General features: G+C 41.1%; 1 long non-coding RNA gene across 1 annotated transcript; it reads left to right on the top strand.

The window, feature by feature from the left end:
• The first annotated feature begins 32,667 nt into the window (after positions 1-32,667).
• Gm42182 lies at positions 32,668-48,865 on the top strand. Its single transcript, XR_880631.2, has 3 exons — positions 32,668-32,847; positions 47,099-47,209; positions 47,505-48,865. It is a non-coding gene; the product is annotated as a predicted gene, 42182 (long non-coding RNA).
• The last annotated feature ends 23,224 nt before the right edge of the window (positions 48,866-72,089 follow it).

Raw genomic sequence — 72,089 nt, 5'->3', positions numbered from 1 at the left:
CCTTGGGTACTTTCTCTAGCTCCTCCATTGGGAGCCCTGTGATCCATCCATTAGCTGACTGTGAGCATCCACTTCTGTGTTTGCTAGGCCCCGGCATAGTCTCACAAGAGACAGCTATATCTGGGTCCTTTCGATAAAATCTTGCTAGTGTATGCAATGGTGTCAGTGTTTGGATGCTGATTATGGGGTGGATCTCTGGATATGGCAGTCTCTACATGGTCCATCCTTTCATCTCAGCTCCAAACTTTGTCTCTGTAACTCCTTCCAAGGGTGTTTTGTTCCCACTTCTAAGGAGGGGCATAGTATCCACTCTTCAGTCTTCATTTTTCTTGAGTTTCATGTGTTTAGGAAATTGTATCTGATATCTTGGGTATCCTAGGTTTTGGGCTAATATCCACTTATCAGTGAGTACATATTGTGTGAGTTCCTTTGTGAATGTGTTACCTCACTCAGGATGATGCCCTCCAGGTCCATCCATTTGCCTAGGAATTTCATAAATTCATTCTTTTTAATAGCTGAGTAGTACTCTATTGTGAAAATGTACCGCAATGTTTGTATACATCCCTCTCTTGAGGGGCATCTGGGTTCTTTCCAGCTTCGGACTATTATAAATAAGCCTGCTATGAACATAGTGGAGCATGTTTCTTTCTTACTAGTTGCAACATCTTCTGGATATATTCCCAGGAGAGGTATTGAGGGATGCTCCGATAGTACCATGTCCAGTTTTCTGAGAATCCTCCAGACAGATTTCCAGAATGGTTGTACAAGCTTGCAATCCCACCAACAGTGGAGGACTGTTCCTCTTTCTCCACATCCTCGCTAGCATCTGCTGTCACCTGAATTTTTTATCTTAGTCATTCTGACTGATATGAGATGCAATCTCAGGGTTGTTTTGATTTGCATTTCCCCGATGATTAAGAATACTGAACATTTTTTTCAGGTGTTCTCAGCCATTCGGTATTCCTCAGGTGAGAATTCTTGGTTTAGCTCTGAGGCCCATTTTTTAATGGGGTTATTTGGTTTTCTGGATTCCACCTTCTTGAGTTCTTTATATATATTGGATATTAGTCCTCTATCTGATTTAGGATAGGTAAAGATCCTTTCCCAATCTGTTGGTGGCCTTTTTGTCTTATTGACAGCGTCTTTTGCCTTACAGAAGCTTTGCAAGTTCATGTGGTCCCATTTGTCAATTCATGATCTTACAGCACAAGCCATTGCTGTTCTATTCAGGAATTTTTCCCCTGTGCCAATATCTTCAAGGCTTTTCCCCACTTTCTCCTCTTTATGTTTCAGTGTCTGGTTTTATGTGGAGCTCCTTGATCCACTTAGATTTGACCTTAGTACAAGGAGATAGGAGTGGATCAATTTCCATTCTTCTACATGATAACCACCAGTTGTGCCAGCACCATTTAATGAAAATGCTGTCTTTTCTCCACTGGATGGTTTTAGCTCCCTTGTGGAAGATCAAGTGACCATAGGTGTGTGGGTTCATTTCTGGGTCGTCAATTCTATTCCATTGTTCTACTTTTTTATCATTATATCAGTACCATGAAGATTTTTATCACAATTACTCTGTAGTAAAACTTTAGGTCAGGCATGGTGAGTCCACCAGAGGTTCTTTTATCCTTGAGAAAAGTTTTTGCTATCCTAGGTTTTTTGGTTATTCTAGATGAATTTGCAGATTTTTCTTTCTAATTCATTGAAGAAAGGAGTTGGAATTTTGATGGGGATTGCATTGAATCTGTAGATTGCTTTTGGCAAAATAGCCATTTTTACAATGTTGATCCTGCCAATCCATGAGCATGGAGAATTTTTCCATTTTCTGAGATCTTCTTTTATTTCTTTCTTCAGAGACTTGAAGTTCTTATCATACAGATCTTTCACTTCCTTAGTTAGAGTCACGCCAAGGTATTTTATATTATTTGTGACTATTGAGAAGGGTGTTGTTTCCCTAATTTCTTTCTCAGCCTGTTTATTCTTTGTGTAGAGAAAGGCTATTGACTTGTTTGAGTTAATTTTATATCCATGTACTTCAATGAAGCTGTTTATCAGGTTTGGGTAATTCTTTGAATAGTTCTTCTTGTTCCACTTGGTTGATTTTGCCCCTGAGTTTGATTATTTCCTGCTGTCTACTCCTCTTGGTGAATTTGCTTTCTTTTTTTCTAGAGCTTTTAGGTGTGTGGTCAAGCTGCTAGTGTGTTCTCTCTCTAGTTTCTTTTTGGAGGCACTCAGAGCTATGAGTTTCCCTCCTAGAAATGCTTTCATAGTGTCCCATAAGTTTGGGTATGTTGTGGCTTCATTTTCATTAAACTCTTAAAAAGTCTTTAATTTCTTTCTTTATTCCTTCCTTGACCAAGGTATCATTGAGAAGAGTGTTGTTCAGTTTCCATGTGAATGTTGGCTTTCCATCAATTATGTTGTTATTGAAGATCAGCCTTAGTCCATGGTGGTCTGATAGGATGCATGGGAGATTTCAATATTTTTTTTTTCTCTTGAGACCTGTTTTTGACCAATTTTGTGGTCAAATTTTGGAGAAGGTACCATGAGGTGTTGAGAAGAAGGTATATCCTTTTGTTTTAGAATGAAATGTTCTGTAGATATCTGTTCAGTCCATTTGTTTCATCTCTTCTGTTAGTTTCACTATGTCCCTGTTTAGTTTTTGTTTCCACGATCTGTCCATTGATGAAAGTTTCATTCGATATTTGAATGGCTAGTCCAGCTTGTTTCTTCAGACCATTTGCTTGCAAAATTGTTTTCCACCCTTTCACTCTGAGGTAGTTTCTGTCTTTTCCCCGAGATAGCTTTCCTGTAAGCAGCAGAATGTTGGGTCCTGTTTGTGTAGCCAGTCTGTTAGTCTATGTCTTTTTATTGGGGGAATTGAGTCCATTGATATTAAGAGATATTAAGGAAAAGTAATTGTTGCTTCCTATTATTTTTGTTTTTAGAGTTGGCATTCTGATTTTGTGGCTGTCTTCTTTTTGATTTCTTGAAGGATTACTTTCTTGCTTTTACTAGGGCATGGTTTTAGTCCTTGTATTGTTTTTTGTTGTTGTTGTTGTTTTGTTGTTGTTTTGTTTTTTCTGTTGTTATCCTTTGGAGGGCTGGATTCGTGGAAAGATAATGTGTGAATTTGGTTTTGTCGTGGAAAACTTTCGTTTCTCCATCTATGGTAATTGAGAGTTTGGCTGGGTATAGTAGCCTGGGCTGGCATTTGTGTTCTCTTAGGGTCTCTATAACATCTGTCCAGGATCTTCAGGCTTTCATAGTCTCTGGTGAAAATTCTGGTGTAATTCTGATAGGCCTGCCTTTATATGTTACTTGAACTTTCTCCCTTACTGCTTCTAATATTCTCTTTTATTTAGTGCATTTGTTGTTTTGATTTTTATGTGTTGGGAGGAATTTCTTTTCTGGTCAAGTCTATTTGGAGTTCTGTAGGCTTCTTGTATGTTCATGGGCATCTCTTTCTTTAGGTTTGGGAAGTTTTCTTCTATTATTTTGTTGAAGATATTTGCTGGCCCTTTAAGTTGAAAATCTTTGTTCTCATCAACTCCTATTGTCCATAGGTTTGGTCTTCTCATTGTGTCCTGTATTTCCTGGATGTTTTGAGTTAGGATCTTTTTGCATTTTGTATTTTCTTTGATTGTTGTGCCAATGTTCTCTATGGAATCTTCTGTACCTGAGATTCTCTCTTCAATCTCTTGTATTCTGTTGCTGATGCTTGTATCTACGGTTCCAGATTTATTTCCTAGGGTTTCTATCTCCAGTGCTGCCTCACTTTGGGTTTTCTTTATTGTGTCTACTTCCCCTTTTAGGTCTTGGATGGTTTTATTCAATTCCATCACCTGTTTGGTCATGTTTTCTTGCAATACTTTAAGGGATTTTTGTGCTTCCTCTTTAAGATCTTTTATCTGTTTTGCAGTGCTCTCCTGTATTTCTTTAAGTGAGTTATTAAAGTCCTTCCTGATGTCTTCTCCCATCATCATGAGATATGCTTTTAAATCCATGTCTAGTTTTTTGGGTGTGTTGGGATGCACAGGACTGGGTGGGGTGGGTATGCTGCGTTCTGATGACAGTGAGTAGTCTTGGTTTCTGTTAGTAAGATTCTTATGGTTGCCTTTCACCATCTAGTAATCTCTGGAGTTAGTTGTTGTAGTTGTCTCTGGTTAGATCCTGTTCCTCAGGTGTTTATGTTAGCCCCTATGCGCAGACCTGGGAGACTAGATCTCTCCTGAGTTTCAGTGTTCAGAATACTTTCTGCAGGTAGGCTCTCCTCTTGCAGGGAAGTTGCCCAGATATCTGGTGTTCAAACCTGCCTCCTGGCAGAAGTTGTGATCTACTCACAGAGTTCTAAAGATCACGTGGAGGGTCCTGTGTATACCTTACGGGCGTCAGCCTACTCTGGGCCTTAGCTACCCTGGTGCTGGCGGGGAACAGAAGTGACTTGTGCCCCTGATCAGGCCGGATTTTCTGCTTCCCTAATTAATGCAGTCTCAGGTCCCTCATGAGTGGATTGGAGCAGACGCTGTGTTCCACTCACCAGAGGTCTTAAGGTCCCATGGCGGGTCTTGTGGGTAACTTGCAGGTGTCAGCCGACTCCGTGCCCAAGCTACCCTGGTGCTGGCGGGACTGGAAGTGCTCTATAAAAATCTTAATAGAACCACAGAACTAAATTTTATACAAAAAACAATCAGCTCTTTCTACTTTGAATCCTTAGAGTGCACATGTATTCATTAACCATGTTTTTATTAAATCATATCAGGAAACTGAGGGGAAAAAGTGGGTAAGGAATTAATCATCACCTGATCACCATCTCAGATTTTGCAAAATAAATAAATGAATAAAAAGCATGTTTTTTCATAGTAATTCTTTCCAAGTGTAATGATTTAATTATTAATCTGCTCCAGCAGCAATGCTTGAAAATGTTCAATCTAACTGACACTCTTTGTGACAATGACATTGGCCAGTAAGGGGCTGGAACCCCCTCCCCCTTAGAGTTTTTATACAACTCATAGATTATAAGGGATGTGATGGTGAGCATAGCAAGCAGAACAAAACTCCACAACAGCATGAAGTCCTCAGGACACAGTACTTGGGGTTCTGCCTCTCTCAGGCACACCTTGCTTGGGCTAACTCCTGGGCAACATTCCATAAGTTCTAATGGTTTTGCTGTTCCTTTTGCATACCACCCAACATCTATCTAGTATGATGCTTCAGGTTGTATAACATACATATGGAATTCAGAAGTACATGTAATAATGTCTTGTCTTTCCTTATACCATACACATTTTGAGGATAAAACACAGATTAGTTAGCATAGCTGCAATTACCACTTATCTATCTAAACAGTCCCAATAGAATTGAATAGAATACTGTGTTGTAAAACAGACTTAAAGGATTATGTAAACTCTTATTACCAAATGTACATGATATCTTTGATTGCCCCTGTCACCCATGGAATGTGTACACTTCAATTTTTATATGGTTCACCTCACCAAGAATCCATCAAAGCCCAATAGTTCAGAGGTAAAATGTACAGTCCTGAGAGCCCCTCTGCCATGTTTAATTTATTTTTCTTTGTAGTAAAATTTAAAGTAAAGTAATTTCTCATATAATATTACCCTGCTTACTGTCCCCACAAATTTTACTCCCCACAGTTCTTTTTCCACTTCCCCTCGCTTCTAAATCTACTTCTTTTCTCTCATCATTCGTCAAATGCCCCTCTCTTTCAACTATCTCTCCCTGCATTCCCTTCCTCAACCCCATCTCCCTTCACCATGTCACCTGATCTCTTTCTTGTCCACCTTGGTCCACTAATAAAACCATTCTATTTCGCCATACCATGGGCATCCATGGGTTTGCGCCAGTCCCTTCCTCTATATCTAACTTCCGTGGATCTACCAATTATAGACTGGTCATCACTTATGTAATGTTGAATGTCTTAGTGTTTCTATTGCTGTCACAAAACACGATGACAAAAGAGCAAGTTGGGGAGGGTAGGACTTATTTGGCTTAGACTTCTTCATTGTTGTTCATCATTGAAGACAGACAGAACAGGAACTGAAATTGGCCAGGAACCTGGAGGCTGGAACTGATACAAAGATCATGGATGGGTACTGTTTAGTGGCTGGTTCCACATGATTTGCTCTGTCTGCTTTCTCATAGATAACTCATAACCACAAGCACATTGATGGTAGTAAAAACAATGGACAGGATCCCTCCCCATCAATCACTAATTAAGAAAATGCCCTGCAGTCTTGCCTGAACAGCCTAATCTTATGGACATTTTATCAAATGAGTTTTCCTTCTCTCAGATGACTTTACATTGTGGCAAGTTGACAAAAACAATACAGCCCAGTCAATATCAACATATAAATCAATACATAGCATATCTATCTTAATTGGACTAGGTTATTTTACTCAGGAAGAGTTTTTTCTATTTCCATGCATTTGCCTGCAGATTCCTTATGTCAATTTTTTTATAACAGGTGAGTAATATTCCATTGTTTAGATATACCACATTTTTATTAACTCTTCAGCTTATGGACATGCAGATTGTTTCCAGTTACTGACTATTATGAATACAGCAGCAATTAACATGGTTGAGCAAGTATCCTTATGGTAAGATGAAAGCATTTTGTGGATCTTTCCAAACTATCAGGTGTCTGTTATGTCCTTCTCTTGATTTCTGGTTTTAATAATTTGGATATTATTTCTTTGTCTTTTAGTTAATTTGGATAAGAGTTTTTGATCTTAGTGATCTTGTCAAAGAACCAATACTTATTTCATGGATTTTAAAAATATTTTTCTCTTTCTATTCTATTGATTTCCACCCCAAGTTTTACTATTTCCTGCCACCACTTCTTTTGGGTGTCATTTTTTTCTTTTTGTTCTAGAGCTTTTGGGTGTTCTTTTAAAGTACTAATATCAAATTTCTCTAATATTTTATTGGATATTTTCTTTATATGCATTTCAAATGTTATCCCCTTTCCTGGTTCCTTCTCTGAAAAACACCCACCCCTTATCCTCCCTCCCATTGCTTATCAACCCAGCCACTCCAGCTTCCTGGCCCTGGCATTCCCCCCACATTGAGTCATAGAACATTCATAGGACAAAGGGCCTCTCCGCACATTGATGTCTAACTAGGCCATCCTGTTCTGTATATGCAGCTGGAACCACGAGTCCCACCATATGTGCTCTTTGGTTGGTGGTTTAGTGCCTGGGAGCTCTGGGGGTACTGGCTAGTTCATTTTGTTGTTCCTCTTATGGGTCATCAAACTCTTCAGCTCCTTAGGTCCTTTCTCTAGCTTCTTTAATGGCGACCCTATGTGCATGGGTGTGAGGATCCACTTATGTATTTGTTAGTTTTCTGGCAGAGCTTGTCAGGAGAGAGCTATATCAGGCTCCTGTCAGTAAGCAGTTGTTGGCATCCACAACAGTGTCTGGGTTTGGTGATTGTATATGAGATGGTATATTAGTTAGGGTTTTATGGCTGTGAACATAAACCATGACCAAGGCAAGTCTTATAAAAAACCAACATTTAATTGGGGCTAGCTTATAGATTCAGAGGTTCAATTCATTACCATAAAGGTGGGAGCATGGCAGCATTCAGGCATGCATGGTGCAGGAGGAGCTGAGAGTTCTACATCTTCATCCAAAGGCTACTAGTGGAAGACTGAGTTCCAGGAAACTAAGGTGAGGATCTTATGCCCAAAACCATAGTGACACACCTACTCCAACCAGGTCACACCTATTCTAACAAGGCCATACCTCCAAATGGTGCCACTCCCTGGTCCAAGAATATACAAACCATCACAGATGGATCCCCAGGTAAACCAGTCTCTGGATGGTCATTTCTTCAGTCTACATTCCACATTTTGTCTCTGTAACTACTTCCATCGCTCTTTTGTTCCCAGCTTCTAAGATGCATTGAAGTATCCATCAAATAACCCCATTAAAAATGGGGCTCACAGCTAAACAAAGAATTCTCACCCGAGGAATACTGAATGGCTGAGAAGCACCTGAAAAAAATGTCCAACATCAGGGAAATGCAAATCAAAACAACCCTGAGATTCTACCTCACACCAGTCAGAATGGCTAAGTTCAAAAATTCAGGATAAAGCAGATGCTGGTGAGGATGTGGAGAAAGAGGAACAGTCCTCCATTGTTGGTGAGATTGCAAGCTTGTACAACCACTCTGGAAATCAGTCTGGTGGTTCCTCAGAAAATCGGACATAGTACTACCTGAGGATCCCGCAATACCTCTCCTGGGCATATATCCAGAAGATGTCCCAACCAGTAAGAAGGACACATGCTCCACTATGTTCATAGCAGCCTTATTTATAATAGCCAGAAGCTAAAAAGAACCCAGATGCCCCTCAACAGAAATGGATACAGAAAATGTGGCACATTTACAAAATGGAGTACTACCAAGCTATTCAAAGGAATGAATTTATGAAATTCCTAGGCAAATGGATGGACCTGGTGGGCATCATCCTGAGTGAGCTAACTCAATCACAAAAGAACTCACATGATATGTACTCACTGATAAGTGGATATTAGCAAAGAAACTTAGGATACACAGGATATAAGATACAATTTGCGAAACACAAGAAACGCAAGAAGAACTAAGACCAAAGTGTGGATACTTTGCCCCTTCTTAGAATTGGGAACAAAACACCCATGGAAAGGAGTTACAGAGACAAATTTGGAGCTGAGATGAAAGATGGACCATCTAGAGTCTGCCATACCAGGGGATCCATCCCATAATCAGCTTCCAAACGCTGACACAATTGCATACACTAGCAAGATTTTGCTGATAGGATCCTGATGTAGCTGTCTCTTGTGAGACTATGCCGGGGCCTAACAAACACATAAGTGGATGCTCACAGTCAGGTATTGGATGGATCACAGGGCCCCCAATGGAGGAGAGGGAGAATGTACCCAAGGAGCTGGGGGATCTACAACCCTATAGGTGGAACAACAATATGAACTAACCAGTACCCCCCCCACCAGAGCTCATGTCACTAGCTTCATATGTATCAGAAGATGGCCTAGTCGACCATCAGTGGAAAGAGAGGCCCATTGGTCTTGCAAACTTTATATGCCTCAGTACAGGGGAACGCCAGGGCCATGAAGTGGGAGTGGGTGGGTGGGGGAGTGGGTGGGGGAGGTTGTAGGGGACTTTTGGTATAGCATTGGAAATATAAATGAAATAAATACCTAATAATAAAAAATTAATAAATCTGCTATTCTCAGACCCGCCAAAAGACATGTAACAAACCTGTCCTTGGCTAGAATAACACCTGGGGAATTATAATTCCACTGATGATCTGGGACAGGTACTGTCTCTGCTCTCATTGGATATGCTCTATCTTTCGATGAATCTCATCTGCATGTGCTGTCGCTAGTTTCCAAACTCGCCCACGTTCCTGGGGAAGCAAATTGTTAGTAAGTATCATGTGTATACCATGAAAAGTTAAACTGTACGACTGAGTGATAAACTGAAATTCTTTGATAAACACAGAAGAATTAGAAGTATAGGAGCCCAATCTCTTCTCTATCCAAGAAAGTTTGCTCAGTGAGAAGGGATCGTGTACTCTGACCGTCTGGACATTGCATCTACCCCTGAAACCTCCCTTAAGGGAAGGACAGTTGCTGGGTCAGATTCCTCTAGGGGTGGAGAGTTTGGGTTTTGGTCGTGGACTTAGAGTGAGTGATAGGTGGTGTGAAAGTAGGTGCTAAGGTAGAACATTTGGTGGGACCTGTAGATGGTGTAGAAGGAGGAGAGATGGGGGTGGCAGGCCCCAGGGAGTCTCGGAAGGGGGGAAACCGAGGCAGCAGTTTGGGTTATAAATCTCACAGAAGCTCGCCTACTGCGAAAAGGAGGTGGGTCGTATGTTGGGTCCAGTATCATAATATCATTTAGTGGGAGTTGTGCAGGATTTATGGTAACAGAAGTTGAGTGGGAGAGCAAGAAGAAAACATAGCAGGGTGGGAATGGAGATGAATGAAAGATTTTACATAGATAACCTCTTCCCATTTATCAGTTTGCTGGCAGTATGTATAAAGATCCTTTTAATTTTGATGCCTTTAAAGGAGGCATCAGCTTCAAAGACTTAAGATTTTCTAGGAGACATCCCAGTGGTGTATCTGAGGATACATTTGAAGACACGTTGTTGCCCATATTCTGGAGGTTCCTGGTGTTCGTACCAGCATTCAGAGAAGAGCTCAGAAACCAAAAAGGAAATCAACCAGGCTAGAGTGCACAAGTCCTCAAGAGGACCTCTAGTGGCTACCCAGTAAGCCCTGGACTTACTGTGGAAAGTGCTCCACCCTGGCAAGGGATTTCAGCCAGCAGCTAGAACCCTGAGGAGAGAGAGCAACTTTCAGGAGAACAGGATCCAGATGGGCAATGTCTGCTTCTATGTCAGCTGGAACGCTAGCCCCTTAGTTCTCAGGCAGAACTGGCCAAGTTCTGTTCGGGGAACTGGAGGGCCTTCCCCACTGATGAGCCCTACTGATGGTATGCTGGTGTCTGCGTGGGAATTTTTAGCGAACCAGTAAAATGGGAGCGTGGAAGCCTGGCCTATAAGGCGTGTGGAAGTGGCACAGTTCACTTAGTTTAAATTTTGTGGGTTCCGTGGCAGCCAGGGGTCAGGTGGTGGAAAAGGCAGGCAGAGGCTCCCCTCCCCCGCTGGTCTTTGTGTGAGTGCCAAGCCATTTCTCAGGCAAAGGAGGTCAATTCCCCTTATGACTGGGATTTAAAGACACAGCGGAAGGTGGGGGTCACTAAGAATTCTGGCTTAGAGCAAGGAGGGATAGGGAAGTGCAGACCACTGTGCAAAGTGGGCAGGGCTCAAGACAGTGGGATTCTTACCGTGGATGCTGTGCTCTGTGCCCACCGCTGCGTCCACTGGGGTGCCCCCTCAGGCACACCAGACACTGGTGTCTGTTTGCTCTTTATCTGAGTCTTGGCACCATTTATATGTTAATTAACACCAGATAATATTAATCTATATATTTTGAGCGGATAAACCGAACAGCAGACCAGGCCAAGGTGGTTCCACGTGGGAGAGGTTTATTGTGCAGGGATAGGGGCCAGCAAAGCCATTAGAAGGGCAGAGAGGAGGAAAAAGAGAAAAAGAGGCTGGAGAGAAGAAAGAGAAGAAAGAGTGAGGAGGGGGTGATCCCCTAATTTATATGAAAAATGTCACACTGGTGAGGGTGGCAACTGAGCCAAGTGGATTGTGGGATTGAGGGTTGTTGTTCTGGCAATGTAGGTCAAGGGTCACATAGTTAGACAGGAGCTTGGAGAGTCCTGGTGCTAACATTTACAGCCTTCAGAATGCTCCAAACTGATTTCTAGAATGACCCCACCCGTTTGAAATCCCAATAAGATGTTGGGATTCCCTTTACTCAGCATCCCCCACCCCAGCCCTCCATTGTTGGTTGTTTTGGTGATCTTTGCTATTTTTACTGTACTCAGACAGATGGACTCTTTACCCTGTCCAACTAACTATATTAGTGCAGAGGAGGTCTGTGATTGGACAGGGACAAGGGGTCAGAGCTAGGAGTTATGGAGAGGAGGAGAGTCCTAGAGGGTAGGGAGGAGAACCAAGATGGCTTTGTATGTGTACCTGCGTGGCATTTACTAGCCACAAATGGCTATGATTTCACAAGTTTAGAAATATTGGGATAAAGGTTTTATCATTATCAATTGTCTCTGAAATTATTGTATTGTACCTTGTAAATTGTGATATTATTGATACATAAATCTGATTGGTTAATTAAGCTTTAAGAGTCGTGATTCTACAAGGCTACTGGGTGTTGTGAGATGCAACCATGATGTTGGTGGTGCCATTTAGTTACTGGAATGTGAGATTTTGACTAGAGGGATTATAGCAGAGAGGGAACTAGTGGCTCAAGGGAAACATGAGCCAGATACTGCAGGGGCAAGCTGCAGAGAGTTGGCAGGCCTGCAGGAGCACAGAAGTCTGGTCCGGCACCAGGGAGAGTTGGCGGGTTTATTTTTAAAACATATTTCCCACAACAGTTTTGATATATAATATCCTAATTACTGGGTACAATCAACAATTTTTGAGTCATTCATAGACATATTTTCATCACTTGATATCTCTGTTCCAGACTCGTTTTTTTTTTTATATTATTGAGTTTATAATTACTATATTTGTCTCTTACACTTTATGTGTTTGAATAGCAAGCAGGTCTCATTTCAACAACAAACTAGGCCAAGACAATTACACATGAAAGAGAATTTTTGTTTCTTTGTTTGTTTTATTTTGTTTTGTTTTTCAAGACAGGGTCTCTCTATAGAACTTGGCAACTTGGCTGTCCAAGAACTCACTCTGTAGACCAGGCTTGCCTTGAACTCAGAAATCGGCCTGCATCTACCTCCCAAGTGGTGGGATTAAAGTCATGTGCCAGAACCGCTGGCAGTCTGGAAGAGGTTTTATTGAGAGGGAGAGACAAGTTGGTGGCAGACAGAGAAGAGGGGGAAAAGAAAGAGAGGGAGGGGTGTTCCCCTTATTTATATGGAAAATGATGTAATGCAGGTAAAGGTGGGAGGTGAGACAAGTGTATTCTGGAAACATGGTAGCTTACATCTTGGCAACAGTTCTGTAGGTCTCTCTGTCACCTATGTGATCTCATCGGTTTGGGAGGTCCTGATGCCAACATAAGTCCCTTCTTGTTATAAAGATAACGAAAGAAAAAGAGAAAGGCAATGATGAAAAGGGAATGAGGTCATCATGTCTTTTAAGCTGCTTCCTGCTGTGTATGAGCATTGCTCATTTTGTGGTGTAGCTTACCTTCACCATCTAGATCCTCTTGGTAAACATTCACATCAGGTTCCTCTGTGGACAGCAGCTCTTCTGTGGGCAGTGGCTGGTAATCCTCTAACACGAACTGATTAGTAGTTTGGCTAGAAACTTTCTGTATTTGTTGTTGAAGAAATATGGAAACAAGATGAATGAGGCAGGGAGAAAATTATAATAGCAAGAAAATGACTAGGAAAGGTGTTATGAAAGGGAGTATCCACTTAAATATAGGATTTTCGAAAATCGTAGAACTGGAGGTCTCATGGTCTCTGAAGTTCTCAATGTCAACTGTAGCTCCTGGATTTTATCACTATCCAGGACGGGTTGACATAGAAACAGCATTCTTCTTGGATTGTAGCCATATGCGTCCACACTAACTGGGTTCCTGAGTGGGAGGCCAGAACTTTATGGGAGAGAATGGTGAGAGAAGTAATGGAGACCAACACATATTTTCTGATCACGGCCCAAAGTTTAATAAGTGTCTGTGCTTATAAAGGGGGGAGGCGAGGCCATCCTCCACCAATCCATTCTTGATGCCTGTCACCAGCCTGTAGGCAATCTGCTGGACAGAACTGGTTTGGCAAGTAGGAGTAAATTACTGGATTGTTTGCTGTCTCTGGAATATCTCAAGAACCTCTCAGCAGGTAGCAGTGTCTTGGAGAAGAGCAGGCAGGTAACAGAACAATAGAGCCATCTATGTGAGAAGGCTCCACCCAGGTGTTCTTATTCTCAGTGACAGTGACTTCTGAATCAGCCTGCTTCAAGGCTGGGGGAGGCTACAGTGGAGGAACAGGCAAAGACCACCTTCTTTAGCTTCAGAATATCTAGCCCCTGTAGATTCTGAAGCACCACCACTGCCAAAGAATCTATCTGTTTCTGGATACTGAGCACATTTTCAGACATTTTTGAAGATAGCTTTTTAACTGGGAAGTGAACTTATTATATTGGGTCATGGAAGTCATTATCCCTGCAATTCCAGTACCAGCACCTATGGTTATTCCCATAGCAACCAAGAGTGAAATGACTTGAATTGCCCTCTTATGTTGACCAGCTATCATATTTTCAACTGGGATTGGCAGGGGCTCATTTCCCTGGATTACTCCCTGTTCAGGGAATAGGAGTACCATTGTGCAAAGTCCCGACCAGCTGATGGGTAGGCAATGATATTCCTGAGTGCCACAAAGAATTGACGTGTTCAGGACTACATGGCATTATGGCAGGTATGATATATTGAGGGATATGGTTTTATTGAAGTCTAGGGAACTTAGTGTTCCTACAGGACGTGTCCCAGAGGTCTTAAAACAGTTTGCTATGCCAAAGAGAGGGATAGAGATAAGGTATGTAGTCATGGCAACATTGGAGTCAAGGCAACTGACAAAGGCTGAGGTAAAGTTACTTGGCAGTATCACTGGAGAGGCTGTAAGTGACAATTGTGAGTTAGCTCCAGGGGGTACACATAATCAGCATTCTTTAAATTGTTGAGGCTGGTGACATTAAGGAGTTGGTATGCTGAGGTCAAGTTTGAAGCAAAAGGCAAAATGACAAGTTAGTGCCATTTATGAGGGGTGATATCAAAGAGGTAAGGACCTCAGAGGAGTGTTTGATTATCTCCCCTACTTTTCAGATATCTAGGGGTTGGGCAATTGAGACATATTTTCTTTGGATATGGTTGGTACTTACTAGGGAACTGGGTTGATTTTTACTGTAGAGCTTACCAATAACTCCTACCTCCCACCTGGAATCCCATGAGTCTTATATGTAGAAAAAGATTGTCTTGTGGTGTTGATAGAAGAAATGATTGGTTCATGACCCTAGCATATGTATCTGACAAGACCAATATGGGCAGCCCCCATATTCATCTGACAGTTTTCTACAATAATCTTTTGTCTGGTTAAAGAAAAAGCAAGTATAGAGATCATAATATTTAGATGGGATAACAGATACAGGGATGATATCAATTTGGATCAGTTCCTGGCATCCAGCTATGGAGCAGTTTCCTGACCCTATTTGGAAAGAATGTTTGTTATCTGTGGTGATTTCTTGGACTTTGACCCTCCAGATGTTAGGGCTACCCAGATGGAAATGAACATCAGGGGGAGGATAAGAAACCCATATCTCATCCAGTGAGGTCAAGCTTGACTGCCAGAGTGGAGTCTCATTTTCTGGGACTGGGGACATGATGGGTGGTCTCAATGTCCTCTGGAACTTAATAGATAGAGAATGGTCCTGTTAGGGTGAATGTGTATGAAGAAGTGTCATTTTTAGGTGGAGGAATGAAAGGTTTGAGGTGAGACAGATGGATCCAATGAGAGAGTCCCTTGGGTTTAGCAGCTGTAGGGGTCACAAGGATTACCTTAAAAGGGCCCTGCCATTTAAGAGAGAGATGTGATGCCAATGATCTGTAGGGGATAGAAGGACTTGATAAGAAGTGGACAGGAGACAGTGTATGGCCATAGTAGATGGTGGTCAGCAAAGTGCCATAGGAGAGAATGAAAGAGTGGTAAACTCAGTGCTCCAAGGTATGCTAATCATAAAGCAGATAGCAACATTCCTTCCTCCACCCACCCGCTTCCTGGGTTCAAAGAGTGTTAATTCAAAGAAAGTTACCCTGACCATTACCAGAACCTGCAATGCAAATGTGCTATTGTTAGGGCCTCTTAGAAGCTGTCTTGAGAGTTAACAATTACCAGGTATTTTTTGTGACACCTGTGACTTTGTACTTCCTTGTGACTCTTAACTGGTATTTTTGGTATTTTCCAACAACGCCCTTCCCACCTCCTTGAGTTGTGTTTTTTTTTCCTTTAAATACCCCCTTACTCAGCTACTCAGGGCGCCACAGTCCTCTACCCCTACGTGGTGTATGACCCTGGGCCCGAGAGTGCTCTCGAATAAAAATCCTCTTGCAATTTGCAGCAAGAACGTTTCTCGTTGGTGATTTTGGGGTGTCGCCTCTCCTGAGTCAGAACGTGGGGGTGTCCTCACGTTGTGGGTCTTTCATTTGTTGCGTTGGCCGGGAAACCTGACCACCCCTCACACCTGAGAACCGACTTGGAGGTATGGGGATCCCCTCTTGTGTGTGTGCTGGCCAGTGTCTCTGTTTTGAGTGTCTGTTTTCTGAAAGGAACATTGGAACATGTGCTTTTTGTGTTGGGTTGTTTGTGTCTTGTCTTCTGTTTCTGAAGCATGGCGAAGTCTGAGTTTGGATCCATCTGAGTTTATTGAATTTGTGTCTTGGTTTCAGGGTTACGAGATCGTGGGTTCGAGTCCCACCTTGTGCCTTGGTTTTACACCTGGCAGAGTGAGGAACAAGTGTGCTTCTCTGTTTTTGGTCGTCTAGGTAGAAGTGGATGATGGTGTTTGTAGACGATGGGGTGATGGGGTTTTCTGAAATGCGCACGTCTGCATTTGCAGCTGTCCTTTTGGGCCGTAAGGACCGGAGGACTGTGGTCGGCAGACGTGCTAGGAGGACCACAGGCTGTGGCCCTGGGGGACGCCCTGGGAGGTAAGGAGAGCCAGGGACGCCTGGCCGTCTCCGGATCGGTCAGAGGGACCGAGTTCTGTTGAAGCGGAAGCTTCCCCCTCCAAAATCGTCTAATTCTTTTGCCTGCTTGTAGAGGACAAGAAAGGGTCGAGTGTGTCTAGATCTGTTGGTTTCTGTTTTGTGTGTTTTTGTGTATGTGTTTAGAGCTATGTGAAAATCTAGAAAAACAAAGGTAATTCTCATAGGTGCTTTATACCCTGACTAGAGATAGTTTACACCTGAGATGTGAGAAAATGGGTTTTGAGAAAAGCAGTACTCTCCGACTATCGGGATAATTTGGTAATAAAATAAAATAAACAGTATCAATTGGTCTTTGGAGCCCTGCATCTGTAGTTAGAAATCTAGTGTGGCTGGAGAAGCCCTGCTAGGCGCGGATTATAAACGCTGCTCTTATAGGGACGAGCAGCTTCTCAAGTTCTATGGTAAGAGAACAGATGGCTGCTTTTCCTACAAAAATCTCTGTGCTTGTGATTATTAGATTCATCAGGTGACAAGGTGCTCCTCTCTTGAAATTACAGCTAGAAAAATTAAGAATTTTGTTTGGTTTATATGGACAAATGTATACGGCCATTTCATTTTTGTTTCTAAATAGTTTCAAAAGTATAAATATGTTTTATATGTCTTGGTTATAGATTAGTGGCTCATAAGATATTGGTTATGATTAAAAATTTGTAACATTGGTAAGAAAAAGTGGATTTAAAACTGGTAACTCTGAGTTAGAGTAATTTAGAACTACAACATGCAGCATGAGACAACCCATGGGAACAGGTCTCTAAAGATACGCCTGAATTGGGTAATATTCTGTGTAATTCTTATCCTAGAAACCCGATTTATAATAGATATATTGACGGCTACACCTTCTTGTGTTTGTGTGCAGGAACGGACAGCCAAACTTTGTAGCAAGTAATGTTTTTAGAGTTCATTTTTAAAGAAAAAATAGATTGTTTTCACTGTTAAAATTGGGTTTTGCTTCTCAAAATTGTGGTTGTATAAAGCCTCCTAGTCCTAGGCCTAGTCCACTACCTCCCCCTTATCCACAGCCTCAACCCCAGCCGCCGAGGGAACCCTGAACCCCTCAGGGTGGCAGGAGGAGGACCGCTGTGGGTACATGGAGCCACAGGGAGCCGCAGAGTGGAGAGTCCGGGCGGACTCTGGTGGACCCGCCCAAACTTTAAACCCTTCAGTACTGGTCATTTTCCTCTGCTGGTATTTATAACTGGAAAATTAACCACCCCCTTTCTCAGGATCCCCAACGCCTCACAGGGTTGGTAGAGTTCCTTATGTTCTCTCATCAGCCTACTTGGGATGACTGTCAACAGCGGTTGCAGATGCTCTTAACAACCGAAGAGCGAGAAAAAATTCTGTTAGAGGCTAGAAAAATAGCCCGAAAGCCAACGGCGGTCTACACAGCTACAAAATGAGATCAGCATGAGATTCCTTTTGACTCGCCCCAGTTGTGACTACAACATGGCTAAAGGTAAGGAGAGCTTAAAAAAAACTATCGCCAGGCTCCGGTCTCCAAGGTGCCTCAAGATGGGCCCACTAATTTGGCTAAGGTAAGAGGTAATGCAGGGGCCAATTGAACCTCCCTCAATGTTCCTTGAAAGGCTTATAAAAGCCTTCAGGCGGTTCACTCCCTTTGATCTTACATCGGAAGCCCAGAAGGCCTCAGTGGCCATGGCCTTTCATAAGGCAGTCAGCTCCCGATATTAGAAAGAAACTTCAGAGATTGGAAGGTGTATTACAAGAAGGAGACAGTTATGCGATCTAGTAAAAGAGGCAGAGAAAGTGTGTGTGTGAAAGAGAGAGAGGCTGGAGACAAAAAAAAAAAAGAGAGAAAACAGGAGGGATCATAGACAAGAAAGAAATCTTGGCCGCAGTGATAAGAGAAAAAAAAAAAACAAAACAAAACAAAAGAGAGACAGGATCTAGACAAGAAACCTGGGCAACTGAAGATTGAGCCTCAGTTAAAGAGGCTCAGCTGTGTCAAACAGAAGTTACTTATTTGGGATACACCCTTCAAGGTGGAAAGCAGTGGCTAAAAGAAGCCAGAAAAAGACTGTAACTCAGATCCCCAACCGACTACACCAAGGCAAGTAAGAAAATTCTTGGGCACTGCTGGCTTCTACAGACTCTAGATACCTGGGTTGGCGACCTTAGCTGCCCAGTTGTACCCCCCTAACCAAGGAAGGGGAGGTGTTTGTGTGGACCCCAGGTCACCAGAAAGCCTTTGAAGAAATTACTCCTTACTCAGATTTTGGGACTTTAAAAAAGGCCAGTGGCTTACCTATCCAAGAAGTTACACTCTGTTGCCAGCGGGTGGTTTTCTTGCCTGAAAGCTATTGCTGCCATAACACTGCTTTTCAAAGATGCTGATAAGCTCACTCCGGGACATAGTGGCACCCCACCCCACGCTCTTAAAAACATTATCCAAAAGCCCCCTGACTGATAGATGGTGACCAAAGCTCCTGTGACACATCAGAGCTTTTTTGGTGTCTGAACGAGTGACCTTCGCTTCATTCCACCTGCTGTCCCACTGCGTGAGACTGCACCTACTCATCACTGCTCTGACATTCTGGCAGAAGATCAGATCAGCCTTGGCCTGAGGGCAGTAGCCTCGCGGTTGAAGGTAAGCAGAAGGTGGGGACAGCAGTGCGGTGGTGAACAGAAAGCAAGTGATGTAGGCCACCAGCCTCCCTAAAGAGATGTCGGCCCAGAAAGCTGAACTGGTGACTTTAAGACAAGCTCTATAAATAGCAAAAGAAAAGTCTACACTAACAACAGGTATGCTTTTGCCACTGTACGGGGCAATATACAAAGAGGGCTGTTGACATCTGGAAAAAAAGACCTAAGATGCTGTGGCTAAAAAAAAAAAAATCAGGTGGCAGATCTAACCACCAACAGGTGACCCCAAGGAGCAATGATCCTGGCAGTCAAGGAGCCTAAAGATTATTATGACATCAGAGAGATCAGCTTTAGACACACTGCTGAGCACTATCAAGTTATGGACAGTATTTGACTTGGCCTGGGGGCCAAGAAATTCAAAGGTGTGGTTAGGTCCTTTAACTACTATGTTACAGGACTCTCTGACTTGGCAGAAGAAATAGTCAAAAGCTGCAAGGACTGTGCTATGACGAGGTGGAATTTCTAAAAGAAATCTTCCCAAGGTAATGGACCTGCCTTTGTTGCCCAGGTAAACCAGGGACTGGCCAAGATATTAGAGATCGGTTAGAAGTTACATTGTACATGGAGGCCCCATAGCTCAAGACAGGTAGAGAGAATGAATAGAACCATTAAGAGACCCTTACCAAATTGACAGCGGCGACTGGCGCTATGATTAGATAGCTCTCCTACACTTTATGCTCTTCAGGGATAGAAACACCCCTGGACAGTTTAGACTGACTCCCCTCCACCCCTCCAGAGGTAAAAATAGCCACTGTACATAGTGCTGACATGCTGCTTTCCCAGCCTTTGTTCTCTAGGCTCAAGGTGCTCCAGTGAGTGAGACAGTGAGCAAAAAAGCAGCTCCAGAAGGCCTACTCAAGAGAAGAAGGCCTGCTACATTAGACGTCTCCACGCAGAAAACCTTAAGACTCATGTAAAAAGGCCCTTATCTTGTACTCTTAACCACCCTACTTTCTACCTTTATGGGACCCCTTTTGATTTTGCTTCTGCTTTTAATTATAGGTCCATGTGTGTTAAATAGGCAAGTCACCTTTATTAGAACAAGAATTAGTGCAGTGCGGCTTTTAGTTTTGAGACAACAGTACCATGCCCTAAAGTAAAGGATCAAGTATGTCAGGGAAAAGATAGTGTCTAGTTCTAAGATTAGAACTACTAACAAGAAGAAGGGGGGAATGAAAGAGTAGTAAACTCAGTGCTCCAAGGTATGCTAATCATAAAGCAGATAGCAACACTCCTTCCTCCACCCACCCGCTTCCTGGGTTCAAAGAGTGTTAATTCAAAGAAAGTCACCCTGACCATTACCAGAACCTGCAATGCAAATGTGCTATTGTTAGGGGCTCTTAGAAACTGTCTTGAGAGTTAACAATTACCAGGTATTCCTTGTGACACCTGTGATTTTGAACTTCCTTGTGACTCTTAACTGGTATTTTTGGTATTTTCCAACAACGCCCTTCTCGCCTCCTTGAGTTGTGGTTTTTTTTCTTTAAATACCCCCTTACTCAGCTACTCGGGGCGCCACAGTCCTCTACCCCTGCGTGGTGTATGACCGTGGGCCCGAGAGCGCTCTCGAATAAAAATCCTCTTGCAATTTGCAGCAAGAACGTTTCTCGTTGGTGATTTTGGGGTGTCGCCTCTCCTGAGTCAGAACGTGGGGGAGTCCTCACGTTGTGGGTCTTTCAAGAACAGAGATGGCAAAGTATGGGGTGAATATATGGTCTGGGAGTGGAGAACATTTAGGTGAAAGACCAGGAATTAGGAATGAATGTCCATACATGAGTTCAAAGGGTAAGATGAGGAGAAGTCACTTGTGGAGTGCTCATAGCCTAGAAAGAACCAGTGGTTGGAGTTTTACCCAATAAAGGTGAAGTTCTTGTGACAGCTTAACAAGAGTGTATTTTTTTAAAGAGCAGTTAGTTCTTTATACCTTACCTGAAGATTGAGGGTGGTAGGGAATATGAAAATGCCAGGGGATGTCTAGGGACTTAGATACGATTTGAGAAACTTGGCAAGTAAATTCAGGATTATTGTCTGATTAGAGAGAGGCTGGGACATCAAACTGGGGGATGGTCTCTCAAAGGAAGAGGAGATCAGAGCACTTTTGTCATAGAAGTAGAAAATTAAACCTCCGACTCAGTACAGCCCTTATCAGCCTGTTCTAATTTTTGATATTGTTGGAGCAACATAAGAACCTGTACAGCACTGACCCACTGTCTGTTGAAAGCCACTAGCTTGTGAATTATGCAGGGGCCTATGGTAAATAAAAGAAGCAAGATTAATAAGGGGCCCATGAGGGCAGATAGTAAAGTACTCATCCATGGGATTTTGTGAACCAACCTTCAAACCATCCTTCATTAGCTTCTCACTCTCGTTTTCATTTTTCTAACCTTTCTCTGAGTTTGGCCATAGAGTCTCTCTAATTGCCCCTGAATGGTCAATATAGAAGCAACACTCTTCCTTTAGGGCTGGTACTGTTGTCTCAAAACTAAAAGCTGCAATGTACTAAGTCTTGCTCTAATAAAGGCTACTAGCCTATCTAACACACATGGACCTATAATTAAAAAGCAGAAGCAAAATCAAAAGGAGTCCCATAAGGGTAGAAAGTAGGGTGGTCAAGAGTACAAGATAAGGTCCTTTCCACCGAGTATCAAGGTTTTCTGCATGGAGACATCTAACGTAGACAGTATCTCTAACTTGGAAGAGATGTGGGGCTTGCAGTTCTCCTTCTCATGAGTAGGCCTCGTGGAGCTACTTCTATGCTCGCTGTCTCAGCCACTTGAGTGCCTTGAGCCTAAAGGACAAAGCCTGGGGATGCAGCACATCAGCACTATATACAGAGGCTATTTTTACCAGTGGAGGGGATTCCCCATAGAGTGATCCATAGGGGGTCAGTCCAAACTGTCCAGGAGTGTTTCTAACATTGAAGAGCACAAAGGGTATGAGAGCTATCCAATTATTAGCACCAGTCTCCGCTGTCAATTTGGTAAGTGTCTCTTTAATTGTTTTATTCATCCTCTCTACCTGTCCTGAGCTTTGGGGCCTGTATGCACAATGTAACTTTTAATCAATCCCCAGTATCTTGGCAAGTCCCTGACTTACCTGGGCAAAAAAGGCAGGTCCATTATCAGACCTGATTACCTTGGGTATCCCAAACCTCAGGAAGATTTCTTCTAGGATCTTCTTGGCCATCACTTTGGCCGTCTCAGTCCTGGTAGGGAAAGCTTCTATCCAGCTCAGAAAGGTATCTATAAAGACTAATAAGTACTTCTTGACATTTCTAGCTGGCTTAATTTCTGTAAAATCTCCCTCCCAGTAGGCCTCAGGCCGGTTGCCCCTGAACCTCTTATCAGGAGTATACATAGAGTTCCCTGTATTAGTCATAGCACAGACCTTGCAGCTTTTGACTATTTCTTCTGCCATGTCAGGGAGTCCTATAACATAGTAGTCAGAGGACCTAACCACACCTTTTAATTTCTTGGCCCCCAAGTGTGTCAAGTAATGTAAGTTGGTACCAGTCCTAATTTGTCCATAACTTGATAGTCCTCAAGGGTGTATCTAAAGCTGGTCTCTCTGATATCATAATAATCTTTAGGTTCCTTGACTGCCAGGATCATTGCTCCTTGGGCTGCCTCTTTGGCGGTTAGATCTGCCATCCGATTCCCTTTAGCCACAGCATCTTAGGTCTTTCTCTGCAGATGTCAACATCCGTCTTTGTCTGAATATTGCTCCGCTCAGTGGCAAAAGTATACCTGCTGTCAGTGTACTTTCCCTTTGCCATTCGTAGAGCTTGTATCAAAGCCAAAAGTTCGGCTTTCTGGGCAGATGTCCCTTCAGGGAAACTGCTGGCCTAGATCACTTGCTTTCCATCTACCACTGTTGCTCCTGCCTTCCACTTTCCTTCAACTATGAAGCTACAGCCATCCCTGTATCAGCTCAGACACCCAAGCCAAGGCTGATCCTTCAGATCATTTCGAGTACCAGTTTCTTCTGCCAGAATGTCAGTGCAGTGATGAGTAGGTGAAGAGTCATCAGTCTCTGGCAGTAGGGTAGCCGGATTGAGGACAACAGGGGAAGCAAAAATCACTCGTTTAGTCAACAAAATGCTCTGATAATGTGTCATACGTGTGTTGGTCATCCATCGGTCAGGAGGCTGTTTTATAATGCTTTCAAGTGTGTGGAGTGCCACTACAGTTATTTGCTGTCCCAGAGTGAGCTTATCAGCATCCTTGACAAGCAGAGCAATAGCAGCAATCGCTTTCAGGCAAGAAAACCACCAGCTGGCAACAGGGTCTAACTTCTTGGATAAGTAAGCCACTGGCCTTTTCCAAGGTCCCAAAGTCTGAGTAAGGACTCCTCTGGTGACCCCTGTTCAGTGGGGCCTTTTTAATTTCTTCAAAGGCTTTGATCTGGAGTCCACACAAACATCTCCTCTTCCTTGGTTAGGGGGGTACAACAGGGCAGTTAAGGTCACAAACCCAGGTATCCAGAACCTGCAGAAGCCAGCAGTATCCAAGAATTCTCTTACTTGCCTTGGTGTAGTTATGGTGGGGATCTGAGTTTCAGTCTGTTTTCTGGCTTCCTTTAGCCACTGCTTACTGTCTCAAAGCGTATATCCCAAATAAATAACTTCAGTCTGACACAGCTGAGCCTTTTTAGCTGAGGCTCGGTACCCCAACTCACTCAATTCTGTTAAGCACACTGTTCTTCAGTTGCCCAGGTTCCCTATCTGACTAGTTCCTTTCTTTTCTTTCTCTCCTAACACTGTGTCCAAAATTCTAGTCAAATTTCTTTCTTGTCTATGATCTCTCCTGTTTTTTCTTTCTTGTGCCTCCCACCTCTCTCTCTCTCTTCCACCTCCCATCTGTCTCTCTCTCTTTCTCGTATAACACCTTCTCTTCCCCTTTCACTAGATCATGTCTCTATCTTGTAATATACCTTCTCTTACCTCAGCCAAATTAGTGGGCCATTTTGAGGCACCTCAGAGACCAAAGCCTGGTGATAGGATTTCAAGCTCTCCATACCTTTAGCCATGTTGTAGTCCCAAACAGGGCAAGTCAAAGGGAATCCCGTGTTAATCTCATTTTGTAGCTGTGTAGGCCACCCGTCGGCTCCTGGGATATTTTTCCTAGTCTCTAACAGAATTCTCTCTTGCTCTTCAGTTAGGGTTAGGCTGCAGCATCTGCTGAAAATCATCCCAAGTAGGCTGATGAGAGAACATAAGGGACTCCACCAACACTGTGAGGCATTGGGGATCCTCTGAGAAGAGGGGGTGGTTAGTTTCCCAGTTATAAAGGTCAACAGAGGAAAATGAACAGTACTGAAGGGGTTTAAGGTTGGGTGGGTCCACTTGAGTCCATTCGGATTCTGCACTTTCCAGCTCAGTGTACTCGGAGCAGGTACGTAGACCTGGACACTTGGGTGTGGGGGGTTGGTGGTGGCGACTCTGGACAGTGGGCCCTTCTTGTGGCACAACTGCTCCTGAGGAGCCCAGCGGGTGCCGCACAGACCCCAAGGCCTCACCCTCTCCCCTCCCCTCTGCCCATCCTGTAGGCACAAGGTGCATGGCACGGGGGTGTTCCAGGACCTCCGTGTCAGTGTTCCCCTGCCAGGTCTGCCTCCCCCCGGCCCCCACGCTGTGGTTTTCCATAGGAGCCTCGCCTTGGCCATTACCTTGCAGCAGACTTAGAACTGGTGCTGAATCAGGGAAATCTGACTATTAAATTAAAACAAAGCATTGCAAAGGCCTGCAGCAGGTGTTGAGGCTGTAGATAAGGGGGAGTTAGTGGACTAGGCCACTCTGGAGGCTTCATAGATTTTTGGAGGAGCCAATGGATTAGCTGGTGGCTCTGATTCGGGAGAAGCCTTCACTTTTGATTTCTCTTGTAGCACCAGAACACAACAACAATTTTGGGAAGCAAAACACAATTTTAACAGTGTAAACAATCTATTCTCTTTAAAAATCAACACCAAAGATGCTTAATTTTCTTTTCTTTTATGATGCACTGTGTTTATTCTCTGATAGTGCTATTTAGTTGAATAAACTTCCATAGGTATATATGGAAAAAAAAATCAACACCAAAAACATTACTTGCTACAAAGTTTGGCTGCCTGTTCCTGCACACAAACACAAAAATATGCAGCCCCCAATACTTTAAAGAGACACTGCCCTAAATCCTATCTTTTATAAGTCTGGTTTCTAGGATAAGAATTACATAGAGTATTACCCAATTTAGGCATATCTTTTAGAGACCTGTTTCCTTGGGTGTTCTCATGCTGCATATTGTAGTTCTAAATTAATCCAACCCAGAGTTTCCAGTTTTAAGCCAACTTTCTGTTACCAATGGTATAAATTTTTAATAATAACCAATAATGTATGAGCCAATAATCTATAACCAAGATACATAAAACATGTTTATACCTTTTAAAACTATTCAGAAACAAAAATGAAAAGGCTGCATATATTTGCTTATTTAAACCAAACAAAATTCTTAATTTTTCTAGCTTTAAATTCAAGAGAGGAGCACCTTGTCACCTGATGAATCCAATAATGACAAGCACAGAGACTTTTTTTAGGAAAAACAGCCATCATTTCCCTTACTATAGACTTGAGAAGCTGCTGGTCCCTTTAAGAGCGTTGTTTACAATCAGCTCCTAGCAGGGCTTCTCCAGACACACTAGACTTCTAACTACAGGTGCAGGGCTCCAAAGACCAATATGTACTTTTTATTTATTTTTTTTTCTTTTTCTCTTCTGTGAGTTTTTGGAAGACTAGGACTCGGGAGCCTGGCTTCTGGACCAGGTCTTGCCATTACTGTAATGTACAGCTGTTGGTCAGGGTGCGATTTTGGTCCTTCCTGAAAGATCATGGCTTAGTCAAGACCAAAGTTCCCTCCAGTGGCCAGTCAACGTCAAAAGTTGGCCACTCAGATGCACAAAAAGTCTGCCAAGGTCCTTTCTTGATCTCCACAGGGAGGTTATGGGTTCTAGTCCTAACTTCAGTCCAATGATTAAGAGTCAAACTAGGGTGGTCATCACAGACTGTCTCATCATCTTAGTGACAAAGAATACAAAGAGCACACAAACTGTCAACAAACACAAAGACCAAAACCAGAGAAATGACCCAGAGGATCGCTGAATCAGATGGCCAGTTCTCAACAAGAGGGTTACAGTATAAACCAGACTCAGGCAGATCAGAATCCAAAACTCAGGGTGATCAGAATAAACTCAGACTGATCCAATCTCAGGCTGGACCATGCTTCAGAAACAACAGACAAACAAACCAACACAACAAGTGCACGTTAATTTCAGAAAACAGAAACAGACACTCAGAACAGAGACACTGGCTGGCACGCACACATTCCAGAGGGGATCCCCATACCTCCAAGTTGGTTCTCGGGTGTGAGGGGTGGTCGCGATTTTTGGCCAATGCATCAGTGGTAGAATTCCTTTTTGACATCTACAGATAGATTGTGAGCCCTAGTCTTAATTTCAGTCCAATGGTCAAGAGTCAGTCCAAGGGGAGTACTAATGGTCTATCCCATCGACCAAGTCATGTACAGGGAAACAAACAAAACACACAAAAATACCAAGAAGACCGAAACCAGGACTCGCTTCCTGCGGGACTTCCAATACCAAGAAACATAATCAGACAGCCAAGTGGGCACAAAATCTCTCCTCTCCAGGAGGGATTTAGGTTCCAACTTGGCACCCAGATGGGAAATCTCCAGGCTTCCCTGGAGCTCCCTCAGAATTCCTGGGACATCTCCCAGGGTGGCAGCCAGTTATCCCCTGACATGTCTGTCAATAACCCTCCCTTCCATCCTGGTCTAGGAGTTCATTTCTCTCACGAGCTCTGATGACTGCAAACTGAAACCAAAAGTACCAAATTCAAACACAGCCAGCAGAGAAAGACATAGACAAAAACAGAATCTTACCTCCAAGAGGGGTCTTTGAGAAATGGGTTGGCCACAAAATCCCATGATGATCCCCCAACTGAAAGACCCCCATTTTGGGGAGAACCTCGCTCAAGTCCTGGGATGAGCCGGCACCCCAATAACGCAAGAGAAACCATTCTTGATGCAATATTGCATGAGATTTATTCGGGATGCTGAGGCCAAGCTCATAACACACACAGGGGCAGAGGAGATCGACCCTCTGCAGTTGCAGTTGAGGGTTTTAAAGAATAAACCACAAAGTGAGGGGAGGATAAGACCACAAAGAATGGGGAAGCCAAGTAAACATAAGAATGGGGATGGGGAATTAGAGCTCATCGCTCATGGAAAGGTTACAGGCTATCTTTGGCAAACATTCTTGGTCCCTTAAAGAATGGGGAAGCTGAGTAAACATCATAAGAATGGGGATGGTGAATTACAGCTCATCTCTCATGGAAAGGTTACAGGCTATCTTTTTGCAAACATTCTTGGTCCCTTACATTATGGGTCAGGTGCCTGGGTGGGTTACCCAGTGGTCATCTTTCTCTCAGGCTGAAGGCAAAAGAACAAAGAACTCCATGATGGGCTTCCTTTCTAGGGGTCTAAGAAACACATTGAGTTGGGGTCTTACACCTATCCCTGGATGGTTAGATATAGTTGTTTTTACAAGTATACTATCAAGTATGCTATGGGTGCAAAAGAAGGTCCCAGTAGATAACCTAAAACTCCAAGGGCAAACCCCTCTTTTTCAGTAATGTAGAGGAAAAAAGGATGAGTCAGGTCAGTGAGATGAAAAGGTAGAGCCTTAAGGAGATCCTGTTGGAGCCTTTGAAAGGGCTTGGTAATAGGATTGAGGAGAGGATTGTGGGTGGGTTCTAACACTGCTTCATATAAGGGATGAGAAAGAATGGAAAAGGAAGGAACCCACGAATGTAAAAACAAACAAACAAACAAACAAACAAACAAACAAAAAACAAAAAAAACTGGCTATTCCTAAGAGTGATAAAATCTCTTCCTTTGTAGAAAAACATTTAGAGGCTGAATCAGACTCTTTCTATCTAAGGTAATAGCCTTGTGGGTTGGGGTAATTGTTAGTTCCAAATAGGTAACCTGAGGTGTGGACAATTAGACTTCAGAAGGAGAGACCCTGTAGCCTCAACTGGAGAGGAAATTTAGAAGAGCAGAGGTGTCAACTTGGCTAATTTCTAGAGAGAGACTAAATAGTAGGACATCATCTATGTAAAGTATAATTTTAGATTCAGGGACAGACAGAGATAGTAAGTCAGAAACCAGGGCCTGACCAAATATGTGTGGGTTGTCGCAGAATCCCTGAGGTTGAACAGTCCAGTTTAGTTGTGTAGTTAATTGGGTATCAGGATCTGTTCAGGTAAAGGCAAGTATATTCTGTGACTGGGCATCTAGAGGAATAGAGAAAAATGCATTCTTGAGATCTATGACTGAGAAATGAGAAGTCCCCAAGGGGATAGTGGTAAAAAGTGTGCAAATGTTAGCCACAACAGAATTGAGAGGAACCATTGTAGAATTAATGTGCCTGAGGTCTTGAACCAGGTGATCATACCATTAGGTTTCTTAACTGCTAGTGTAGGGGTGTTAAAGAGGGAAGAGGTATGGCAAAGGAGTTTTTCTTTCCTCACGGGGTCAGAAAAGATAAGATTAAGTTCCCTGAGGTTCTGGAGAGAGAGAGATGGTTGAGCTTGGGAAACGTACCTTGTAGAGTGCAGTAATTGGATGAAAACAGGAGAATGATGTTTATCAACAGAGGGTTTCTGTATGTCACAGACTCAGGGAGCTATCTGAGAAGCTGGTAAAGGAAATGACATGGTAGTTTTACTAGGTTAGCTGGCTAGAAGGAGGAGAGGAACTGTTGCTGAGCTTGGATTTAAGTGAATGTGAGGAGCAAAGGAAATAGAGTTTCCCAGTCTGGCTAGAAGATCCCTTCCCAATAAGCAGACAGGACATGTTGGCACTATCAAAAATGAATGGGTGAGAGGTACACCCCTAAAAATGCAAATAAGTTGTGAGGTCTGGTGTGGGAAGTAAGGCTGTCCTCCTATCCCTACAATAGGAAAATTAGAAGGAGTAGTGGGTCATCCAAACTCCATCAGAACCTAGTAAGTGTCTTCAGGGTCCAAGAGAAAGGAGATGGGCTGCCCACAAACTACAATGTGTATTCTTTAGTTGAGGTTTTTGTCACAGGGAGCTCTGGGGGTACTAGTTAGTTCATATTGTTGTTCCTACTATGGGTCTGCAAATCCCTTCAGCTCCTTGAATACATTGTCTAGCTCCTTCATTGGGGAACCCGTGCTCTGTCCAATGAATGGCTTTGAGCATCCACTTCTGTATTTGTCAGGCACTGGCAGAGTTTCTCAGGAGACAGCTATATTAGGCTCCTGCCAGCAAGCTCTTGTTGGAATCCACAGTAGTGTCTGTGTTTGGTAGTTGTTTGTGGGATGTATTTCTTAGAGCCGCAGTCTCTGGATGGTCATTCCTTCAGTGCTTCTCAACAATTTGTCTCTGTAACTCCTTCCATGGGTATTTTGTTCCTCCTTCTAAGTGTACACACTTTGGTCTTCCATCTTCTTTAGTTTCATGTGTTTTGTGAATTGTATCTCAGGTATTCCAAGCTTCTGGGCTAATATCCATTTATCAGTGAGTGTGTATCATGTGTGTTCTTTTGTGATTGGGTTATCTCACTCAGGATGATATCCTCCAGATCCATTATTTGCCTAAGTATTTCATAGGTTTATTTCTTCATAGCTGCATAGTACTCCATTGTGTAAATTACCACATTTTCTGTATCCATTCCTCTGTTGAGGAACATCATGTGAGGATGTGGAGAAAGAGGCACATTCCTCCATTGCTGGGTAGATTGCAAGCTGGTACAACAACTCTGGAAATCAGCTTGGCAAATCCTCAGAAAATTTGACATAGTACTACCATAGGATCAAGCAATACCTCTCCTGGGCATATACCCAGAAGATGCTCCAACATATAATAAGGACATATGCTCCATTATGTTCAAAGAAGCCTTATTTATAATAGCCAGAAACTGGAATGTCTGTCTTTGCTTCTGGCAAATACATGGCTGTTCAGGATCCCAGTGTAGCTCTGAGCCTTACTTAGTGAACTTTTAAGCACACAAAATTTGATCTGTGGTATGGGGTGACATACCTTTGTTGTCAAGATCAATTGCTCAGAAGTGGAACTACAGAATCCGAAAAGCAAAGTCAGTTCATTTCGAGAATGTCCCAGAACTATGGACTTTGATGGACCAGGTCTTTGTTTTCATTTTGGCAGGTGGTGCTGTCTATATGCTGACTTTTATGAACTAAATGGTGCTTCCACCGTGGAGCCAATCATGCTGAGGTCTGGGGGCCTAAGATTTAGGGACCTGTTACATTTGCACTGGTCTTAGTGAATGAGACAAATAATAGGCTCAACCTGTTTTAAAAAGATGTGGTTGATCCTAAGGACCATTCCTTTTACTATATATATACTTGATTGCCTATAAGAACAGAGACTAGTACTATTTTTCTAATTAATGTCTTTGTTTCTTTTTCTCGTTTGAGTTATTGTTTGTTTGTTTGTTTTTACTCCTGGTGACTTAGTACAGAAAGAATATGTTCTTTCAAAGCCATATGTAGTCCCCCTTATCTTGTGAGAAGTAAGTCTAAGACTCTCCACTTTTGTGCCATTTCTAGAAGGGAATCTAAGTATAGTTTCAATAGATCTAGGTCCTGATCAACATGTCTACCTAGTTTGTAATGCATCAGAAGAGGCATATTGAGTCAAACCATTGTTACATTTCCACCAATTGGTCTCAGTAATATGGCTGTTGTCCAGAAGATTCAAGCCATAAGGCAGAATAATAGGCATCAGAGTAAGGAGAAGTGCCTAAGTTAAAGGTTTTGGATATTAGACAAGTCTCATCCCATTATAAGTCCTCTAATGTTAATTTGGGCTACCACAGTCACAATGAGTTTTGTAGGTTAGTGGACTGACATACTAGTTAATTAGGGAAGGGCTTGGTATCTAAGCATAGCCAGCATTCTTGGCACATTTCTGGCGGATAGTGATCAATTTCATTCCTCAGATCCCATCCTGTGGAACAGAATCTTGTTTCCCCAGGTTTTTCTTGTTATCCAAATGCAAGATTTTTTTTTTTTTTTACCAAAAATTTTAGATGTTTTCATTTTATGACCATTGAATTATATTTTTCTATGGTGTATTTTTTTGGGGGAAGGGACTTCCTATATATTCATCTGTGTTTTTTTAGGAAGCCTCTATTTTACAACCCGAATTTTTGAAATGGATTCTCTGTTTCTGGGGGCAGCTACAGGGCTTGCATAGAACTGTAAACTCTGTATTCCAATCTCAAAAAATAAATTCCAACATCATTCCTTTTTCTCGTGCAACTAGACATATAAAGTAGATATCAATGACAAAAGTCAAGATAAATATGGGTTTCTGGTCTGTAGTCATGCTAGCTAATACCTTCCCTGTATTTGTCTTCCTTAGTTTCCAAGTCCAGTCCTGAGAGCCATGGGTTTGGATGATTACCCTATCCTCATACCAATAGGGCAAATCATAAGAATAGAAGACCAGGGAGTGGAAGAATCTTGGGACTGATGAAATGGATCCATACTCCAAGATATATTCCATTTGGCAGGAACATCCATGGCTTCAAATTTCTTGATCTGGAAAGGGTGGATCCACGACGTAGTGTCAGCAGTTACCTTCATAATCATAGATGTGGAGAAAATCACCATGTAGCATCCCTTCCAAGCAGGTTCCAGCTGTTTTCAGTGCCCCTATGGCTACCTGTTTGACCCATACTTTATCTCCAGATTTGAACAAGCAGAAACTGGTGATGGCTTTAGATGTAGACTGAATCTCTCAAATATCCTGATAAATACTCTTTATGGGGAACTAGAGATCTTGTAGTAGCTTGATAATGAACATTAGAGAGATCTATCAACTGCTGGCCTCTGAGCTTGGGAAGCAGTGGGGGAAATCTTTCAAATGTAAATTCATAGGGACTAATTTATTATCTATATGGGGTACAGAAGCCCAAAGCAAAGGAAGGTCTATTTAACATTTGCTGGACTCTAATGAGAGCTTTGCTAAAGTTTCTCTTAATGTCCTCTTTTATTTTAACCTGCCCAAATTCTGAGGATTATATGCATAATAATGTTTTCAATATGTGTGCAAATCTTTTGTTAATTGTTAAGTTATGGCTATGAATGCTGGGTCACTGTCAGACGCCATTGCTAGAAGATAATCAGGAGACCAGTTCCTGGAGGAACTTTTAAGCTACTATCTGAGCAGGTTTAGTCCAGATGAATGCTTCAACCCACCTGGAAAAGGTGTAACCTCCCCCCCCACAGCCTGAAAACAGGCTGAGCAGGCTTGACTTGTCACTAGGAGATCACCTGGAGTGGAGCCTGCCACCCTATTATTCAACCACTGCTGCTGCTGCTACCTGCTGCCTAGCTGTTCCATTGCCTACATGTGGACACATGCAGCTGGACTCCAAGGATGATTCAGTGGGAGTGGGCCCCCCTCTTTATAAGCACGTGTTCCCCTATATTAAAATTGAACCTTGATCAGACTATTGTCTTGGTTCCATCCTTTCTCTCATAGCCTAGATTCCCTCTTTTCTTCCAGATTCCAAGATGCCTTCCAGGCTCGAACCCGGACATGTGAGCCACTGGCCAGCCTCAACAATTTGGCGAACCAATGCAGGACCTGAGAAAGGCAGAGGACATTTGGAAGAAACACTGCTGATTTGTAGCTCCATGCAAGAAGAAAAGAATTAAAATTTGTACCACAGAAGGTTGGTATGGGATAAGATGGATCAGTGCTATACCAGCACGCTGGATTCACTTAGGTTTAGCAGTGAGCTACCGGGAACTAGGAACTCAACAGGCAGGCCTTTGGCTGCAGCTTCTAGAAGCTGTTTTTTTTAGGAGAGAGAAATATTAGGTTTTAATAAAAGGGATTAAATAATCAGGCAGATGGCCGCAGTTGGAAACTGCATTAGGCAGAAAGAAAGTGGATTTTGAAACTCTCCCAGGGACAGAGAGAAAATTGGGGAATCCCCCTCTTGTGTGTGTGCCAGCTGGTGTCTTCATTCTAAGTGTCTGTCTTATGTTTCCGGAATTGAACATGTGCTTGTTGTATTGGTTTGTTGTCTGTGTTTTGTTTCGTGCCTCTGAAACATGGTGCAGTCTGAGTTTAGATCTGCCTGAGTTTGTTTTCTCTGGTGTTTATAGACAATGGGATTTTATGAAATGTGCGCTTGATATTTGCAGCTGTCCCTTCAGGCTGTGGTCAGCAGATGTGCTAGGAAGACTGTCACCTCACCAGGGGACACCCTGGGAAGTGGGAGAGCAAGAGTCACCTGGTGGTCTCCAGAGATTGGTCAAGATGGACCAAGTTTTGTTTATGAAAAGGAAGCTTACCCTTCTAATTCTTTTGCCTGCTCATTGAGGACAAGTAGGGGTTCCACATGTCTGGAGCTGTTGGTTTCTGCTTTGTGTGTTTTGTGCATGTGTTTAGAGCTATGTGAAAATTTAGAAAAGTGCTGGTATAGCTTCTTCTTCTTCTTCTTCTTCTTCTTCTTCTTCTTCTTCTTCTTCTTCTTCTTCTTCTTCTTTTTAACTAGTAATATGCTCAGTGTGTCTTCACAATCAGCTCATAAATTATTGGTTAAGATTAAATAATTGTTATATTGGTAACAGAAGTTTAGCCTTAATTTGGCAACTCAGGAATCTTTTCAATCATGTGGTGGAGCAGGCCAAAAAACTGGGCCTCCTAAGATACTTTTAACTGAGATAATATTTAATGTGATTGTTATCCTAGAAAGTAAGATTAAGATAAAATTTAAAGCAATGTCTCTTTTATGAAGCGTTAAAGCTTACATTGTCATGCATTCATAGATATAAATTGGCAGCCAAATTTTGCAATGTAGTAGTGAAGTTTTAATGTTGATTCTTAAAGTGATAAATTGTTTTGAAATTGGGTTTTGCTTTCCCAAAGTTATAGATATAATCTAATGTTGCAAAAGAAACTTAGTAATTCTAATATCATCCTCATGGCAAGAGGAACTAAGCTCAGAGCAGCTTTTGCTTGGTTTGTGTGACTTTCCTTTGTCTTGCAAACAGTGCCTAGGGAAGCTCTGGAGATTTGCCTCCAGGGGAAATTCCCTTTAGCTAAAAGAGCATCTTTGCAGATCTAGCCAGATGCTGTTTTAATAAAGTTCAAATCCATAGTTTATAAAGGATCAATCAGACTGTAAAATTTATAAAGGCATTATAATCTGGCTTGCCTACATTTTATATAGTTATTATAGATATAAAAGTGTGTTTCTTTTTTCTCTCTCTCCTTTGCATCTTAATGATTGTAAAGGTTTTGCTTCAAGTAAGTTTAAAATAACTGGAATATTTTGCCTCTAGATATGGATAAATATTGATCTACATTATGTACGAAATTTTTATCATTTCTGCTTCTATACAACAAGCCAAGAGTTTGAATCTTCCAGTGTACATTGTTTTCTAAGTAGAAATATTTTATTAGCTAATGCCTCTCAAGGGAAGTTTACTTTAAATCCTTGCTCTCACACAAGGAGCTTTTAAGTTTTGGGGAGTAGCTGTTGCTCCTGAAAAGATTCAGAGGCGATATCTTTTTATTACTTAGGGTTTTAGTTTACTACAGAAGGCTTTGCAGAAAATAAAGAAAGCTTTTATAATTGTTATTAATTATTTTTATTAGGTATTGTCCTCATTTATATTTCTAATGCTATCCCAAAAGTTCCCCATACCCTCCCCCCCACTCCCCTACCCACCCACTCCCACTTTTTGGCCCTGGCATTCCCCTGTACTGAGGCATATAAAATTTGCAAGTCCAATGGGCCTCTCCTTCCAGTGATGGCCGACTAGGCCATCTTTTTATATATATGCATCTAGAGTCAAGCGCTTCGGGGTACTGGTTAGTTCACCTATATATATAATGTTGTTCCACCTATAGGGTTGCAGATCCCTTTAGATCCTTGGGTATTTTCTCTAGCTCCTCCATTGGGGGCGCTGTGATCCATCCAATAGCTGACTGTGAGCATCCACTTATGTGTTTGCAAGACTCCGGCATAGTCTCAAAAGCGATAGCTATATCAGGGTCCTTTCAGCAAAATCTTGCTAGTGTATGCAATGGTGTCAGCCTTTGGAGGCTGATTATGGGATGGATCCCTGGATATGGGAGTCTCTAGATGGTCCATCCTTTTCTCTCAGATCCAAACTTTGTCTATGTAACTCCTTCCATGGGTATTTTGTTCCCAACTCTAAGAAGGGGCAAAGTGTCCACACTTTGGTCTTCCTTCTCCTTGAGTTTCATGAGTTTTGCAAATTGTAACTTATATCTTGGGTATTCTAAGTTTCTGGGCGAATATCCACTTATCAGAAGTACATATCACTTGAGTTCTTTTGTGATTGGGTTGCCTCACTCGGGATAATGCCCTCCAGGTCCAACCATTTGCCAAGGAATTTCATAAATTCATTCTTTTTAACAGCTGAGTAGCACTCCATTGTGTAAATGTACCACATTATTTGTATCCATTCCTCTGTTGAGGGGCATCTGGGTTCTTTCCAGCTTCTGGCTATTATAAATAAGGCTGCTATGAACATAGTGGAACATGTTTCTTTCTTACTAGTTGGTACATCTTCTGGATATATGCCCAGTAGAGGTATTGCGGGATCCTTCAGTAGTACCATGTCCAATTTTCTGAGAAACCGCCAGACTGATTTCCAGAGTGGTTGTATAAGCTTGCAGTCTCAATTGTTATTAATAATAATCAATGTTAATCAAATATTAGCTGTGCCAACAACAATTCTTTGGCAAGAGAAAACATTATTGTAAAGTCATTTTCTCATCCTCCCAGCCAATTGTTGGCCCACGTGGAGCCAGCTAGCTGCTGGCTGCTGTGGGGCGGGACCTTGGGGCACACAGCTTTCCCTGAGCTGTAGTGGTTCGGGAGGTCTCCAGAAAGTGGGAGGCTTTGTAAGGAACTCAAGAGAGGGCTGCCCTTGCCATTGCCCCATAAGCCTCCACCTGTCCCGACCTGGGTAGCCATAATTTTTGCACTAAGACTCAGGGTGGGCTTTCTGGCCTACAACAGATTGGGCTGCCTTCAGCCTCTTCTGCCTGAGAGGAAGGCCAAGGGTGTGCAAGGCCGAGGTGTCGTTCACCTCAAAACACAGTTTCTACATCCTATTAAAACTACTTTGGTACTAATAAAGGATTGTAAGATATACTTGTGTATTTTAGAAAACCTATAACAAAATTTGTGTCTTAAAAACCTGACTAAGTGTCTGTTCTGTGTTCAAAACAGCAATTAATTTAGTTATTACAAAATATTAATCTATTGCATACCATCATTTTAAATAAGATTGACAATCAATATCCCAAAGATAAGTTAAGAATTGTTTTTATGCATGCTTCTGTAGCTTCTATAAATCCATGCATGCATACATCCCAATTATTGTGTTTAAAAACAACCCCTGTATGGGAAGTAAGTAGATGTAAATTAGATCACATGCTTATTCTTCCCACTGTTTCAGCACAGATAATTACGTTGTGTGCTGTAGATGGTGTTTTAAAATGCTGAACAATCAAACCTTCATTTGTATATTAATAGTAAATATTATGTCAGAGCTCACAATTGCTTAAGATTTTTCGTCCTTCAGATGCTATTAATCTCAAATTTGCAATTGCTTATGCATATACAACTCATAGAAAAAATGCTGTCCTTTTAAGAAGGCTGGTTTTAGACATTTAATAAATTTTTCTCGATTGCCTAGATAACTTAAAGCAATGCCATGTTGGATTTATATCTCAGGCAGTCTATAGGTCCTACATATTCTTTATATATTCAAAACAATTATGGTTTAATATAATATTTTAGTATTCTTGAAAATTGTGCCTATAAAATTCTTTCCTCAGTGTCCTCAGTTACTACTTGTTTCCACATAAGGGTGTGAATTCTTGAGGAATTAGACTTAATAAATTGCTGCAAATAAATGCTCTTATTCCTAAGTTAATAAATAAATTATGCACATGTAACTATTAATAACTTTTCAAGCCTTCTAGTTACAACCACTCATTTTTTTATTTCTACTTCATTCTTTTTTTTAATTAGGTATTTTCCTCATTTTCATTTCCCAATGCTATCCCAAAATTCCCCCATACCCACCCCCCCCCCCACTGCTCTACCCACCAACTCCCCCTTTTTGGCCCTGGCGTTCCGCTGTACTGGGCATATAAAGTTTGCAAGTCCAATGGGCCTCTCTTTCCAGTAATGGCCAACTAGGCCATCTTTTGATACATAGGCAGCTAGGGACAAGAGCTCCGGGGTACTGGTTAGTTCATATTGTTGTTCCACATATAGGGTTGCAGTTCCCTTTAGCTCCTTGGGTACTTTCTCTAGCTCCTCCATTGGAGGCCCTGTGATCCATCCAATAGCTGACTGTGAGCATCAACTTCTGTGTTTGCTAGGCCATGGCATTGTCTCACAAGAGACAGCTATATCTGGGTCCTTTAGGCAAAATCTTGCTAGTGTATGCAATGGTGTCAGCATTTGGAAGCTGATTATGGGATGGATCCCTGGATATGGCAATCACAAGGTGGTCCATCCTTTCATCACAGCCCCTAATTTTGTCTCTGTAACTCCTTCCATGGGTGTTTTGTTCCCAATTCTAAGACGGGGCAAAGTGTCCACGCTTTGGTCTTTGTTCTTCTTGCGATTCATGCGTTTAGAAAATTGTATCTTATATCTTGGGTATCCTGAGTTTCTGGGCTAATATCCACTTATCAGTGAGTACATGTTCTGTGAGTTCCTTTGTGATTGGTTACCTCACTCAGGATGATGCCCTCCAGGTCCAACCATTTGCCTAGGAATTTCATAAATTCATTCATTTTAATAGCTGAGTAGTACTCCATTGTGTAAATGTACAACATTTTCTGTATTCATTCCTCTGTTGAGGGTCATCTGGGTTCTTTCCAGCTTCTGGCTATTATAAATAAGGCTGCTATGAACATAGTGGAGCATGTGTCCTTCTTACCAGTTGGGACATCTTCTGGATATATGCCCAGGAGAGGTATTGCAGGATCCTACGGTAGTACTATGTCCAATTGTCTGAGGAATCACATTTCCAGAGTGGTTATACAAGCTTGCAATCCCACCAACAATGGAGGAGTGTTCCTCTTTCTCCACATCCTCGCCAGCATCTGATGTAACCTGAATTTTTCATCTTAGCCATTCTGATTGGTGTGATGTGGAATCTCAGGGTTGTTTTGATTTGCATTTCCCTGTTGATTAAGGATGATGAACATTTTTTTTTCAGGTGCTTCTCTGCCATTTGTATTTCTCAGGTGAGAATTCTTTTTTCAGTTCTGAGCCCCATTTTTAATGGGGTTATTTGATTTTATGGAGTCTAACTTCTTGAATTCATAAATATATTAGATATTAATCCCCTATCTGATTTGGGATAGGTAAAGATCCTTTCCCAATCTGTTGGTGGACTTTTTGTCTTATTGACGGTGTCTTTTGCCTTGCAGAAGCTCTGCAATTTTATGAGGTACCATTTATCGATTCTCACTCTTACAGCACAAGCCATTGTTGTTCTATTCAGGAATTTTTCCGCTGTACCCATATTTTTGAGGCTTTTCCCTACATTCTCCTCTATAAGTTTCAGTGTCTCTGGATTTATGTGGAGTTCCTTAATCCACTTAGATTTGTCCTTAGTGCAAGGAGATAGGAATTGATCAGTTCGCATTCTTCTACATGATAACAGCCAGTTGTGCCAGCACCATTTGTTGAAAATGCTGTCTTTTATCCACTGGATGGTTTTAGCTCTCTTGTCAAAGATCATGTGACCATAGGTGTGTGGGTTCATCTCTGGGTCTTCAATTCTGTTCCATTGCTCTACTTGTCTGTCACTATACCAGTACCATGCAGTTTTTATCACAGTTGCTCTGTAGTACAGCTTTAGGTCGGGCATGGTGATTCCAACACAGGTTCTTTTATCCTTGAGAAGAGTTTTTGCTATCCTAGGTTTTTTGTTATTCCAGATGAATCTGCCGATTGCCCTTTCTAATTCGTTGAAGAATTAAGTTGGAATTTTGATGGGGATTGCATTGAATCTGTAGATTGCTTTTGGCAAGAAAGCCATTTTTACTATATTGATCCTGCCAATCCATGAACATGGGAGATCTTTCTATCTTCTGAGATCTTCTTTAATTTCTTTCTTCAGAGACATGAAGTTCTTATCATATAGATCTTTCACTTCCTTAGTTAGAGTCACACCAAGGTATTTTATATTATTTGTGACTATTGAGAAGGGTATTGTTTCCCTAATTTCTTTATCAGCCTGTCTATCCTTTGTGTACAGAAATGCCATTGTCTTGTTTGAGTTAATTTTATATCCAGCTACTTTACTGAAGCTGTTTATCAGGCTTAGGAGTTCTCTGGTAAAATTTTTAGGGTCACTTATATATACTATCATATCATCTGCAAAAAGTGATATTTTGACTTCTTCTTTTCCAATTTTTATCCCCGTGATCTCTCTTTGTTGTCTAATTGCTCTGGCTAGGACTTCAAGTACAATGTTGAATAGGTAGGGAGAGAGTGGTCAGCCTTGTCTAGTCCCTGATTTCAGTGGAATTGCTTCCAGCTTCTCACCATTAACTTTGATGTTGATTACTGGTTTGCTGTAGATTGCTTTTATCATGTTTAGGTATTGGCATTGAATTCCTGATCTTTCCAACAATTTTATCATGAATGGGTGTTGGATTTTGTCAAATGCTTTCTCAGCATCTAAGGAGATCATCATGTGGTTTTTGTCTTTGAGTTTGTTTATATAATGGATTACCTTGATGGATTTCCGTATATTGAACCAATCCTGCATCCCTGGGATGAAACCTACTTGGTCAGGATGGATGATTGTTTGGATGTGTTCTTGGATTCAGTTACCAAAAACTTAATTGAGTATTTTGCATTAATATTCATAAGGGAAATTGGTCTGAGGTTCTCTATCTTTGTTGTGTCTCTTTGCTGTTTAGGTATCAGAATAATTGTGGCTTCATAGAATGAGTTGGGTAGAGTACCTTCTGTTTCTATTTTGTGGAATAGTTTGTGAAGAACTGGAATTAGATCTTCTTTGAAGGTCTGATAGAACTCTGCATTAAACCCATCTGGTCCTGGGTTTTTTTTTTTTTTTTTTTTTTTTTTTTTTTTTTTTTTTTTTGGTTCAGAGACTATTAATGACTGCTTCTATTTCTTTGGGGTATATAGGGCTGTTTAGATCATTTAACCGGATCTTGATTCAACTTTGGTGCCTAGTGTCTATCTAGAAACTTCTCCATTTCATCCAGGTTCTCCAGTTTTGTTGAGTATAGCCTTTTGTAGAAGGATCTGATGGAGTTTTGGATTTCTTCAGGATCTGTTGTTGTGTCTCACTTTTCATTTCTGATTTTGTTAATTTGAATGCTTTCTCTGTGCCCTCTAGTGAGTCTGGCTAAGGGTTTGTCTATCTTGTTGATTTTCTCAAAGAACCAGCTCCACATTTGGTTGATTCTTTGAATAGTTCTTCTTGTTTCCACTTTGTTGATTTCGCCCCTGAGTTTGATTATTTCCTGTCATGTACTCCTCTTGGGTGAATTTGCTTCATTTTGTTCTAGAGCTTTTAGATGTGTTGTCAAGCTGTTAATGTGTGCTCTCTCCAGTTTCTTTTTGGAAACACTCGGAGCTATGAGATTTCCTCTTAGGAATGCTTTCATTGTGTCCCATAAGTTTGGGTATGTTTTGGCTTCATTTACATTAAACTCCAAAAAGTCCTTAATTTCTTTCTTTATTCCTTCCTTGACCAAGGTATCATTGAGAAGAGTGTTGTTCAGTTTCCATGTGAATGTTGGCTTTCTATTATTTATTTTGTTATTGAAGATCAGCCTTAGACCATGGTGGTCTGATAGGACGCATGGGACAATTTCAATATTTTTGTATATGTTGAGGTTTGTTTTGTGACCAATTATGTGGTCAATTTTAGAGAAGGTACCATGAGGTGCTGAGAAGAAGGTATATCCTTTTGTTTTAGGATAAAATGTTCTGTAGATATCTGTTAAGTCCATTTGTTTCATCACTTCTGTTAGTTTCACTGTGTCCCTGTTTAGTTTTTGTTTCCATGATCTGTCCATTGGTGAAAGTGGTGTGTTGAAGTCTCCCACTATTATTGTGTGAGGTGCAATGTGTGCTTTGAGCTTTACTAAAGTTTCTTTAATGAATGTAGCTGCCCTTGTATTTGGAGCATAGATATTCATAATTGAGAGTTCTTCTTGGAGGATTTTACCTTTGATGTGTATGAAGTGCCCCTCCTTGTCTTTTTTGATGACTTTGGGTTGGAAGTCAATCTTATCAGATATTAGGATGCCTACTCCAGCTTGTTTCTTCATACCATTTGCTTGGAAATTGTTTTCCAGCCTTTAATTCTGAGGTAGTGTCTATCTTTTTCTCTGAGATGAGTTTCCTGTAAGCAGCAAAATGTTGGGTCATGTTTGTGTAGCCAGTTTGTTAGTCTATGTCTTTTTATTGGGGTGTTGAGACTATTGATATTAAGGAAAAGTAATTGTTGCTTCCTGTTATTTTTGTTGTTAAAGTTGGCATTCTGTTCTTGTGGCTGTCTTCTTTTAGTTTTGTTGATGGATTATTTTCTTGGTTTTTTTAGGGCGTGGTTCCCGTCCTTGTATTGGTTTTTTTCTTTTTTTCTGATATTATCCTTTGAAGGGCTGGATTCGTGGAGAGATAATGGGTGAATTTATTTTTGTCGTGGAATACTTTGGTTTCTCCATCTATGATAATTAAGAGTTTGGCTGGGTATAGTAGCCTGGGCTGGAATTTGTGTTCTCTTAGTGTCTGTATAACATCTTTACAAGCTCTTCTGGCTTTCATAGCCTCTGATAAAAAATCTGGTGTAATTCTGATAGGCTTGCCTTTATATGTTACTTGACCTTTTTCCCTTACTGCTTTTAGTATTCTATCTTTATTTAGTGCATTTGATGTTCTGATTATTATGTGTCAGGAGGAATTTCTTTTCTGGTCCAGTCTATTTGGAGTTCTGTAGGCTTCTTGTATGTTCATGGGCATCTCTTTCTTTAGATTTGGGAAGTTTTCTTCAATAATTTTGTTGAAGATGTTTGCTGGTTCTTTGAGTTGAAATTCTTCATTCTCATCCACTCCTATTATGCATAGGTTTGGTCTTCTCATTGTGTCCTGGATTTCCTGGATGTTTTGAGTTAGGATCTTTTTGCATTTTCCATTTTCTTTGATTGTTGTGCCGATGTTCTCTATGGAATCTTCTGCACCTGAGATTCTCTCTTCCATCTCTTGTATTCTGTTGCTGATGCTGGCATCTATGGTTCCAGATTTCTTTCCTAGGGTTTCTATCTCCAGTGTTGCCTCACTTTGGGTTTTCTTCATTGTGTCTACTTCCCTTTTTAGGTCTAATATGGTTTTGTTCATTTCCATCATCAGTTTGGAAGTGTTTTCCTGATTTTCTATAAAGACTTCTACCTGTTTGGTTGTGTTTTCCTGTTTTTCTTTAAGGACTTGTAACTCTTTAGGAGTGTTCTCCTGTATTTCTTTAAGTGAATTATTAAATTCCTTCTTTATGTCCTCTACCATCATCATGAGATATGTTTTTAAATCCAGGTCTACCTTTTCAGTTGTGTTAGGATCCTCTGGACTGGGCAAAGTGGGCGTTCTGGGTTCTGATGATGGTGAGTGGTCCTAGTTTCTGTTAGTAGGATTCTTACTTTTTCCTTTCGCCATCTGGCAATCTCTGGATTTAGTTGTTATAGTTGTCTTTTTTTAGAGATTATTACTCTGTTGATTTTGTTACCCTCTATCAGCAGACGTGGGTGACTAGCTCTCTCCTCTGAGTTTCAGTGGTCAGAGCAGTCTCTGCAGGCAAGCTCTCCTCTTTCAGGGAAGGTGCACAGTTATCTGGTGTTTGGACCTTCTCCTGGCTGAAGATGAAGGCCCAAAACAGGATTTTTCCCAGGAGCTCTGTTGCTTTGGCCAGGAAGGTGGCCGATTGTCTGGAGCCGAAGTTTGTGCCACCTCAGAAGCTCTCTGGCTCTTGCCTGTTCCAGAAATGGCTGGCCTCTGTATTCCACACCCTTACCAGTGCAGCCTGCCCTCCGCGGAGTCCCGGAGCCAAGGAGGCTCCCGCCGCGGGGGCCTGTGGCAGAAAACTCTCAGGCCGGGCGGACCCCTGTGCTCTCACTAGGAAGGTGGCCGGTTGTCTGGAGCTGTAGATGGTACCACCTCAGAAGCTCTCTGGCTCTCGCCTGTCCCAGAAACGGCTGGCCTCTGTATTCCACACCCTCACCCGTGCAGCCTGCCCTCCGCGGAGTCCCGGAGCCAAGGAGGCTCCGGCCGCCAGGGCCTATGGAAGAAACTTCTCGGGCCGGGCGGACCCCTGTGCTCTCACCAGGAAGGTGGCCCCTCCTGTATTTCTTTAAGTGAGTTATTAAAGTCTTTCTCGATGTCCTCTACCATCATCATGAGATATGCTTTTAAATCCGGGTCTAGCTTTTCGGGTGTGTTGGGTTGCCCTGGACTTGGCAAAGTGGGAGTGCTGGGTTCTGATGATGGTGAGTGGTCTTGGTTTCTGTTAGTAAGATTCTTACTTTTACCTTTCGCCATCTGGTAATACCTGGAGTTAGTTGTTATAGTTGTCTCTGTTTAGAGATTGTTCCTCTGGTGATTCTGTTACCCTCTATCAGCAGACCTGGGAGACTAGATCTCTCCTCTGAGTTTCAGTGGTCAGAGCGCTGTCTGCAGGCAAGCTCACCTCTTACAGGGAAGGTGCACACTTATCTGGTGTTTGGACCTTCTCCTGGCCGAAGATGAAGGGCCAAAATAGAACCTTTTCCAGAAGCTGTGTTGCTTTCACCTGTCCCAGAAGCTGTTAATTTCAGTAGTCCACACTCTCATCTGTGCAGACTACTTTCTGTGAAGTCCCGGAACCAAAATGGCTCCCGCGGATCCTGAGGCTAGGGCCTCTCCGTCCGGGCAGACACCTGACCTCTGGCCGGGAAGGTGGCCGGATGTCTGAAGCCCGAATATGGCGCTGCCTCAAAAGCTCTGTCACTCTTGCCTGTCCCAGAAGCTGTTAGCTTCTGTAGTCCACACTCTCACCTGTGCAGGCTGCTTTCTGCTGAGTCCGGGAACCAAGGTGGCTCCCGCCGCTCCTGAGTCAAAATCCTAGCCTCCCAGGCTGGGCAGACCCCTGTCATCTGGCCGGGAAGATGGCCAGATGTCTGGAGCCCGAAAACGGCGCTGCCTCAGAAGCTCTGTGGCTCTCGCCTGTCCCAGAAGCTGTTAGCTTCTGAGGTCCACACTCTGGTCTGTGCAGACAACTTTCTGTGGAGTCCTGGACATCAACCACTCACTCTTTAAGAGAAACAATTCAAAGTGCTATTAATCACTGCCCATGTTACGTGAATACTGACTATAACAGTCAAGTATTTGAGATGTTTTGTCAACAAGTTATTAATTCTAAAGGACAAGATATTGTGGAACTTTAAAACTTTAACTTTAAGAATGAAGACCAAAGTGTGGACACTTTGCCCATTCCTAGAAATGGGAACAAAACACCCATGGAAGGAGTTACAGAGACAAAATTTGGAGCTGTGACGAAAGGATGGACCATCTAGTGATTGCCATATCCAGGGATCCATCCCATAATCAGCCTCCAAACGCTGACACCATTGCATACACTAGCAAGATTTTGCTGTAAGGACCCAGATATAGCTGTCTCTTGTGAGACTATGCCAGGGCCTAGCAAACACAGAAGTGGATGATCACAGTCAGCTATTGGATGGGTCACACGGCCCCCAATGGAGGAGCTAGAGAAAGTACCCAAGGAACTAAAGGGAACTGCAAACCTATATGTGGAACAACAATATGAACTAACGAGTACCCCGGAGCTCTTGACTCTAGCTGCATATGTATCAAAAGATGGTCTAGTTGGCCATCACTGGAAATAGAGGCCCTTTGGACTTGCAAACTTTATATGCCCCAGTACAGAGGAACACCAGGGCCAAAAAGGGGGAGTGGGTGGGTAGGGCAATGGGGGGTGGGGTGGGTATGGGTGACTTTTGGGATAACATTGTAAATGTAAACGAGGAAAATACCTAATTAAAAAAAAGTTTACGATAAAAACAAAACAAAACAAAACAAAAAAAAAAAAAAACAAAAAAACAAAAAAAAAAAACAAACAAACAAAAAAAACTTTAACTTCTTAAAAGACAAAGAAGGGGGAAATTATATCCCTGTGCATATTATTTAGTGTATTTCTGTGCACATTATTTAAATCATACTTTTATTTTAGAATTTTGAAATTTGGATGTCAAAGAACTTAATGCTTTATAGTATCTTAAAAGGATCTACTTATTGGCATATGGTTTGATCCTAAACAGCTACCTTATTAGGGAAAGGAAAAACATAGGTTCTCTCCATGGAACACTGCAGAAGCATGATGGCTAATTCGTTTGACAAGCTGGCAGGTGAGTTGGCTCAGTGCCCTGACTGAAGTGACAAGGAAGCTAAATTGGGTACATGTTTTCGACCCATCCTTGCTTTCCATTTTTCCAGTTTGGACTAGTGAAGCTCTCTTGCTTCAAGCTTTTAAAACTTTATGGCAAAATGAACATCAGAGACTGTATATTCTGACTAGAAATATTAGTCATATAATAGTCATAATGATTTTTCTCTTTTCTTAAAGGTGACCAGTTATTCTAACACAGTCTTGGACTGGTCTAGTAATAAGTCCAATATTAGAGATTCCTATTGAAGATAGCTAAAAATCTTGATTATCTAGCAAAGTTGATTCAGAGCACAGCCTCCACTTCCAGAGAATCTCTGGCCTTTTTACTAATTCTAAAAGCCAGCTCCCACACACCTGGAGGCCAGAGCCTGATCTTGATTGTTGCTAATTTGCAACTGAATAAAGTACCTGTGCTTCCACAAAGAAACTGTGTACTGTTGCCTTTCACTGTCTGGATTTTGTTTTTCAAGCAGGTCAATCAACACCCTTCAGCCTGACTGTACCAGGTGTGCATCCCTGCCCCCAAGAGTGTGCAGATGGCAGCTACTAATTTTCATTCTAAAAGCATTCCAGTACATATTATGGCTTTTGGTCTGATTCATCAGGCCATAGAGACAATAAAGATGAGGAGGATGACCTCTAGCTCCCAATATAGCCTAAGAGTCACAAATTGTGTTGTGACAATTGGCATAATTCTTGTAGAGGCATTGCTGAACCCATACATGTGAGCTGTTGGCCGGCCTCAACAAAAAGGTACCTGCAAACCTAGCAAGTAAAGTTTTCCATCCCCTGGCAGGCTGAAGCTTGCTGAAGTCAGTTTCCCTAAAGTTGCTGAGGTGTTTATTTCATATTTCGAACCCTTCCTAGGTAAGGGCTCCCTGTTTTAGATTAATTTGAATACAAACCTGGCATAATCTTGAACCAGGATGTCCAGTTTAAGTGAAATGTACTTTAATCTGAGTAACTCAGAAAGTTGCATGGACCCCAGATGCCTGGTGAAGATCAATTACCAACAATCTTGCCAGTTGTTTGTGTGAGAATGATCTTTGCCTCTGATGTCCTCCATCAACCTGTGGATGTGAGCTGTATATTTTTTCTTTACAATGGAGTCTCAGGCGGCACCAGGTTGGGTTATGTCATCAGAATATAATATAAATAGATGTTAGGGGTGTTTGTTGGGGAGCCAGGTCAGCAACCTGGCAGTGGAGGACCACAGTTCATAGGAAAAGTCAAATAGCTTCTAGAAAGTTCAATAAATTCTCTTTGTTTTTAATATCCTGTCTTGTAGTGGTAAGATGCCGCCTTTATCGTTCATACATACATGCAGTGGACAGAGTAGTAAAAATCATAGCAAAGTCCATCTATATGGTAATGGTGTTTCCATTTTCCTATCTGAGAGCTTGACTCAGATTAATAATTTTTTGTTCTCAGGGCCGAGATACCTGGCTTATGACTACGTCATTAACAATAAAGTACCTGCTGTACAGCTGCCAAGCTTGTCATGAGTGCGCAAACATTTGGAATTCAGACCACAAGAATGCTGTAAGTTTAAAGATGCTTGTCCCCCAGTCTTCCCAGGAGAACCCTGTGCTGGTAGATGAGAGAGTTGGTTGTAGCTGAGAGATTAGGTTATAAGGGAAGATGAACAAATGCCAAAAGGGTGAATTCCAACAACCTCAGCTGGGCCCCTGGGAGAGTAGACAGCTTCAATCTACCAGAATATAGCTCTGGGGTGGATTCAGGGCAAAGCACAGGCAGCTCTATTCACATTTTCAAGCTGGAGCCAGGAGATAAGAATATTTGCCAATACCTTTGATTCTTTTTTCCATTAACTAAGGTCTGAGTCTTCAGGCACCCAGTCATCAGGGTCCAGGTTGATGCCGCAGCATGTCTTCCAACCCACCTACCACCAGAGGGCAGCAGCGTACATTCACAACAATTGTTGAGAAGTCAGGAAGCCCAGGAATCTTATGTGTGGATGAGGACATAGCAAAAGGAGAAGCATTCCATACCACCTGCCTTCATGCCTGCCACGCCCTGGGTTTGGGCCCCCATCTGAACCATCTCCTGCACATAGCCATGCAATCATAATAAGGAATCTCGAGATCTGTGACAATCTCTCTCTTCTCCCCAGCCCACAGCTCCATCACACCCTACTCTAATCACTAAGTATCACTCAAAATACTTCACTGTCTTCTGTTTTTCCAAAGTCCCTAAGTCACTTTAAGACTTTCTATGTCCTCTGTAAACAGTCACATACTCATGTCTGGGGCTAGGTACACATGTGGAGATAGAGTGTAAGAGACAAGAATGAAGGAGAGAAAAGTGAGGAAGGAAAAATAAAGAGCTATTTATGTAGTAGGTCTGTGTGCCCCAAACACCATGGGATGATCCAAGGATATCCAGCATTAGGTGTGACTTCTTCAAAATAGTTTTGAGTAAGCAGCTTAGCCCAGAGAAGACCTAAGGATCCAAAGCATTGCTGCATATTACTACTGTGTGCAAAGAGGCCAGGAAGCTATCCCAGGAAATTTCATCACATCCCTCAATGGCAGATGCATTCTACTGAGAAGAGAGCAACGGGTTCACTTGGCAAATATTGCTGTCACATGATGTCGATGTATATGCATCTCCTATGACTTTAACTCCTCTGGAGCACTGCCTGCCTCAGGAGCCAGCACTTGTCCAAGCTGCCACAGGTCAACCTGGTTCTTGGTTCTCCTAAAGACTCCTTAGTCTGAGGGAACTTACATTCCCATACTTCTGAGACCCAAATAACCCATTTCCCAAATCCATGCAGGAAAACCACACGGAAATATTTGGGGCATCTATGAGAAAATTCTCCTTCAGGTCAAAATCACTCTGTGAAGGCCAAGCTACCTTTACCTCAAGTCTACACCAATGGTAATGAATTTTTAATAAAAATTTCTCAGGAGAAATTTCTTTTACTATGACTGGCCTTTTTGCTTAATCTCAAAACCAGAGTTAATAATATACTCTGAGGTCACTTCAGACGTAGAACAATGCCAACTGTATGCATTTCCTTTGTATAACCTCTCTTTAAGGGACTAATGGAACAACCAACCTTACTTGCCTTGAGTTTTAAGTAACCAATCATTATAATCTGATGTAAGGCATAGCTGTTATTTTAAAATATGTTTTTCAATGCTTCTGACCCAGAGTGTAATGAATGTGTATCTATGTAAGTGTTACAATGATCACATTTGGAAAATGGTAAATAGGATCAAAGCTGTTTTTTAAAAATGAATACCCACCACAAATATTGAATAAAATATATAAATAGTGCATAAAATGGTATTTGTAATGTTTTTTATCCAGATCAGTTGAAGTCAGTTATTTATTCACTTGAAAAACACTATGAAACATTTCTTTAGGTATCACTAATTTTTCCCCATATGGTGCTTTTTGTGTGGCTCAATGGGGGTAGAGACAGAGAAAGAGAGAGAGGGGAGAGGGAGAGAGAGGGAGAGAGGGAGAGAGACGGAGAGAAAGAGAGCGAGAGGGAGCAAGCGAGCGAGCGAGCGAGAGAGAGAGAGAGAGAGAGAGAGAGAAATTGATTCAGTTATTCAAGCTGGTAAAGACACAGATTCATGCAACAGAGAGAAACAGTGGAAGATATTGGAGGGAGAGAAATAATAAATTCAAATCTTAGATCATTCTTCGTTAAATTCACCAAGGAAATGCATTTATATTTATTTTCCATAATTGCCACAGACACTCTGGGCCCCTTTGTCTGCTTGGAACAGGTCTCTAGTTGTGGGTGGGCAAAGCGTAGGATGAATTCACAAACAGACACACACAGGAGAGGTTGTGTGAAATCTGAATGTATTTTTCAAATCAAGCATCAGACTTTTTATGCAGAAGACAATAAGGAAGTTGGGTGACATATTCGTAAGTTACAAATGAGGTGACCAGAATCTTACATAAAACAGAGTAATGCAAACACAAGAGGTCTAAAGGGAACCACCTGGGATAGAATTCATTGATAACAACTAGGATCAACAAGGGCTCCACCTAAGATTCACAAATCTTAGATGCCAGGGTCAAGGACTTTGCGCCCTTGCCATAGTTCCTATTTTAGTCTATTGTATAGTCCATCTTCCCCTTACGCCATTGTAAATATGTGTGTGTATAGGTGTAACTTCGCTATAGTTCTAAGTATCTATTCTGGTTACTCTTTTGGTCTGAAACTTCCTTCTTCCTCAGTGATGGTAAATTCCTGTGTAAGGGAGTGACCTAGCCTTTATTCAAAGTGATAGTATAGTACCAGAGGCTATTCTGATTAGCAACATTCTTACTGAATTTCAAGCCCATGGCCTTGCTCAAGGATGTTCTAGGACTGTTGGAACACTGGCAGAAGGCTTTAGCTATGTCAGAATTCAAACATAAAAGGCACTTATAATAGGAAAATACTGAAAGAGAGCACGTGGATCCATACACTAGACTAACTCGGGAATGGAAAATTAATGTATGGGTTAGAGGGAATGCCAGACTCCAGGAGGAGAGCTTCCTTGAAGCTCTTTGCCTCATGAGTGACTTTCAAGCCTCTCAGCTTAAGTTGACTCGACCAGAGCGCATGGCACATAATTTAACACTGATGGTTTTTGGGTGCTCTAAAATCATTTCTACATTCAAACAATTGCATTTTGGTATTCAATGTGGGTGATATTTTTGTATTTTAGGGCACATTGCTGTGTTACCTAGCGATGTCAGAAGGTGGGGACCTTGAATATATTTTGAAAGCCAGATGTCAGCACTTGATTGCTGAGTAGTCCCTGAAAAAGCACAACTTTATCACTAGGATGTAAAAGAATAGTAATGTGGTCCTGTAAATCAATAATAATAATAATAATAAGAAGAAGAAGAAGAAGAAGAAGAAGACAGTTTTGAGTGACCATGTGACCATTGCAGGAGACAAAACTCCAGGCTAAAGAGCATCAAAGTAATGGAGATGGGCATTGACAGAAAGGAGGTCATGTCAACTATTTACCAGACTTTCAGGAATACAGGATATAGGAATATTCCAGGTCTTGAAGTATAACTCTATATGATCTTCCTGAAGTTATTCTTGGATTAGCTGATACAAATGTTTACGTTTGTCCCCTTAATTACACATTAGTGTGCTGAAACAAGAAACCCTTCCATTCAAGAACATTGGATAGGAGTTTTTCAGTAGCTCCTTGAGAAAGAATGTTCTGGGACAGAGTTTTACAACTCCATTGAGACAGAAACTTCTACCCTAAAGAGAGCAAGGAGCCGGGCGTGGTGGCGCACGCCTTTAATCCCAGCATTCGGGAGGCAGAGGCAGGCGGATTTCTGAGTTCGAGGCCAGTCTGGTCTACAGAGTGAGTTTCAGGACAGCCAGGGCTACACAGAGAAACCCTGTCTCGAAAAACCAAAAAAAAAAAAAAAAAAAAAAAAAAATGAGAGCAAGGTAAGGGGGAAATATAGAGTTGAAAATGTGAGCTTTGCTTTGAAACCTTGCACACACTTATTCTGTACTTTGATGGGGGAATTACCTTTGCCATGAATCCTTTGACTGTCAAAAGTTGGGGAATTGGTATACCAAATAGAAACATCATCTACTGTGCCTACAATGTCTTTTTTGAGAACAAGTTTGATGGAAACTCGAATATAAAGTTTATTAAAAAATTCAACTGAGTTCAGTATCTGTCTGTGGAATCAGGTTTTTGATTTTGGCAAGTAAATTAAGGATATGTGGAAGGAGTTAACATAGTTGTCAGAAATCTTTATTATTTCAATTATGTATAATTTTATGATTGAAATTACAGATTCCAGCCTAATCACGAACTTTGTTTAGTGGTAGTAATCGTATTTCTTACTGTTTTAGGATTTAGGGATGGAGTTGAGTGGCAAGGTGCTTATTACACTTGATGCAGTGTCTGCTTCTTTAGCAATATTACCTTCTGCTGAGTCAACCCTAGTATCATAGAACTGGGATGTAAGCAACTGTTTCATAATAATGCATTGCCACACACTACCTGATCCTCTACTGAGCAAAACACACCAACTCATTACCTTCCAAACTCACCGTTGGCTACTCAGTATCTTGGCTACTTCTGGCTAGATATGTGCCTCTAAGAATGAGTCATATGACTCAGCCTGGGAGACAAAGACCCCGTTGTGTCACCATTTCCACTGTACTGTGAGAATTAAATTCTCCCAAGGGACAGGAACCATACGATATAACTATCCTTAAGGAACCTTCTCCCTTTCTGGAAAAGAGATCAGAACCCTCAGATACAAAAGCGTGGACACTGGATCCAGGGGCTGAACACAGGCCCTCTCACTTGGATGTTGGTACAGGATCCTAGTTATCATCTTGACTCCTCAAATGCAGAGTGATGCCCAGGGTGGTCATGCCTGCCAAGGATTTGCTATCGCTGTGGTCCATACCACACCCAAAGTCCTAGAGAACATACAGTATAAAAAGGTGGGTCGCTGCCATGGGGGACACAATCACCTACCTCAACTAGTTACTAGGCTCCTAAATAGCTTCAAACCTGGATGGGAGAGGATATATTTCATCTTACTCTGGAAGGGGGAAATGCTGTGGTTATTCTGTTTCCTTAACAAAAGAAAAATAATGATAGTAATTGCTAACCAAACTGTGTGCTCTTCTCTAGGGCATATATTGCTCCCACTCTCAACATTCAACAGTTAGCAGTAGTTTTTGTATAGGGTTGAGGCCTCATGGGCGTTCTATGTCCACTTTGCCACATATCCTGTCCATCTTCATCTCATGTTTAAACTATCATACTGGTGAGTCCTGATTAGTATAGAGAGAGTAAGGAGGGATATATGGGAAGGCCTGAAGGGAGAAAAGATAAGCGATAAACAATGTAATTATAGCATAATCTCAAAAATTGAATGAAATTTCCTTCCTCTGGCTGGACTTCCTGGTTGGTCCTCAGTGGGAGGGGATGTGCTTAGTTTGGCTGGGACTACCTGTTCCAGGGCAGGGTGAGACCTGAGGGGACTTCCTCTACTCTGAGAAAACAGGGAGGGAGTAGTGGGGAAGGGATGTAAATTGAATAAATAAATAAATAAATAAATAAATAAATAAATAAATAAATAAATAAATGGAAGAAACCTTTGAAGTTGGTTGTGCTGGCTCATACCTTTAATCCCAGCATTCAGGAGGCAGAGACATTCACAGATCAGAGTTGGAAGCTAGCCTGTTGTACAGAAAGAGTTCCAGGAAAGCCAAAGCTATAGAGTGAAACCCGTCTTAAAAAAAAAAAAAAAAAAAAAAAAAAAAAAAAAAAAAAAAGGAAGTAAAGAAAAAGAAATAAAGAAAATTAGGAGCTGAAGGGGTTAGCAGCCCCAAAAGAGGAACATTATGAACTAACCAGTACCCCCAGAGTTCCCAGGGACTATATCACCTACCAAAGAGTACACATTGTGAGAATCATGGCTCTATCTGCATATGTAGCAGAAGATGTCCTAGTCATTCCTCAGTGGGAGGAAAGGCTCTATGTCGGCTCTATGCCCTACTGTAGAGGTATGTCAAGGCCAGGAAACAGGCGTGGGTAGGTTGGTGAGCAAGGGGAGGGGGAGGAGATAGGGGGTTTTGGGAGAGGAATATAGGAAAGGGAAAAACATTTGACATGTAAATAAGGTAAATATCTAATAAAATATATTTTGGTCTATAAAAAGTATAAAAAAATAAAATTCAAAAATATTATTAGCTGTGATTCTCCTTCATGGAATGTCACAAGTCCATACATGGGATTCAAGATTGAACATTAGAATGAAAAGAAGAAAAGAAAAGAAAAACCAGCAAAGTAAAGGCAGAACAAAGAAAAAAAAAACCTTTAGGGGACCAGAGGCTTTCCCTAAAGTTATATCCTGACAGTGATATCTGTTCCTCAACATAGTTTGACGTGTCTGGCTACAGTGGGAGAAATTCTGCCTAGCCCTACAGAGACTCGATGTACAAGGGTGGGTGGATACCCACAGGAGGCCACTGCCCTCTCAGAGAAAGAGATACAGGATAGTGGTAGGGTCTCTCTAAGGGGGGACAAGCAGTAGGGAACACTTGATATAGATATTTAATTTTAGAAAAGACTTTGATGTCAGTGACAATGATTCTCCCAAAAGTTCTTTTATTGTTTATAATGTTTTGGGTATATTGTTTTTGTTTGTTTGAAATTAAGAATTGCTCTTTCTATTTTTGTGAAGAATTGTCTTGGAATTTTGATGGTATTTGCATTAAATCAGTGGATTACTTTTGGTAAGATGGCCATTTTCACTGTTAATCCTACTGATTCATGAGTAAGGGAGATCTTTCTGTCTTCTGAGGTCTTCCCTTCCTTACTCCAGGGATTTGAAGTTCATTTCATACATGCCTTTCACTTGATTGGTGAGTTACACTGAGGTATTCTATGTTATGTGTGGCTACTTGAATGGTGTTGTTCCCTAATTTCTTTCTCATCTACTTTATCATTTGTATAAAGGAAGGAAACTGATTTGTTTGAGTCAATGTAATATCTAGCCACATTGCTGAAGTTGTTTATCTATCATAGGAGTTCTCTGGTAGAGTTTTGAGGGACATTTATGTATCATATCACCCATGAATAGTCATACCATGACTTCTTCCTTTCCAATTTGTATATCCTAAGATCTCCTTTTGTTGTCTTATTGCTCTAGCTAGAACTTTGCTGGTGGCCAGCCCTGGCAGGTTCTTCTCTTTTGTTTGTTTTGATGAGGCAGCAGAGTGGGGAGAGCATCAGTGGAGTGTAAGACTTCATATTACAAGATACAGGGTAAGACTGTCTTTCAAGATATCTAGAGTTGCTGTATAATAATAAAAAATTTACTTATCTAAGTCTAAGTTACTTTGCTGCTGTAGCTGACCTGCCTCCTGTGTTTCTCTGAGACCTGAAACTGTGGCCTCTGGCACTTAACACCTCATCCTAAAATAGCATGGGATTAAGTAAAGAATTAATTGCTAGAGACTTTTCTCTTTTGTCCAGATGCCTCTTACTTCTCAGTCTAGGGGGAAGCATGGAACAATAAACTTCTATTGGATGAGAAGAAGAGAATAGTGCTCACAGAAGGAAAAATTTTGCATAAGAAAATATGCATAAACACATAAATTCACATAGAGTTACACAAATGCAAATTCATACATTCCAATTCAAACCAGTTAGGTTCAACTTGCATGAATTGTGTCAATTACATACTTACACGCACATATCCATACAGACCTATGCATATGACGCAAAGATCAAGCACTGGTGCAGGAAACTAACTCATTCTGGATGAAAAATGTGCTCCAACCTTTATTTTATGAAGAAAAAAGTTTCTACCCTTTTAATGCTGAATGAATTTAACACAAGATTATAAGAAAAAAGGTTTGTTCTTTAATAAGGCTAAGCTTGCCTTAGTAAGAAAAGACCTATTCTGTCCATGGTAAGGAGAAACTTGCCTGCTACTTCTGCTATCTCTGCAGGTTCCTTTTCCTCTTTCTCTCCGCATTCTGCACATTGCTCTATTAGTTTTTATTTTTTTTTAATGTTACATATAGTTTAGAATTTAATCCACTCTGCATTTTTTCTAATCTTGCTCTCTTCTCTTTCCCCCTTTCTCTCAACATCTTCTCTTCCAATGCTATTCCTATACTTCTAAGTTCTTGTTCAGCTCTGTTATGTCCATAAACTGTTCTATCTAAAAATTTCTCAGCTCATTTCTTCTCTCTTCTCTTTATCCTCAGCACTTACACATCTTACAGAATACATGACCACATGTTAAAAAGATCATCAAATGTTCACACATAAAATCATAAATTGAAATAGAATTTTACAACAGAGAATGCTTACATGCATATATACTAGGAGTAATTATCTGGCTAAATATTCATCACCTGTCACAGCTAAGAAGGTTCACTGAAAGGTAAAAACCATAAGTAAGTTATTAGTGAAGTTTTGTATAGTAAACCTAGTCAATATTATATTTTCTATACCAGAGCCTTTAATTAATTGTTAGTTATATTTTTACGACCTTTGGTTAATTGTTTTACAACCATTTGGAATGTAGTAGTAGTACATTGTAGTAGTACAATGTAATAGTAGTAGTAGTAGTAGTAGTAGTAGTAGTAGTAGTAGTAGCAGTAGTAGCAGTAGTAGCAGTAGTAGTAGTAGTAGTAGAAAGTCTGGTTATTATGTAGAGGAATTAACTGGTAACACATGGGAGAATGGCAGAGTTCTCATTGCAGTTTTGACTATCACAAAAGGATCTAGTAGCAGACCCACTATAAAAGAGCTTAATAAACACTGATATAACTTAAGGAAATCTGATAGGATCATTTTCAAGATTTAAGAGATCATGTATTTTCATATATAGCATCACTACAAGCCAGTATATTTTTGTAGATTTGCAGAGATCTGCTCAGAAGTGTGGGCTAATTCCTAGTGTTATGTTCAATTTATATGTTCAATATTAACAAGAAAAGCATTAGCAGGAATCGTTCCTGAAATGATTTTCTCCTGCGATATGCCTATTGGAGCAAATCTCTCGTGGATTATAATCCAAGACAGACCATCTCAGGAAGATCACATATTATTTATTAGCTTGTCATATGATGACTCCTGACAACTTCAAGTACTACATTGAATAAATAGGGAGAGAGTGGGCAGCCTTGTATTGCAACTTATTTTAGGAAGATTGCTTCAACTTTCTCTTCTTTTAATTTGATACTGGGTGCTGGTTTCCTTCATATTGATTTTATTATGTTATATTAGTTGTGTGTCAGGAGTTCCTGATCTCTACAAGACTTTTATCATGAAGGAGCTTTGGCTTTTGGCCTAGGCTTTTTCACGGTCTTGTGAGATGATAATTTTTTTCCTTTGAGTTTGTTTATATAGTGGATTACTTGATGGATTCTAGGGAAAGGGAATGGGGAAGATTTTTCTGTGAGCTGGAACTAGGACACATGGGCTCCAGAAGAATATGCAGTAGAGGATGGTCTTGATGGACATCAATCGGAGGAGAGGCTCTTGGTCCTATGAAGGCTTGATGCCCTACTGTAGGGGAATGCCAGGACAGGGAAGCGAGAGTGGGTGGGTTGGAGATCAAAAGAAAGGGGGTGGGATTGGGGTTTTGGAGGGGAAATGAGAAAAGGGGATAACATTTGAAATGTAAAAAAAAACCTTATAAATAAGAGAAAACTTGAAACACACAAAACAAAACAATCAAACAATCTTGCCAAAAGCAATCTACAGATTCAATGCAATCCCCATCAAAATTCCAACACAATTCTTCAACGAATTAGAAGGAGCAATTTGCAAATTCATCTGGAATAACAAAAAGCCTAGGATAGCAAAAACTCTTCTCAAGGATAAAAGAACCTCTGGTGGAATCACCATGCCTGAACTAAAGCTTTACTACAGAGCAATTGTGATAAAAACTGCATGGTACTGGTATAGAGACAGACAAGTAGACCAATGGAATAGAATTGAAGACCCAGAAATGAACCCACACACCTATGGTCACTTGATCTTCGACAAGGGAGCTAAAACCATCCAGTGGAAGAAAGACAGCATTTTCAACAATTGGTGCTGGCACAACTGGTTGTTATCAGGTAGAAGAATGCGAATTGATCCATACTTATCTCCTTGTACTAAGGTCAAATCTAAGTGGATCAAGGAACTTCACATAAAACCAGAGACACTGAAACTTATAGAGGAGAAAGTGGGGAAAAGCCTTGAAGATATGGGCACAGGGGAAAAATTCCTGAACAGAACAGCAATGGCTTGTGCTGTAAGATCGAGAATTGACAAATGGGACCTAATGAAACTCCAAAGTTTCTGCAAGGCAAAAGACACCGTCAATAAGACAAAAAGACCACCAACAGATTGGGAAAGGATCTTTACCTATCATAAATCAGATAGGAGACTAATATCCAACATATATAAAGAACTCAAGAAGGTGGACTTCAGAAAATCAAATAACCCCATTAAAAAATGGGGCTCAGAACTGAACAAAGAATTCTCACCTGAGGAATACCGAATGGCAGAGAAGCACCTGAAAAAATGTTCAACATCCTTAATCATCAGGGAAATGCAAATCAAAACAACCCTGAGATTCCACCTCACACCAGTCAGAATGGCTAAGATCAAAAATTCAGGTGACAGCAGATGCTGGCGTGGATGTGGAGAATGATGAACACTCCTCCATTGTTGGTGGGATTGCAGGCTTGTACAACCACTCTGGAAATCAGTCTGGCGGTTCCTCAGAAAACTGGATATAGTACTACCGGAGGATCCAGCACTACCTCTCCTGGGCATATATCCAGAAGATGCCCCAACTGGTAAGAAGGACACATGCTCCACTATGTTCGTAGCAGCCTTATTTATAATAGCCAGAAGCTGGAATGAACCCAGATGCCCCTCAACAGAGGAATGGATACAGAAAATGTGGTACATCTACACAATGGAGTACTACTCAGCTATTAAAATGAATGAATTTATGAAATTCCTAGCCAAATGGATGGACCTGGAGGGCATCATCCTGAGTGAGGTAACACATTCACAAAGGAACTCAGACAATATGTACTCACTAATAAGTGGATATTAGCCCAAAACCTAGGATATCCAAAATATAAGATACAGTTTCCTAAACACATGAAACTCAAGAAAAATGAAGACTGAAGTGTGGACACTATGCCCCTCCTTAGAAGTGGGAACAAAACACCCTTGGAAGGAGGTACAGAGACAAAGTTTGGAGCTGAGATAAAAAGATGGACCATGTAGAGACTGCCATATCCGGGGATCCATCCCATAATCAGCTTCCAAATGCTGACACCATTGCATACACTAGCAAGATTATGCTGAAAGGACCCTGATATAGCTGTCTCTTGTCAGAGTATGCCTGGGCCTAGCAAACATAGAAGTGGATCCTCACAGTCGGCTATTGGATGGATCACATGGCCCCCAATGAAGGAGCTAGAGAAAGTACCCAAGAAGGTAAAGGGATCTGCAACCCTATAGGTGGAACAACATTATGAACTAACCAGTACCCCGGAGCTCTTGACTCTAGCTGCATATGTATCAAAAGATGGCCTAGGCGGCCATCACTGGAAAGAGAGGCCCATTGGACACGCAAACTTTATATGTCCCAGTACAGGGGAAAGCCAGGGCCAAAAAAGGGGAGTGGGTGGGTAGGGGACTGGGGGTGGGTGGCTATGGGGGACTTTTGGTAAAGCATTGGAAATGTAAATGAGCTAAATACCTAATAAAAAATGGAAAAAAAAAGAAATGAACTTTGCTGCAAGTAGGGGAAGAGAAAGTAGCTAGGGATCCTGTAGTAAAATGTGTGTGCTTGGGCACTATGTTTTCTATCAGAAAGACTTAGAGGATGCCAGGGCAATATTCCTATATCTCTGAGAATATGTGTAAACTGCTGGGCTGCTATTGTTTGCCATCTCTGATGGACATGGCCTCAAAGGGAAGTGGTATGCTATGCCTTCTGTATCTAGTAGGTCAAGAGATCTGGAGCCCTGTCTGTTTGAGGAGCCTGCACTGACTCTGGCTGCCAGAATCACTAGACCCTTCTTTCTCCCTGGACTTGAAATACTGAAAGAATATTTTGCCCTGCCTCTCTGCCACTCTCAAAACATGCCAAGCAAAGCAAAGCAAAGCAAAGCACTGGGGGCCTCAGCAAGATAATTAGGTTTCATGATAGTATTTTGTCTAGAATGCTAAACTATCCTTTATCTAGTTCCTTGGACCTTTGCTCAGAAAAAACACCCTAAAAAGTGGACTGCCACCAGGCATCTAGGTGGCAACCTAGCATCTTAGGCATTTCAGGCTATAGGTGGATTTCCCAGAGTGAGTCATGGAAATGGCCTTTAAGTCGAAGACCACACAGGGCTCTCATTTCCACTGGACTGAGACAATCTAGTCATGGGTATTACACCATCAAGGCGTAGAGATTATACACATATAAGACAAAAGTAACACCACTCTTAGTTTAAATAGAAGACAGAATCCTCAGACACCAAACCATGAATACTGGGCCCAGGTCCTCTCACTGTGCTACAGCAATATCCTGACTTGGTGTAGCATCCTCAGCTGTAATCTTGACAGTAGCAAGGTAGACTCACATATCTCATCAGTGCTGTGCTGACACTGTGGAACTATAACCAAGCTTTTAGAGACCACTGCATATAGATGAAGTTGGGAAGGTGCCACTGCATATATAAGTACCTTCATCAACCAGGGCTTAGGGCAAGAAGTGGCTTCAAAACTTGCTGAAGGCAGGTCTCCTGTGGACACATGGATCATCCTGCACAAAAGCCTCAGAAACTAAACCATGGACACTGAAACCAGGTGTATAGTTCCATTATGCTTCCTTAGGAAATTACAATATCCTGAATTAGACATTGGCCCAGGATCCTCAGCTATCAGGTTGACCCCAGGGTATAAGAAAAACCCCAAGGCAGTCTTACCAGCATTATGGTACACCATGGTTACACTACACAACCAAGGTATTAGAGATCACTGGACAAGGGAAAAGTCATACATGCAGAGACAGACACCTTCATTGTATAAGGGATGGTGTGAGAAAATGCTTCAAACCTTGGTGAAGGCAGGTCTCAGGCAGAGACAGGGGAAAACTTACCCCATTGTCTTTACCTCTGAGGTCTTGTGTTTCTCAGATAGGAGTTCAGATTCTTATGAGAAGGACATTTATTGCCAAATCTCTTTCATCATATTGTCCAAAGACCACAGTCTATTCCATCAGGTACCCTAGGCATGGATTAGTGTCAGTTTAATGCCATCTTTTGCAGCTTGCTCATGGCTCATCAGGGAATACCCCCCCAAAATATATGGTGAAATAAGAGGTTATGCATGATCCCTATCTTGAGAGAAAAATATTTCATAAGAAAAATGCTGCATCTCTGCTTCTTCCTGCCTGTTGGGCTCTGCATACTGACCCATAGGGATCTCCTTGGGATTGCTCATCATCCATTATGATCTCCTGGTCTATTGAAATCTAATACTTCTCCCCACCACATCCCCTCAATGTTACTGAGTATATTTTTATTTTTATATTTTATCTAAGAGTCCCCATGTATCTCTATGGAAGACATAGCCGAATTTAGTATGTAGAATTGTATATCTTAATATATAGAAGGACAATATATTATAAATATAGCAGAAGAATTAATAAATCTTGATGCAAACTGGGTGTGGAGTCAGATAAAAGTTGCTTTTAATGGCAGTTAGACATCACTGGCAATGTGGATAGGATATCGCTATTGGGGTAGTGTTTGTCTATTCTCCAAGAAAACATACAAAGATGTGGTAAATTTATTGTGGGGTATGGCCCAGCCAATGAAGCAGGTAAATACCACCATCCACAACAGCCACAAACCACAAAAAACATCTTGGGTAAGTACCCACAAAAATAAAAGTAGAGTATGACAAAACATTTTAAATGTTTATAGAAATAAATCAAAGAGGACACCAGAAGATGATATTTAGATCACTAAATTGCCTAATCATTAGAGAAGCTTCCCATAGCATCTGATGGGTGCAGAGATCCACTGTCAAGCATTAGGTGGAGATCAGGGAATTCCTTGGGATATGTGGAGAAATGATTATAGGAATAAGAGGGGTCAGGATACCAGGAAATCACAGTCTACAGAGTCAACTCATCAAGGCTTTTAGGTGTTCATTAATATAGAAGCAACAACCACAGAGCCCCTGTGGGTCTGTACTAGGCCCTCTACATTCATGATATAGTTGTGAAGCAAGGGGTTTGTGTTGTCTTCCTACCAGTGGGAATGGGGTTGTCTAAAACTCTTTTGACTGTTTGTGGAACCATTTTCCTACTAGTGGATTACTACATACTGTCTTGTTATTAAAGTATATGTTTGGGTTTGTTGCATCTTGTTATGTTCCAGGATTCAGTTTGATTATTTTCCTGAGTAATTTTGCATCAATGTTCATAAGAGAAATAAGTCTGAAGTTCTATTTCTCTGTTGAGTCTTTATATGATTTAGGTGATGCTATGAACTGTGGTAGAACTATGAAACCACAGGGTCGCTGTCGAATCAGAGAATGAGTTTGGCAGTGTTCCTTATCTTTCCATTTTCTGAAAGAAAGCAACATACATTGAGTTAGTTCTTTGAAACTCTAGTAGAATTCTGTGTTAAATTAAATTGACCATTGACTTTCTATTTTCTTATTTGGGAGATTTTTAATGACTGCTTCTATTTCTTTAGTGTTATTGGGCTGTCTAAAGTGTTTATGTGTAATTGATTTAACATTCATAATTGATATCTTCTAGAAAACTCTTTTTTCGTTAAGATTTTCCAATTTTGCAGAGTACAGGATTTTTTTTTCTTTTTAGATATTTTCTTTATTTACATTTCAAATGCTCTCCTGAAAGTTCCCTATACCCTCCCCCTGCCCTGCTCAACTACCCACCCACTCCCTCTTCTTGGGCCTGGTGTTCCCCTGTACTGGGGCATATAAAGTGTATAAGACCAAGGGGCCTTATCCAATAGTGTCTGAATTTGGTGGCAGATTATAGGATGGATGCCCGTGTGGGGTAGTCTCTGGATGGTCCATCCTTTCATCTTAGCTCCAAACTTTGCCTCTGTAACTCCTTCATTGGGTAACTTGTTCCTTATTCTAAGGAGGAATGAATAATCCACACTTTGGTCTTCCTTCTTCTTGATTTTCTTGTGTTTTGCAAATTATAGCTTGGCTATTCTAAGTTTCTTGGTTAATATCCACTTATCAGTGAGTGCATGTCAAGTGACTTCTATTGTTATTGGGTTACCTCACTCGGGATGATATCCTCCAACTCCATCCATTTGCCTAAGAATTTCATAAATTCATTGTTTTTAATAGCTGAGTAGTACTCCATTTTGTAAAGATGCCACATTTTCTGTATCCATTCCTCTGTTGAGGGACATCTGGGTTCTTTCCAGCTTCTGGCTATTATAAATAAGGCTGCTATGAACATAGTGCAGAATGTGTCCTTATTACAAGTTGGAACATATTCTGGGTATATGCCCAGAAGAGGAATTGCTGGATCTAGTGGTAGTACTAAGTCCAATTACCTGAGGAAATTCCATACTGATTTCCAGAGTGGTTGTACAAGCTTGAAATCCCACCAGCAACGGAAGATTATTCCTCTTTCTCCACATCCTCGCCAGCATCTGCTCTCACATGAACTTTTTATCTTAGCCATTCTGTCTGGAGTGAAGTGGAGTCATAGGGTTGTTTTGATTTGCATTTCCCAGATGATCAAGGATGTTGAACATTTTTCCAGGTGCTTCTCAGTCCTTCAGTATTCCTTAGTTGATAATACTTTGTTTAGCTCTGTACCCCATTTTTAATGGGGTTATTTGAATTTCTGGAGTCCAGCTTCTTGAGCTCTTTGTACGTATTGGATATTACTCCCCTATCATATTTAGGATTAGAAAACATCCTTTCCGAATCTGTTGGTGGTCTTTTTGTCTTATTGACAGTGTCTTTTGCCTTAAAGAAGCTTTGCAAATTTTTGAGGTCCCATTTGTCAATATTTGATCTTACAGCATAAGCCATTGCTGTTCTGTTTAGGAATCCTACCCCCACCACACCCCGTGCCCATATCTTTAAGGCTTTTTCCTACTTTCTTCTCTATAAATTTCAATATCTCTGGTTTTATGTCGATCCACTTAGACTTGAGCTGTGTACAATGAGATAAGAATGGATCAATTTGCATTCTTCTACATGATAACCACCAGTTGTGCCAGCACCATTTGTTGAAAATGCTGTCTTTCTTCCACTGGATAGTTTTGGCTCCCTTGTCAAAGATCAAGTGACCATCAGCATGTGGGCTCGTTTCTGGGTCTTCAATTCTATGGCATTGGTACACCTGTCTGTCACTGTATCAGTACATGCAGTTTTTAATCACAATTGCTCTGTAGTATAGCTTGATGTCAGGCATGGTGATTTCACCAGAGGTTCTTTATCATTGAGAATAGTTTTTGCTATCCTAGGTTTTTTGTTATTCCAGATGAATTTGAAAATTGCCCTTTCTAACTCATTGAAGAATTGAGTTGGAATTTTGATGGGGATTGCATTGAATCTGTAGATTGCTTTCGGCAGGATAGCCATTTTTACTATATTAATCATGACAATCCATGAGCATGGGAGAGCTTTCGATCTTCTGAGATCTTCTTCTATTTCTTTCTTCAAAGACTTTAAGTTCTTACCTACAGATCTTTTACTTCCTTAGTTAAAGTCACACCAAGATATTTTAGATTATTTGTGACTATTGTGAAGTGTATTGTTTACCTAATTTCTTTCTCAGCTTGTTTATCCTTTGAGGAGAGAAAGGCCACTGATTTGTTGGAGTTAATTTTTATCCAGTTACTGCACTGAAACTGTTTATCAGGTTTAGGGGTTCTCTGGTGGGATTTTTAGGGTCACTTATATATACTATCATATCATCTGCAAATAGTGATATTTTGACTTCTTCCTTACCAATTTGTATCCCCTTGATCTCCTTTTGTTGTTGAATTGCTCTGGCTAGGACTTCAAGTACTATATTGATTAGGAAGGGAGAAAGTGGGCAGCTTTGTCCAGTCCCTAATTTTAGTGGGGTTGCTTCCAGTTTCTCTCCATTTAGTTTGAGGTTGGCAACTGGTTTGCTGTATATTGCTCTTATTATCTTTAGGTTTGGGCATTGAATTCCTGATCTTTCCATGACTTTTATCATGAATGGATGTTGCATTTTGTCAAATGCTTTCTAAGCCTCTAACGAGATGATAGTGTGCTTTTTTTCTTTGACTTTTTTTATATAGTGGATAATGTTGATAGATTTCCAGATTCAAACCATCCCTGTGTTCCTTGGAGGAATCCTGCTTGGTCATGATGGATGGTCATTTTGATGTGTTCTTGGATTCGGTTTGCCAGGATTTTATAGATTATTTTTGCATCGATATTCAAAAGTGAAATTGGTCTGGTGTTCTTTTTCTTTGTTGGATCTTTGTGTGATTTAGGTATCAGAGTAATTGTGGCTTCATAGAATGAATTGGGTAGAGTACCTTCCATTTCTGTTTTGTGGAATAGTTTAAGGAGAGTTGGAATTAGATCTTCTTTGAAAGTGTGATGGAACTCTGCATTAAACCCATTTTGTCATGTGCTTTTTTGGTTGGGATACTATTGATGGCTACTTCTATTTCTTTGGAGAAATGGGACTGTTTAGGTCATTAATCTGATCCTGATTTAACTTTGGCACCAGGTATCTGTCTAGGAAGTTGTCCATTTCATCCAGGTTTTTTAGTTTTGTTGAGTAAAGCCTTTTGTCATAGGATCTGATGATGTTTTGGATATCCTCTGGTTCTGTTGTTATGTCTCCGTTTTCATTTCTGATTTTGTTAATTGGGATGCTGTCCCTGTGCCCTCTAGTTAGTCTGGCTAAGGGTTTATCGATCTTGTTGATTTTCTCAAAGTACCAGCTCCTTATTTGTTTGATTCGATGAATAGGTTTTGTTTGTTTCTTTGTTTGTTTGTTTCCCCTTGGATGATTTCAGCCCGGTGTTTGAATATTTCCTGTTGTCTACTTCTCTTGGGTGAATTTACTTCCTTTATTTCTAGAGTTTCTGGTGTGCTGTCAGGCTGCTAATATATGCTCTCTCTAGTTTCTTTTTGGAGGCACTCAGCACTATGCGTTTTCCTCTTAGTACTCTCTTCATTGTGTCCCATAATTTTGGGTATGTTATGGATTCATTTTCATTAAACTCTAAAAAGTCTTTAATTTCTTTCTTTATTTCATCATTGGCCAAGGTATCATTGAGTAGAGTGTTGTTCAGTTTCCCCCTAAATATTGGCATTGCATTATTTTTGCTGTTATTGAAGATAAGCCTTAGTCTATGGTGATTAGATAGGATTCATGGGATAATTTCAATATTTTTTTATCTGTTGAGGACTGTTTTGTGACCAATTATATGGTCAATTTTGGAGGAGGTACCATGAGATGCTGAAAAAAAGGTATATCCTTTTGTTTTAAGATAAAACAATCTGTTGATATATATTAAAACCATTTCTTTCATAGCTTTTGTTAGTTTCTATTGTCTCTGTTTAGTTTCTGTTTTCAGGATCTGTCAATTGTTGAGAGCAGGGTTTTGAAGTCTTCCACTATTATTGTGTGAGGTGCAATGTGTGCTTTGATCTTTACTAAAGTTTCTTTAATGAATGTTGCTGACCTTGCATTTGGAGCATAGATATTCAAAATTGAGAGTTCATCTTCATAGATTTTTACCTTTAATGACTATCAAGTGGTACTCCTTGTCTTTTTTGATAACTTTGGGTTGGAAGTCAATTTTACTCGATATTAGAATGGCTGCTCCAGCACTTCCCTTCGGTGCCAGCAATGAGTGACCTTGGCGCAGAGTCAGCAGACACCCCCAAGGTCCCTAGGGGATTTTCAATTCGATCTTAGGACCTCTGGTGAGTGGAACACAACTTCTGTTCCAATCCAAACACATGGGACATGAGACAGCATTATGGAAGCAGAAGGCAGTCACAAGTCCCTTCCAGTTGGTTCCAGTACCTGGTCACCGTGGGCATGAAGTCAGCGGATACTCCCAAGGTCCCAAGAGGACAGATTCTGAGGCAGACCCCATTTCAGGCTACAGACATCAGGACACCTTCCCTGTCAGAGGAGAGTTGTACCCCCCTACCGGGAGGGCCTTGCCTGAGGACCTGGAGGAGCCATCTTGGTTCCTGGAAACCTCTAAGACTATTCTGCACAAATGAGAGTGTGGACTACAGAAGCTAATAGCTTCTGGGACAGGCAGAAGCCACATAGCTTCTGAGGAAAACCCCACTTCGGGCTCCAGACATCAGGGTACCTTACCTGCCAGAGGAGAGGTGTCCCCCCCTTCTGGCAGGGCTTTGCCAGAGCACCTGGGGGAGTCATATTGGTTCCTGAATCCATCTGAGACTAGTCTGCCCAGATGAGAGTGTGGACTACAGAAGCTAACAGCTTCTGGGAGAGGCCCTGTTTCAGGCCTTCATCTTCTGTCAGGAAGCAGGACTGAATGGCAGATATCTGTGCACCTTCCCTAAAGGAGGAGATCTTGCCTGCAGAGAGGACTCTACACACTGAAAATCAGGAGAGAGCTAATCTCCAGGGTCTGCTGATAGAGGCTAACAGAATCATGAGAGGACCAAGGTCTAACCAGAGATAACTATAACAACTAACTCCAAAGATGATCAGGCAAACGTAAGGACGTTACTAACAGACACCAAGACCACTCACCATTATCAGAATGCAGCACTCCCACCTCACTTAGTTCTGGGCACCCCAACACACCTGAAAACCTAGACCGGAATTTAAAAGCATATCTCATGATGATGGTAGAGGACATCAAGTAGGACTTTAATAACTCACTTAAAGAAATACAGGAGAAAACTGTTAAGGAGTTACAAGTCCTTAAAGAAAAAACAGGAAAACACAAACAGGTAGAAGTCCTTAAAGAAAAACAGGAAGACACATCCAACAGGTGATAGAAATGAACAAAACCATATTAGACCTAAAAAGGGAAGTAGACACAATAAAGAAAACACAAAGTGAGGCAATGGTGGAGATAGAAAACCTTGGAAAGTAATCTGGAACCATAGATGGGAGCATCAGAAACAGAATACAAGAGATGGAAGAGAAAATCTCAAATACAAAAGATTCCATAGAGAAAATGGGCACAACAATCAAAGAAAATGCAAAATGCAAAACGATCCTAACTCAAAACATCCAGGAAAAAATGGACTTAATGAGAAGACTAAACCTACTGATAATAGTGGTAGATGAGAAGGAATATTTTCAAATTAAAGGGCCAGCAAATATCTTCAACAAAATAATAGAAGAAAACTTCCCAAACCTAAAGAAAGAGATGCCCATGAACACACAAGAAGCCAACAGAAGTCCAAATAGACTGGACAAGAAAAGAAATTCCTCCAGACACATAATAATCAGAACAACAAATGCACTAAATAAAGATAGAATATTAAAAGCAGTAAGGGAAAAATATCAAGTAACATATAAAGGCAAGCCTATCAGAATTACATCAGACTTTTCACCAGACACTATGAAAGCCTGGACAGTTATTATACAGACTCTAAGAGAACACAAATGCCAGCCCAGGCTACTATACCCAGCCAAACATAAAATTACCATAGATGGAGAAACCAAAGTATTCCATGACAAATCCAAATTCACACAATATCTTTCCACAAATCCAGCCCTTCAAAGTATAATAAAGAAAAAAACACCAACACAAGGAGGGAAACCACGTCCTAGAAAAAGCAAGAAGGTAATCTCTCAACAAACCTAAAAGAAGACAGCCACAAGAACAGAATCCCAACTATAACGACAAAAATAATTGGAAGCAACAATTATTTTTCTTCAATATCTTTTAATATCAATGGACTCAATTCTCCAATAAGAAGAATTAGACTAACAGACAGGCTACACAAACAGTACGCAACATTTTGCTGCTTACAGAAAACCCATCTCAGGGAAAAAGACAGACACTACCTCAGAATGAAAGGCTGGAAAACAAATTTCCAAGCAAATGGTATGAAGAAACAAGCTGGAGTAGCCATTCTAATATCAAATAAAATCGACTTCCAACCCAAAGTTATCAAAAAAGACAAGGAGGGACACTTCATACTCATAAAAGGTAAATCTTCCAAGAGGAACTTCAAATTTTGAATATGTATGCTACAAATACAAGGGCAGCCACATTCATTAAAGAAACTTTAGTAAAGCTCAAAGCACACATTGCACCTCACACAATAATAGTGGGAGATTTCAACATACCACTTTCATCAATGGACAGATCATGGAAACAGAAACTAAATACGGACACAGTGAAACTAACAGAAGTTATGAAACAAATGAATTTAACAGATCTCTAAAGAACATTTTATCCTAAAACAAAAGGATATATCTTCTTTTCAGATCGTCTGGTACCTTCTCCAAAACTGACCATATAATTGGTCACAAAACAGGCCTCAACAGATACAAAAATATTGAAATTGTCCCATGTATCCTATCAGATCACAATGGACTAAGGCTGATCTTCAATAACAACATAAATAATGGAAAGCCAACATTCACGTGGAAACTGAACAACACTCTTCTCAATGATACCTTGGTCAAGGAAGGAATAAAGAAAGAAATTAAAGACTTTTTAGAGTTTAATGAAAATGAAGGCACAACATACCCAAACCTATGGCACACAATGAAAGCATTTCTAAGAGGGAAACTCATAGCTCTGAGTGCCTCCAAGAACAAACGGGAGAGAGCACATACTAGCAGCTTGACAACACATCTAAAAGCTCTAGAAAAAAGGACGCAAATTCACCCATGAGGAGTAGACGGCAGAAAATAATCAAACTCAGGGGCGAAATCAACCAAGTGGAAACAAGAAGAACTATTCAAATAATCAACCAAATGAGGAGGTTGTTTTTTGAGAAAATCAACAAGATAGACATACCCTTAGCCAGACTCATGGGACACAATGAAAACATATTTAAGAGGAAAATTCATAGCGCTGAGTGTCTCCAAAAAGAAACTGGGGAGAGCAAACACTAGCAGCTTGAGAACATACCTAGCAGCTCTAGAACAAAAGGAAGCAACTTCACTTAAGAGGAATAGACAGCAGGAAACAATCAAACTCAGGGGCAAATAATCAACCAACTAGAAACAAGAACTATTGAAAGAATCAACCAAAGGAGGAGCAGGTTCTTTGAGAAAATCAACAAGATAGATAAACCCTTGTCCAGACTCACTAGTGGGCAAAGGGACAGCATCCTAATTAACAAAATCAGAAATGAAAAGGGAGACATAACAACAGATCCTGAAGTAATCCAAAACACCATCAGATCCTTCTACAAAAGGCTATACTCAACAAAACTTGAAAACCTTGATGAAATGGACAAATTTTTAGACAGGTACCAGGTACCAAACTTAAATCAGGATCAGGTTAATGATCTAAACAGTCCTATATCCCCTAAAGAAATAGAAGCAGTTCTGGAGAGATGGCTCAGTGCTTAAGAGCACTGACTGCTCTTTCGGAGGTCCTGTTTTCAAATCCAGCAACAACATGGTGGCTCACAACCATCTGTAATGAGATGTGGTGCCCTTCTGGAGTGTCTGAAGACAGCTACTTACATAAAATAAATAAATACATCTTTAAAAAAGAAAGAAATAGAAGCAGTCATTAGAAGTCTCCAAACCAAAAAAAAAAGCCCAGGACCAGATGGGTTTAGTGCAGAGTTCCATCAGACCTTCAAAGAAGATCTAATTTCAGTTCTTCACAAACTATACCAAAAAATAGAAGCAGAAGGTACTCTACCCAATTCATTCTATGAAGCCACAATTACTCTGATACCTAAATCACAGAAAGACCCAGCAAAGAGACCTTGAGACCAAATTCCGTTATGGATATTGATGCAAATGTACCCAATAAAATTCTCCTAACCAAATATAAGAACACATCAATACAATCATTCATTCATTCCAAGTAGGTTTCATTCCAGTGATGCAGGGATGGTTTAATATACAGAAATCCGTCAATGTAATCCACTATATAAACAAACGGAGAGACAAGAACACATGATCATCTTGTTAGACGTGGAGAAAGCATTTGACAAAATCAAACACCCATTCATGATAAAAGACTTGGAAATATCAGGAATTCGGGCCCATACCTAAACACGATAAAAGCAATCTACAGGAAACCAGTAGCCAACATCAAAGTAAATGGTGAGAAGCTGGAAGCAATCCCACTAAAATCAGGGACTAGACAACGCTGACCACTCTCTCCCTACCTATTCAACATTGTACTTGAAGTCCTAGCCAGAGCAATTAGACAACAAAGGGAGATCAAGGGGATACAAATTGGAAAAGATGAAGTCAAAAATCACTTTTTGCAGATGATATGATAGTATATATAAGTGACCCTAAAAATTTCACCAGAGAACTCCTAAGCCTGATAAACAGCTTCAGTGAAGTAGCTGGATATAAAATTAACTCAAACAAGTCAATGGCATTTCTGTACACAAAGGATAAACAGGCTAAGAAAGAAATTAGGGAAACAATACCCATCTGAACAGTCACAAATAATATAAAATACCTTGTCGTGACTCTAACTAAGGAAGTGAAAGATCTGTATGATAAGAACTTCATGTCTCTGAAGAAAGAAATTAAAGAAGATCTCAGAAGATGGAAAGATCTCCCATGCTCATGGACTGGCAGGATCAATATAGTAAAAATGGATATCTTGCCAAAAGCAATCTACAGATTCAATGCAATCACCATCAAAATCCCAACTCAATTATTCAACGAATTTGAAAGGGCAATCAGAAGATTCATCTGGAATAACAAAAAACCTAGGATAGCAAAAACTCTTCTCAAGGATAGAAGAACATCTCGTGGAATCACCATGCCCGACCTAAAGCTGTACTACAGAGCAACTGTAATAAACACCTCATGGTACTGGTATAGTGACAGACCAATGGAACAGAATTGAAGACTCAGAGATGAACCCACACACCTATGGGCACTTGATCTTTGAAAAGACAGATAAAACCATCCAGTGGAAAAAAGACAGCATTTTCAACAAATGGTGCTGGCACAACTGGCAGTTATCATGTAGAAGAATGTGAATTGACCCATTTCTATCTCCTTTAACTAAGGTCAAATCTAAGTGGATTAAGGAACTCCACATAAAACCAGAGACACTGAAACTTATAGAGGAGAAAGTAGGGAAAAGCCTCGAAGATATGGGTACAGGGGAAAATTCCTGAATAGAACAACAATGGCTTGTGCTGTAAGATCGAGAATCGATAAATGGGACCTCATAAAATCGCAGAGCTTCTGCAAGGCAAAAGACACTGTCAATAAGACAAAAAGACCACCAACAGATTGGGAAAGGATCTTTACCTATCCCAAATTGGATAGGGGACTAATATCCAATATATATAAAGAACTCAAGAAGGTGGATTCCATAAAATCAAATAACCCCATTTAAAAATGGGGCTCAGAGCTGAACAAAGAATTCTCACCTGAGGAATTCCGAATGGCAGAGAAGCACCTGAAAAAATGTTCAACATCCTTAATCATCTGGGAAATGCAAATCAAAACAACACTGAGATTCCACTTCACTCCAGTCAGAATGGCTAAGATCAAAAACTCAGGTGACAGCAGGTGCTGGCGAGAATGTGGAGAAAGGGGAACACTCCTCCATTGCTGGTGGGATTGCAAGCTTGTACAACCACTCTGGAAATCAGTCTGGCGGTTCCTCAGAAAATTGGACATAGTACTACAGGAGGATCCCGCAATACCTCTCCTGAGCATATGTCCA

Source organism: Mus musculus, chromosome X (assembly GCF_000001635.26).
Source record: "Mus musculus strain C57BL/6J chromosome X, GRCm38.p6 C57BL/6J".
In the NCBI taxonomy this organism is placed as follows: Eukaryota; Metazoa; Chordata; class Mammalia; order Rodentia; family Muridae; genus Mus; species Mus musculus.
This window is presented reverse-complemented; position numbering and strand designations above follow the sequence as displayed.